Below are 63067 nucleotides of genomic sequence, written 5' to 3'. Positions count from 1 at the left end.
GTTTCTTTCACAGCGAATGCCATTTTGCGGCGAGTTTTCATCGGGTTCGGACGGTCGCCCTGTGGCGCGACTTTTTTTTTTGTCGTGCATCGTGATTGACGCTGGATTACATCGATGGAGCCATTTTTATTTTTTTCATTAAAGGAATAGTCAAAAATTGGCTCTTTGGTTTTTTTCAATTAAAGGATTTTCTCTAAAAGTTGGAGTCTCTCCTAACATTCCTACCAGACCTGAAGCGTCTGGTATGAATTGGAGGAGAACCTCATGCTTTTTTTTTCCTCTTTTGCAGACTGTGAAAAAAATCTCATGTCATTTTGGTGTAACGAAAGCACAAAACGAAACGACAATTCGTACAGACTATCGCTAACGAATTTCAGAATCGGAAATTCGGATTCGTGTGCATTCGTTATAGCTGTAATTCGGATACATCCAAATCTCCAAATTTGGGAGATTTCGTCCAAATTTCGATTCGAAACAAATCGCACGTCTAGAAAATAGTCTCAACTGTGATACTAACAAGTAAGGATCGGAGCGGGGAGGAATCCCTGCAGGGAGCCGTGACTGACAGTCACTGCTCTCTGCAGGGAGATGATCGAGAAGTGAGCAAGCGACGGTATGTGTTCGCTCACTTCCCGATCTATTGAGCCAACGTGTGACAGTTTCATTGTCACAGGTCGGCTCGAACTATGAGGATGAGTGATTTTCACTCACCTCATAGTTCTCCTTTAAGTACTCTGAAAACAGAAGTTGTTAATTGTCTCCCGTGCAGATGAAACCTTTTCTGCCCACTAGGTGGTGATCTAGCGAATAGCTCACATCTGATACTTGCTCACACACTGCAAAGCGCTTGGAGTTGGGCAGCGGAAGGACAATCAGCGTGTGGCCAGTGGCCAATCTGTAGCTAGGTGTCACAGTTGGGCTGGTTGTTTGGCCAAGCATCCACCACACCAGATGAATTATAAACTCATGGCAGTGTGGTTTGATGCATTGCAAGAAATAAAAATGTCAATACAGACTCCCTGCAAGTGCATAACAAAAAGGTAATGTGTAAAGAAAACAATAAAGTGACACTAAACTCAGGAGGCAAATCTTAAAATGTTTCAAGTACCTTAACAATTAGCAAAATTTACCATTCGTGTATCACTCGGCTGTAGATCCTCAAATCATGCTGACACTGTCCTTCCTTCCGGAAGGTGGCTACTTTTCTTCCCCATAGTCCCTGTGTGTGTTGTAAAGTAGCCACCGCTCCAAGCTCACTCCCGTGATGGACTACAATCTCATGTTAGTTTACTAATTTGTATTGAGATTGTAGTCCATCACGGGAGCGAGCTTGGAACGGTGACTACATTACAACACACAGGGACCAAGAGGAACAAAAGTAGCCACCCTCTACAAGGAAGGACAGTATCAGCATTAGGGATGTTCAGATATCAAGTTCCGTACTCAGTACAAGTACAGATACTTTTCCACCTCTAAGACTAGACTAGAGAAACATTCAAAAAGTTAGGCGGCAGCTGTCATTTTTATGGAGCATACGGAGCTCCTGGGATTTGTGCATCGCTGTTTTAATGTATGATTTTCTTTTTGTATAAATATATATTATTAGGGATGCACCGATTTTTTTCAAGTACTTATACTTGTCCAAGTCCTCACAGATACATTTTGGTTTAGGGTCATGTGACAGTTTCAGGGATCCCAACCTGAAATAAGTCATTTCATGGAGGTGCCCTCTGTCAACCCCCCCCCCCCCCCCCCACGGAGAGGGGGGGGGTGCAACAACAAAGAAGAGAGCACCCCCCCTGAAATGATGGCAGATACCAGAGAAGCTAATGCTTCCTTTGCTATCTGCTGGGGTTTTTTTTTAGCATTCTGACAGCTGCTGCCATCAGGACAAAAAAAAAACGGCATAGGAACTAATAGCTAGATTGCTATTGGCTATTTCAACAGCAAACTGGCTATTGCACCCGCCCTCTGCTGCTGTCAGCAGAGGTGGACCTGATGGAGAACTTCAGGTCCACTTCTGCGAATTGACAGCAGCAGTGGGCGGGTGCAATAGCCAGTTTGCTGTTGAAATAGCCAATAGCAATCTAGCTATTAGTTTCTTTGCCGTTTTTTTTTTTTTCTGACTGACGGCGGCCCTGATGCCCGAAATTTTTTTTAAAAAGACAGCACGGAAAGGTTTACTCTGCTAGATACAGTAGGAGCAGAGTAAACCTTTCCCAGGAGAAAACGCTTCTCTCCCGTGTGTCCGGGAGCCGCTCTCCAATAGTGGGAGACTCCTGGAATATCCTTGAAAGTTGAGATGTCTGCAGTTTTTCTAAAACAATGCAGACTAATGATTTCAGGACAGTGGTGAAGCGCCAGAGCCAGGTCCCAGCTGCAACCCTGGTAGTTTCGTGAAAATGCCAAGCATCGGCACTGGTATCTGAACAACCCTAGGTAAGTATATTTTTCTTTATTTGCATCATTAGACCAAAAGGAGCCGTTAACTCTTCCAGTGCGGGGCCAACCCCACTGCAAGGGTTAACTTCTGTAAAAGAAAAAATTGAATTTTATCTGTAATTTTGCGAAATAGTGTGTTACATGTGAAAGTATAACCGTGCATCATAAAGAAAGTAATGTTCTTGTAATAATACTAGAAAAGTAGGATGGAAATGGTTTCCAGTTGTTTAACATAAATTATGATTTGTCACATATGTACATATTATATACATAAATACATGGTTTCATTGCCATTTTATAATCACTTTTCACCAATTCATGAGACTCATTAGGTACACCTGCATGGAAAACACAAAATGACAAAGCAGCAGTGCACCTCAATGCGAGCAAATAGAAACACTGCTGTGGCTGGTGATGCTCAGTCTTGCTCTGAACCACACTTCTTCTGCTTTACAATCTCAAGGTTCCATGAGGACACACAGGCTGTCTGCAGGTGGTAACCTTCAACCTAACTATTTAAATGTAATTAAGACAAATTAATTGGCCCATATTAACAACGTAGGTGCATTTCATAGAAGAAGAAAAAAACTTGGCATGTCCATGACTGTTGCCATTTTGAGGGCATGAGAAAAGAAATACATTAACCTAAAGTTGACAATGGCAAGTCTAATCACTGCTGTGATATGTTAGAATCTGAAACCTCTGGCTTGTATGGCTTAGCCACGTACTTTACAATTTCTAGCATTTTTGCTATCACTTCATTAGCATTGGCAGGCATTAGGATATCCGAATTTGAGTTTATCACAGTAAAAAAAGGAGGTACAGGTAAGCCTTTCCTTGATTTGTCTATAAAGAGGGGCCCAATGAAAAATAGAAATGTTTCGAATGGAGAATTCACTTTCCAATAAGAGCGTTGAGTGTCCCAGACCACTGTGTATCTTTCATTGTGTGAGGAGAAACACCAGGATTGAAAGCCAAAGTCCCCTTTATGGAGACCCCAGTCCGCAGGAGGAGAATCAGAAGTGTATGCATGGTTTAGGCGTTCCCATATCAACATTATTGGCCAACAAGACTCAGCATATACATGTACCATGTCAGTGGCCATCTTTCACTTCATTAAGCAAACACTTTCTTTACCCAGAGTAATACAAATCTTCATCTGCCTGGCAAACTATTCTGGAAAAAAAAAGATATTATTTAGTTTTAATTAAAAAGATTTAGGAGTTACTAGTCTAACTTTATATATAGTAAGATTAATTAATTCATTGATACATGATTTATTCAAAACAGGCTTCAAACGGGTATGTAGAAAGAGGAGATAAGGAAAATGGCATTTTTGTACTCATCATATAAATCAATTTCTAGTTAATTCAGGGACACAGGAATTTTTAGACTGTTAAGGTTATAGTACTGCCTACAGGATAAATGGACACTGACGACAAAAAAAAAAAAAGAGTCGCGATGGTTTGATTTTCTCAGCCAAAACTACATTCAGACATTTCCTTTGAAAATAGGTAAAAAGGATATAGACCTGACTCTTGATAGTGCCGAGAGCCAAAACACTGGTCCAAAGCCAACTGCAGAAAGCTTAGCATTAGTCACACAAAGAAACTCCTATGGTGGCAACCCCGAGACTTGCGCCAACGTGATGTATGCCTTCCACATTTAACAATAGACCTTTTGGGCAGTAGCCTTCTTAGCTTTTATCATCGTCAGGAAACACAGATAAAGTGATGCCCCTGTCCCTCACAACCTGGGCTGCAATAACCATACTGGTAAACCCAGCGACAGTATAAAAAGGATGGCAACTGAGTCCTTAAGTGCTCACTCACATGAGTATACACAGACTGTGCACGGCCGTATAAAGACTTGCTCCCGGGAGGGACATGTGCTGCATTTAATTGCATGCAGAAGCCTGCATCACCGTATAGGAGTATGTAGCTTGCATACAGTTTAACGAAGACCCAAAACCTGCACATCCGTGGGCATATCATACCTGTGTGAATGAGTCCCTAAACAGAAGATCCTGATGATCCAGCTAAACTGACTGGGAGTCTTAAGTGCCTGGACCATTTGGGAGCAAAGAAGATCACTGGAAGGCCCTTGTCCTGTGAAGCAGACAAGAAAGACAATTCAGTGAAGAAAAAAAAAGACAGACACGAATGTACTAGTCCCACAGTCACCAGAGCATCCACTAGAGAGTATCTTCACCTGGATACAAACATGTCCAGTTATTGTACCAGGAGGTCCATTTTCCCCACCCCCATTGATGGTGCAAGTCCTGGAACCAAACTCTCGGGTCCAGGTACTGATGGTAGAGGAAATCTTCCTGCAAACTGCTGACGCTTGTAATGTACACAGTTGACAAGGGTGGAATGTGAAGTTCTACCCAGGACAGGAGCTAATCTACCACTTTTACCACTTCTGGTTCCTCCCTGATGACCTGATGACTGTGGCCTCGTCTGAAGATGACCTTCAAGCAGGATAATTCATTGTTGCAGAGACAGCCATATCACCAGTCTCCCGCCAGTATATGTTTGGACTGAGAGCATCACTCCTGGCATCTGTTCAGCTTGTGTATTGCTACCATTGCGAGTAGCCTACCTTTGTTTTTATAATAATTCATTAATAAATCAGTACTGCACAGGGTTGGCCGCTCTTCTCTGTTTTCTTCACGTGTGGACAAAAGCTTTCCGATCCAAAGCGGGCTATACACCTTACAACCATCGCATGACTTTCGTTGTGCGATGGTTGTAAGGTAATTAAAAATCTCGTACGATCTGCCTGTCCAAGATGGGCAGATCGTACGAGATTTTTAATTACCTTACAACCATCGCACAACGAAAGTTCCCCGCTGAGGGGAGGGCTTCCAATGATTCCAATGCTGAGCGGGCAGTGTGTGCTTGCGCACACTGGCCCGTTCGGCATTTGTCTTCCGAGCACGCCACTAAGCCGCGGAAAATCTTACGATTTTCAGCAGGCTTTAAGCGTGCTCGGAAGACAAAAGACATGCGACCGTACAGTAGAAACGGTCGCACGCCTTCCATACAGCTGCCGATTATCGTACGATAATCGGCAGGTGTATGGGCACCTTAAGGAGGAGCAGCATCCCTCCCTGGGCCAGTTCAGCTGTGAAAGGATAATGGTCTTCTGTGAGCGCCATAGGACTTACTTTGAGTGTACATTCATTATCCAATAAATGTTAACTCTTTTGCCACCAAAGCTTTTTTTGTGTTAAAATGTCCAATGGCCTGAAGACTACTTAACTCCCCAAATGATATATTTTCTGAAAGATGAGCCACTGTAGAATTAAATATTTAGACAACAATGCAGTCAAATTATTTTTAGTGTGCACAAACACAATATAATAAAGTTTTTTGGAAAATATAAAAGGAGGTTACGTAGAGTAAAAAAAAGATACCAAATATGTCAAGTCTCAAAATTGCATGCGCCTGTAAAACGTCAGCAAACTACGGTACCTAGGTGATGTATAAAAGCCTGTATAGGTCATCAATTTAGAACTTGTCTGATAATGTGAGAGAAATGTTTAAACTAACAGAGAGCTGAAACATATCCATTTTGGTGCGCTTCTCACACTACACCCACACACACACACACTACATCTCCACACAGCACACATTCTCTGCATGTAAACACATTCCTCAATTGCTGATTGCTAAACCCTCGCCTAGATCCTGCTTTATGAACGCTTCTCTGTTACAATGGTAGTATTAAATGTGACGATTGTAATATTAATATGGTATCTACTATCACACTTACCTGTGCTATGTTTCTGTGACAGGTTTTTCCCTTTGTCCGAGGTGTTCGGCTTCCAGTCTATTGCAGGTCATAGATTTGCAGCCAATCTACTCTCAGCCTTATAGAGCTCACACAGCTGTTGCTTGAGGTTTGAGCAATGGTCAGTGGACTAGCCACTGGACCCACGGGTTTTCTGTGAAAACGGTTTGTTTTTTCTTCGTAGCCTTGTGGTTCCTATGTATCGTGGTCTTCCTGTATTGCTGCCTTGAGTGTTTTTTTAGAATCTCTCTGTGCGCCTAGTGTTATCTTGTGTATACTGCAAGAGAGCTGCAGTGTCTTTCCAGTGAGCTGTGACTAATCTGCATTGCCTGTGAGGACCTAGAGTCCAGCTCCCCTGTATCTCCATACTCTTATCAGCCTGCTTCCTTTGTGCATCAGCCTGGGATGTGTATCCTCATCAACAGGGCTGTAAGACTTTCCCTTGTGTCCCTGTAAATCCTAAAACAATGCACTCTTTCCTCTTCGTATCAATGACCCCGTAGCTTCATGTTGAATCTGCTATCTTCCCTGTGTGCCACTGTATCTAAGCACTGCAACTGTCTAGTATATGCCATACTACAGTGCAACAGTTAAGCTGGCCATACGCTGTAATATTTTCTTCGTTCAACTGCGTGCTGAACAAAGAAAATATAACAGATTCCTCAATTAACAATTATGAGCATTGATTGAGGAATCTTCTGCTGTCTTCATTGTATTCTGACAGTGGCCGACGCCAGCTGATTGGCTGCCCGCTCTGTTCGTTTTAAGATTTTCCAACTGGCTCCTTTGATCAGCTGATCGAGGAATGTAGGCCAAAAGGGTGCCAACAGTGCCCCCACTGTGCAAATTTTCAGCCAGTTCGTTCGGAACATACGACAATACTGACATCACAAAGCTGACAGATTTCCCTTTGTTAAAGAAGAACCCTGGGTACAAAGTCAAAATTACCCTTGAAGAGGGGCTACCACTGCAGTGCTTGTTTTGTCTAGAGGGGCTCAAATAAAGTAAAGTAGATATACTCACCCGATCCTCACTCCTGCCGTGGTCATCAATCACCTCTGTCTTCCTCTACTTTGGGTATGGAATGTCCTCTTGGTGCCCTCACATTTAATGGACCTGCATCATCTGGGCTTCGACCACCAGAGTACAGGGGAGAAGAGGCTGTGGGGACTGGTCTGGCAGCCTGGAAGGAGCCAGGATCAGGTAAGTAACACAGCTTTATATGACCCCCCTAAGCAAAATGAGCACTTAAACCTTGAAGTATGGGAAGTAGCCCCACCCCAAGAGTAAGTTTTTTGTGTGCCTGGAGCCTTCTTTAATTCCTCCTATCTATACACCCCTTCTCTTGCATTTGTTTCATAGGAGGTAACTTAGCTGCATTCAATCCTAGAACTTCTATTACATACCTCCCAACATTCTGAGATGACAAAGAGGGACACCTTCCAGCACAACGTATTTAAATAATGAACACGTAGCTGACACCCCCCAGATATGTGGACCATTAAAGAGGAACTCAAGGAATCTAACTTTCAAAGTATTTTATTACATTTTTCAAATAAAACAATAAGATAGCACATGATGCACAAACAGCATAGCATACAATTGCGTATCAGAGTCTTCCACATTAGCATAGTCGAGTAGTAAGAGGGGATCACTAGAAACCATACACACAATGCATACTAATTCTGTGAAACAGAACATATCTATCCACCTACTCTTGCCAAATTATCCCCCATCCTCTGAGAGGAATATCAGGCATAGGGATCCACCTGTGTCTGAGGCAAACATTTGGTATGACCTCCTCCATATCTAACATCAATGTACTAAACAGCTCACATGCGTGAGCCTAAAGAAGGAAGAAACTGAAAAGAGGAAGAAGAAAAAGGAAATAGAGATACTAAAAGAAGCAGAACAGCTTAAGAGTCCGTAAAAAGTAGATCCGTCCCAACCAGATAGCCCAACATCCACTTAAACATTAAAAATAGAAACCAAAAAAAAAAAAAATTAACAGAAAAATTGTACAATGGAAGTTACCCGGTTTCCAGCACCCCTGTACATAACATCCAGGGGGTCCAGGTCAATTCAAGCATTTTTCAGTATCTTGGAGGATGCTGTGAAGTTTCTCATGGACCATAATCCACGACATTTTTTGTTTGACCAAGTGGAATGGAATTGTTGGCGATTTCCAAGCCCTAGCTATGGTTATTTTAGCTGCCAACAGTAGGAAAGGAATTCATTTATCCAAAGCTTTAGACAGTCCTGGAATCGGGCAATTCAGCAACACATATTGGGGATCTCGTGGGATCCTCACCCCAGTAACCCTAAATATTAGGTCATAAAGCCGTTTCCAAAAAGGTCTCAATCTAGGGCATTCCCACCATATGCGATACATCGTGCCCGGGTGAACACATCCCCATAATAATTAAAGGATTGGAATTTCAAAAGGTCTGGCTTATGTATAGCCATGGGTAGAGCCCAAAAGTAATATAGGATCTTGGGGAGCAACATCATTTTGGAGTCCCATCGAGATATATTCTCCCGGAGTTGTTGAAACAGGGGTGTATCATTTTCTTATATACTTGTAAAAAGACAGGTGTAAGTTTAATCCCTAGATATTGCAAAGCCTCTGTGGACCAGGTAAAATCAAAATGTTCCGACAACCGAGACCACACTTCCTGGGGGATATTGATATTAAGAGCCAATGATTTGGATGCATTGACCCGCAATCCAGATACCCCAGCAAATTGAGTCAACAATGACAGGACATTAGGAAGTGTGGTCAACAGGAGCATGTGACAAACAGGAGCAAGTCGTCCGCAAATAAAGCACACTTATGCTCCTGCCTACCACAACCCACTCCCTTAATATTAACATTAGCACGGATCGCAATCGCTGGGGGTTCTATCGCTAATGCAAAAAGCAGTGGGGAAAGTGGACAACCTTGACGTGTGCCTTTAGAAATAGTGTGGCTGGCTAGAGACGTCATCACGTCTGAGGTTGGAGCTGGACTGCAAGAGAGTAAAGCTGGCCATACACCTAGAGAGTTTCTGCAGATTTTCGATGGTCACATGGAAAAAGTGCAACAGATTCCTTCATCTACGCTAAACTGTGGATAGAGGAATCTCCCACTGGGCCAAGCTTCAGTATCTTGCTAGTCGGCCCCGCTGGCTCGCAAAACACCTGAACAATGCCTCCATCAAATCAGACTGTTCAGGTATTTTGGGAGCCAGCGGGACAGACTAACAAGATACTGAAGCTTGGCCCAGCAGTTAAGTGTAGATGGAGGAATCTGTTGCACCTTTTCCATCTGACCACAGAAGAGCTGCAGATAATTGTAAGGTGTATGGGCACCTTAAGGAAGGGTCCGTGTGCAGCTTTGGCGTGAGTTTTAGCTCATGATTGAGTACAGCTTGGAATGATTTATGTTAATATTTTAGGTCAGTGAATTTTATTGTTTTAATAAAGTCTTTTAGGCAATACAGATTTTTCCTGGCAGGAATACCAGACCTTGCGATTACTAGCAACAGAGATTGTGCGTTCTTGTTGGAAGCAAAGTTTAATCAATACGTATTGGTCAGGACGTTAAGATGAACATTCTGAAAGGTTACAATTAGTTACATGAATTTTAAAGCATAGTAACATTTGTATAATTAATGAGACACACCCCAGTGATGTCCCATACTGGTTAGGAAATATAAATCATCCAATAAAATCTAGTTATTTGTCACAGTAATGAAATAGTTAACGGTCTAAAACCGCAAAGTCACTCCCAAAATTGACCCAAAAGTTCAGTACCTGTTTTCGCAAAAATCTGGGTCAAACTGGAATGTCTATTTTCAGGGGCGGTTCACACCATAAACAATGCATTCCAGAGCGGTCACCCTCTGAAACACGCTGTATCGCATTCTGGCCGGCTCCCTGCGTTCAAGGGTGGGAGGGGGCGTGGCGGTGAGTTGACGTCAATGGCACCGGCAGCCACGCCCCCACCCTGCCGGCACCAGAATGCGTGGCACATCAATGACTGCGTTCCGGTCCAGTGCGATCTGCAAAAATAGTGCTTACAGCTGGCCAGAGTGCGATACAGTGGCCGGAGTGCGATACAGTGCGTTCCAGAGGCTGATCGCTCTGGAACGCACTGTTTGTGGTGTGAACCGGCCCTAAGGAACTAAGTCTGGTAGAGTGGTCCTTGTTGTAGAACTAAACTGTGTCTAGTCTAAAATCATACCTTGCCAGCTTCCTGGCGGGCTCGGCACGTGGAGCTGCGAACACTCCCGAGCACATTACTATTCAGAAGATCTGAACCTTGCAGAAAGAGGAAGTCTAAGGGTGCCCACACACCTTACGATAATCGCGGGAAATCCCGCGATCGTACGGTTATCGCAAGGTGTGTGGAAGCCGTGCAACCTCTACTACTGTAAGGTCGCACGACTTTTAACTTACGAACATGTTCGAAAACCCACCGAGCATCGTACGATGTTCGGCGGGTGTGTAGCATGTTCGTAAGATAAAAGCCGGACGGGCCGGTGTGCGCAAGCGCACACTGCCCGTTCGGCATTGCGGTCATCGGAAGCCCGACCCTCAGGGGGCGCGGCTTGCGATCATTGCAAGTACGATCTGCCTGTCCAAGTTGGGCAGATCGTACGTTTTTTTAATTACCTTACAACTATCGCAAGACAAAAGTCTTGTGATGGTTGTAAGGTGTGTGCCCAGCATTAGAAGGCCTGTGTACTGAAAAACAAAGCTGATGCAAGATAAAGGCAGTGTCACTAAACATTCTACTTATCTTTTGAACAAAATGGAGTCTGGAACACAAACAGAAGATGGATCCTTACAAACATGAGGATCTCAGGTTGCACTATGCGGTTATTATATATTCTCTTTGAGTGGATTTCATCACTTATGATACGGTGAAACTGGAGCTGTTAAGTTAATGAAGGAGCGCTATGCAAGGCCTCGCTCACACGAGAAACAGCCGGCACGTGCAGCTCCGTGCACGGCCGTATCGAGCAGCTCCCGGGAAGGACAGGTGCTGTGTGCGATTAGTACGCAGCCCCTGTCCTTCTCTATGGGAATACGTGGCCGTACGCCGCCCTACGCTCACCTCAAGTGCAGGTCCGGGCCGGGACGCAGACAGGATCCATCCTGTCAGCGTACGAGTACTGATACCCGCACGGACGTGCAGGGCGGGTGAGCGTAGGTCGGTGCATGGCCGCCCATTCCCATAGAAAAGGACAGGGGCTGCGTACTAATCACACGCAGCACCTGTCCTTCCCGGGAGCTGCCCGATACGGCCGTGCACGGAGCTGTACATGACAGCCTTTTCTTGTGTGAATAATGCCTAAACGGAGGAAAAGCGGGATGTTTCACTGCATCTCTACAAAAGCCCATGAGACCCAATTTTAAACAAGGTGAGGTGCAAATAAGGAGGAATCAATGCGAGAGTCACGTCCAAGCACGGAGGTGAGAAACAGGTCAATCTCGGGAGTGACAGGTGCTGCGTGTGATTGCCAGTAGCAACCTGTTCTTCCCTATGTGAGCGAGGACACGGCCATACACGGTCATACTTGGACGCAGACAGAGTACATCCAAGTGCAGAAACCCGGACCCGCACGCATGTGCAGCTCCAGTGTGCGGGATGACAGCGCAGTCACTTCCCACCATATTGAAAAACAGGCTGTTGTGTGCAATGCCACGCAGCGCCTGTCCCTCCCGGGATCGGCCCGTTTACAGGCATGTTAATGAGGCCTATTACACAGTGACACTGATTGGTCAATTGTAAAACATTTGCACTTTACGGGTATTTGTTTTGCACACGGTGTTTGAAGAATGTCTGCACTGTTTTAATTGAAGTGGAATTGTAGCACTTTTTAATTATAGGATTATAAACACTTTATCACACTGTATACCAGTATAATATTTCACTGTTTGTTTAGAGAAGTCATTTTCTTGGGAACATAGATGTATATTATCCTCTACACTTTATTATTAATGGTTATATAAGCATAAGAGCATTTTTGAATAATGTAATAGCAGCACCTAGTTTTTTTTATAGAATCATTTTAGGGTGCTTGTGTATGTTGGCAGCTGGATTTCAGAGCATCCTACACTGATTTCCTTGTGCAGAGGTCATTAAGTTACAGGATAACAGTTTGTTAAAGAGCTGTGTATCATACTATGGCCAAATCTTTCACCTTTTTTTTAATCCTTTGTTGCATCTCAGTGCTGCTGATCTCCCATAGCCTCTTTCAGCCACTTCCTGTCTGCACACACTTGGTTCAGCAGAAGTTGCACATCATTTCTCTGGACTGGTTTCCTGACAGTGACAACAGAGGACCATGCCTGTGTAATGGGTGTTGGCACAGCCGCTTGTGGACTCCATCAGGAGTGTGTGATAGGGTGACAACACAGGAGGGCAATTTTGAGACCGCTGTCACCTGATAACAGGAAGTACCTTACTACTTAGCAGGAATACCGTGCATCGTTTTAATAATAGCTGTAAATATAAAATGTTTGACATATATTGACGTATTAAAACTTACATGACATTAGCGATTGGATTTAGCAGGTTCTCTGTTGTCCAGTTGTCTCCCGTGTGGATGAAACCTTTTTTCCCGCTAGGTGGCGATCTAGCGAGTAGCTCACATACTGCACAGCTTATGTGTTTATGGTCGGTCTGTGAAAGGCCAAACAGCGGATTATGTGGGGCTGCGGAAAGCCAATCAGCGTGGGGCTGTGACAGGCCAATCAGCGTGGGGCTGTGACAGGCCAATCAGCGTGTAGCGTGGGGCTCCTGTAGGCCAATCTGCGTGCATAGTGAGGCTGTGGGCGGATGCCACAGGACGCTCAGGTGAAGGTTTGCACGCTGTTTATTTCCGGCTTCCTCGGGACGTTGTGTGAGTTGTATTGCAGACAGAGTATGGGGAATGGGCGCTGTTGCAGCTGTGTGAGGTCACTATGTGATGAGAGCCTGGCCTGCATAGAAGGCCGGCCAATGTAGATGATAATGTGTATCTAAGTCCTCATTCCTCCCTACAACCTCCCTGTCCATCCAACCTCTTAAAGGAATAGTCCTCTTTGTGCCACTAATAAATGCACACACATTAAAGGGTGATTCCACTTTCTCACCAAATGTGAAAATATAGTTAGCCCCACACATTTGCCCCTGCTAATCATACCTTTGCTTGAACCTCCAATTTCCCCTGCGGCAGCCAGTGCACAATCCATACACCACACTGCAACCCAGCACTGAGCATTTCAAATGATGCTTGCAAATGGGGAGCACTCACTGGTCAGTACCATCACCTGACGAATGGCAGGTGCTTCTTAGCAAGAAGCGCTTCTCATGGGTCTGGTGACCATGCTGACCAATGAGCGCTCACCATTTGCAAGCATTATTCAAAATAGACCATACACCGTCCGCTACGGGGGAGGGAATGGCGGTTTAAACAAGGGTGTGGGGAAAGGGGGCAGATTTGTGGGGGTCATTTCATTTTCTCACATTTGCTGAGACAGTGGAATGACCCTTTACTACAAGAAAAATAAATGTGCATTTATTGATTTTTGCAGCAGCGATCAGTGGATAGCTGGTGGAATGCTTTGGCTCCTGCAGACTCTGTACTGAGGTATGAACTTTCAGTTAAGGGCGGGAGGAAGAATGAATGGAATACAAGTGCAGTGATGTCATCACACTAGTACTCCATTGAGAATTACAAGTCTCTCTGCTGTGGTGGCTGATGACACGGACGTGGGGGTGGACCCCCCCCCCCCCGTCCTGTTTGGGTGGGCGGTGACACGGACGTGGGGGTGGGCCCCCCCCCCAATTGCATCACAGACACTCAGACCCGCACAGATGTTTGGTGTGCGTATGACAGTGTTTAATTGCATGTTGCCGCATCCTTCCATAGTGAAGACTAGGTTGCTGTGCGCAATTACATACAGCACCTGTCGCATCCGGTATCAAGTCTTTTTAGGTTCGTGCATGCCGTAGTGACGTGTACACCCATCTAAGGCCCCATTCACACTGCGCGATTCGCATTTTGCGCGATATCGCACAAATGCTTGCATTGAGCAAGCTAGAATCGCGGCAAAAGGGTCCTGCTGTAGCGACGCACGACCCGCGACAGCAGGACCCTTTGCCCCATTGCCAAGCATTGGAGAGCGATATCGCACGGTAAATAGCCGCAATATAACACAGGAATTACCACGCGATAAACCGCTCAGTGTGAACGAGGCCTGAATGAGCCCTGAGGATCTTTTTTTAGCACGTTTTTCCGTTCAGTGAAACGCGCGTTTCACTGGCAGTATGATTTTTTTTACATTTTCCTTTTTTTTCTCTATTTTTTTTTTTTCTTTCAAACTTCTTGCCGGTTCCGCCACCCTGCGACGCGGCCGCTCGCAAGGGACAGAACCTGGAAGTCGGCAGCCGCCGGAGGACACAGCGGGGATCGCGGACAAGGAATGTCCTATGCTGTATTCCCGAGTGTGGATCGGGGTTACCGCTTGGTTAACCCCAAGCCACACTCGGGAAAACCAATGGAAATGGGCGGAAAAACACCCCAAAGAAGCTCCTGTACTTGCTTGGGCGTAGGGCGTTTTTCAGTGCGTTTCCACGGGCTGAAATACGCCCAGGTGGGAACCATGCCCATAGGGAAGTATGGGATTTCACTGTTTGAGCGTTTTACAGCTCGTCGATCAGCGCTATAAAACGCCCAGGTGTGAACCCGGCCTTATTCAATACGTAGAGTTACATCACCATGTGTAGCAATGTTTCAGAACCCATCTGGTTCCTTCATCAGGCAAAGCAGTGATGAGCTCTGTTTTGCCTGATGAAGGAACTTGAACGTGAATTTGCAACATGTACTACTTTTCCGCGTTTGGCGTGTTTTCAGGGACCAAATGGAGACAAATGCAGGAAACAAAGTCCCGAAAACATGCGTCACCGATATGTCCATATGTGAATGGGGCCTCAAACGTCCCTAAAGCTCTGCTATGAAATATGTAGGTGGAGTTACTTATTATATAAAAGATTATTGTGTCTGATAATCTCAGTTTATATTTTCCTTAGACTCCATACCATGGACAGTAGAAGTTTCCCAAATCCGTATCCAGATTACAGTGGAGATGCATCATCTGCCTTCACTGCTACCGGGCAGGTGAGATCAGACTATTGGCATACTGACCAGTGGCTTTTATTTTACAGGTTTGACCAATAAGACTTTAAAGTGGATCGAAACCCAAAAACAAAAGTTGATTGCAGCTTAGCAGTCATTGGAAGAGGCGGCTGACTTTCTTTTTTTGTTTACTTGCCAATCCTGCAATTATTAATCCTGCACTTGTTTATGTCTACGCTTTTTTTCTCCACTGTACCTATGAAGGGAGCCATGATTGTCACACAGGCTGGCCTTCAAACATAAAAAAAAAGAAAAGGCTAGTTGCACTCCTTACCGGTATGACCCCGTGATCGGGGAGGGGTGCTTGGAATGACTGCGGATGGCGCCGCCAAATACAGATAATTGCAGAAACGTCACCAGCACACCAAATCCTTCTAGGATCAAAATTCGTAGATTTATTGCAAACTCATGTCAGTTACACAAGCGCTTTCCGGGCCACACAGGGTCCCTTCCTCAGCATTGCTATGCCTTTGCTATGGTCCCTTCATCAGCATTGCTATGCCTTTGCTGTGGTCCCTTCATCAGCATTGCTATGCCTTTGCTATGGTCCCTTCATCAGCATTGCTAAGCCTTTGCTATGGTCCCTTCATCAGCATTGCTATGCCTTTGCTATGGTCCCTTCATCAGCATTGCTATGGCTTTGCTATGGTCCCTTCATCAGCATTGCTATGCCTGGTGAAGGGACCCTGTGTGGCCCCGAAAGCGCTTGTGTAACTGACATGAGTTTGCAATAAATCTACGAATTTTGATTCTAGAAGGATTTGGTGTGCTGGTGACGTTTCTGAAATGATCTGGCCTTCAAACGTGTCTGAGATAGTGGATAACCCGGAAGATTCTTTCTATGTTTACCTGTTATGTAAGTGTGAAGAATCTCAATATAGGGCTGGCCGCTTCTGCACACCATAGGGCATTCACACTCACCTTTGGTAGTACAATGGGTCATTTACAATTGAAGCACCGCACTGCAATATTTAAGTCGGAATACAAGTATATTCCAATGATTGTTTGCAAAGCCAACACGTTTCAGGAGCTTTACCTCTATTCCCTTCATTAGGATTTTGATATACGTTTGCACAGCAGTCAGTCAGCAGCTGGTTTAAGCAGCCTGGTCTTGGACCAACATGTCTGCATTTATCTCCATTACATGGTGGATTGATGGGGCTAGTAGTTCATACAATACAAATAAGGTTCTATAAGGTGCTTTATTTTAAGCTCACAGGAAGTGGCATGGACACAGCGTTTGTGGCAAGATCAACATGTTTCTGCACTTGCTGAAAATGTGCTTGGTCTGAAAAGTGAAAACAAATGCAGCCACCACATCTAAGGACTGGTAAACTGCAATATATTACAGTTTTGTTTTTAGGTTTAGATGAGTCTTCTAATATTGCTGTGTATAGGTGTAATAGGGCCTGTGCTATGTGTGTTATGCCTCCTGTGCTATGTAGAAGTGTGTTTGAAGCCAATATGATGATGCATTTTCTGGATGGCTACAGTTGAGTTTTAGGTCTGGGAATGCTGTTTATAAACATGGAGGCTGAAAACCAGTTAGAACTTTACAAGAGCGCTATAACCTTTATCTAAGTAAGTGCTGGGGCAAAAATGTAAAGAAATGTATTTAAAATGTGTGAATCCTCCCACCCAAGGATGTTAGTGGGCCCCTAAAGCAGAACTCTGGGGAATAGAAAAATCCTCCTTTGCAGTGGGGCCCCCCCTGCACTGAAAGGGTCAAATGCTCTTTTATGCCTAGTATACCAGGAAACTTTTACCTAGTATACCAGGAAACTTAAACGTTTATGTTCCCCATATCTTGCTCCCTTGAAGCCTTCTGGTTCCATACGGCAGATGAAGGGGGGGGGGGGGGGGGGCTGGACCTGGCGGCACATATATATTTCTTACTAGGAGCTTTGTGTTTCAAATGAATGCTACAATCAAATGCCATCACATGGAATGTGTTTTGCATTTTATAGACCTGGCCCATTGTGAAGTCTAAAAGTGAACCTGTACTTGCTTTGGCAAGCTCTGGGAGCCAAGGAAGACATCAATGTATGCAGGCAGAGAGGGGTGAGGGATAGGTGGAGTTCTGTAGTCCATCAGGCAGGGCTGACAACACTGGTTGGGATTGCAGTGCAGCAAAGACACTATGTTGTCAGCTTAAAGAGAACTATGCGGTGAGTGATTTTTCACTCAATCTCATAGTTCGAGCCGACGTGTGACAATGAAGCTCTATAGATCGGGAAGTGAGTGATCACATACTGTCGCTCGCTCGCTTTCCGATCATCCCCCTGCAGGGAGCAGTGACTGTCAGTCACTGCTTCCTGCAGGGATTCTCAACCCCCCCTCCCCGCTCAGATCCTCCAGCGCTGAGTGGAGGAACGGACAGTGGAGGGGGCGGGTACAGCTGACTCTGCCTCTAGATAGGTAGTGCCAGCTGCCACTCACGCGACTGGGTGGATCGGGACAGCATCCCGTCCCAGCTGCTGGCGGTCTCAGTATACTGCAAGCTGTAGCTTGCGATATACTGAGCTTTGGGTCACGGGAGGACACTATTATATGTCCTCCCGTGTCCCTAAAGAGAACTATAGGGAAAAACACTTATCCCATACTCTCTTATAAAGCCTATAGGAGGACAGATGTGGACCCAGGAGGGGTCTGGAACTATCTGGGAAGAAGAAGCAGAAGAATAACATGGGCCTCAGGAATGAGTCTGGTGTCTCTTCCAGGGAGGTTCTCAGTAATGTCCTCCCTGGGAGGACAGCATTGTCGGGATCCGTCCCAGGTGCGGCGCTCTCAGTATGTAGCGAGCTGTAGGTCGCTTTACACTGAGCTTTGGGTCACGGGAGGAGGTTAGTATATATCCTCCTGTGACCCTTAAGAGAACTAGGGGATAAAAAGGTTACCCCATAGTTCTCTTTTAAAGATGAACTTTACCCATATCTTCACAATATCAACAAAGGCACCTCAGGAGTGTGGACATTTTTATTAAAAACTACTTGTTCAAGGAGTTAAGTGTGGGCCTAATCTTCTACTCCCTTTATGACAATCTACTTGTCATGATACAAAAAATACTTCTACCAAAGAGAACCAGGAAGTAGAAAACAAGAAATTGTAAGTAAAATGAAAACATGTTTAACTATTGAATGTAAGATGATGTCATATAAAGATTAGGATGAGAGCACACTAGATTTCTGGCAAATCTATTAGCATTTTAAAGGGATAAAACCTTGTAATACGTGCATGTATTGCAGAGATGTACTAAATGTGTGGTTGGGGGGGGGGATGCCCTAACGTACACTTTAAATGAACTTACTTGTTGCTATGTCATGCATGGGCAAAACTTGAAAATGTTGTGTGTTCAATTTGTGTTTGATAATTTGACCTTTCACTAACAATGACCTTTTCCTTATAGCTGACTCCTGACTTTGTAAATCAATTGAACAGTAAAATCAGAGAACTTCTCCAACTCATGGAAAAGGGCCTAAGATCTGCAGATCCGAGAGACTTCACTGTGTACACAGGCTGGTCAGGTAAAATCTAAATCAGGACATGCACGGGCGTAGAAAGAGAAGTGCCACTTTGTTCTTAAGAGTACCAATGGCTTCTACTCAGGTCCTGTGTGTCTTTGGTTTTCTTGTGATTTCATAACCCAGCTTATTGTTTTACTGGATGAGAGCATATCCAAGACTGGGATGGGCAGAAGTAGCAAGGATGGTTAAGGGCTTGTTCACACCACTTCCAGTGCATTCCAGCACGATTAGATGCTGGAACGTACTGGATCACATTCTGGCCGGCTCCCTGCGTTCTGGGGAGGGAGGGGGCATGGTCCCACTTAGGTAGGCTCCTTCTGCTGTCAATCACCCTTTAGGGAGAAGAGGAGGGGCGTGGCCTGCCACAGGACTGTGTGTGTCTATGGACGCACACAGCAACTGCAGCAACACGCACGGGTGACTCCATAGTAGACTCTAAGCTGATGGCGGAACCCGTGCAGGGGATGAGCGCTGTGGGGACTCACTAGAGAACGAAGAATAGAATAGAAGAAAAAGAACAGATGGTTTATAAGAAGGTGGGCCTCCTAGATGGAAAAAAAAAAAAAAACATAAGCTTTAATATCACTTTAAGGTGAGTATAACCTTTTTTTTTTCTTTTCGACCCATGGCAAAAACCAGCAGTTAACCCTTGGAGAGCGGGGGTAACTCCACTTCAAGGGTTAATAACATTTCTGCCTGGAGTTCTTCTTTAAATACAGGCCAGCTGACATGTGAAGCAGTTTGTGGCCTGTACAGAGCCCCTTATAAAGATGGGCAACCACATGTGAGCAAAGCACAACTTACATTTACAAACTGCATTTTATAGCAATAGAAGTATAACAAAAAACAAATGAAAGTTCAAATCCAATAATACTAAAGCAGAGTTCTCAGATTAAGTTGTGCCGCTAATGTGAAGGATGTAATAAAAGGGGTTGGGGCAGTCATAGTACATAGGGTAGGCACTTAGGTGGAAGATTTGCTTTCCTTTATCATATGCTTATTTCGTTTTTTAGCAAAAGAATATGACTAGAACTAGTTCACTCCAGTCATTCATTTAATGGTGTCTTTGTCTTTTCCAGGAATCGCCTTACTGTATTTTCACCTCTCTGAGGTGTATGGGGATCCATCATACTTGCAGAAAGCAAAGGAATATGCCACCAAAAGCTTACGTGGCTTGAACAAACGAGATGTCACTTTCCTTTGTGGGGATGCTGGACCCTGCGCGGTGGCATCTGTTATTTTCCATAGACTGGGATCTGCTCAAGAGGCGGATGATTGTGTTAACAGGTAAGTTATCTAGATCTGTCTTGGCAAATAGGTCTCTCTAAAACTGACCATACATTGTGCAATCTACTTTAGATTTACCTGACTTATGTAATATTTATTGTAGCCAATAAAACAGGCTCTTGCATTTAAAGGATATTGTACAATGATATTATATAGTCCATGGTCAGCCTCAAGGTACTTATAGACTTTGATCAAGTGACTTAACAAAACAGATTTCATCGCTGTTATTAGCGTCTTTACCTGGCCAGCTGCTTGCTGCGGGCTCCCTGATCTGCAACAAATTTGCCTTTTTGTGATGGCCGGATTTGAGCAATGCAAACATGTAACATCCTTGCAAAACATCTGTGATGTGAGAACACTGGAAGTGAGCAGAGCATACGAGTACTGATACTAACATTGCATAATTGTATTTGTTTTCTCAGTACATCGATATCTGATGGCCTCAGATATGCTGGATTGTCAATACGTGGGCTGATTTTGGTAGACTAGATGTTAAAAGAGAATTATGAGGAGAGTGAAATACACACATCCCTATAGTTAGAGCCAAGGTGTGACACTGCAGCTGTCATGCGTCGGCTCTATTGATCTAGAACTGAGCATTCAAATACAGCTGATCACTCAGTTCCTGGCCTCCCTGCAGTCACCGCTCCCCGCAAGCATTTTCCCTCTTTGTTCCTCCAGCGTTGACTAGAGGGACAGACAGGGACAGACAGGCGGGCACAGCTGGCTCTAGAGAGGCAGAGCCAGCTGTCGATCAGGCAGCAGCGTCGGGATCGTTCCCGGCTGCAGCATGGATCTGCGCTGTCAGCATATATCGTGCAATAGCCCGCTGTATGCTGAGTTTTGGGTCACAGGAGGATCTGCTTTGGAAGGGCTGCTTCCAATGGCTGCCCAATGTCTTCTTTCTCCATCATCTTGTTGAAGTAGGCGAGTAGGGCGTATTAATCACTAGGGGGCGCTGCAGAATCGTCGCAGTGAGAGCAATCCTTTTAGGGCCATCAATCACTGATAACACTAAACTGATGAGCGGTAAAAGCTTTTAATGCGTCGCCTATGGCCAATTTTGGGTAATGTAGTTTTTTTGCGCACATTGCACAGTTTCGCGCGCATGCACAATTTTAAGGCTTGGTGGCCTGGATGGGAAGGGGGTTTAACACCCCGGATGTCAACTGGTTAAATTGACTCTTCTCCCTGTTATCTTGCTGATTCACAGCAGATCTGTAGGGGCTGCACTGATCACCTTCTCCAATGCACTGACAGGGTAATTAGCCTTCTATTTAATTTCAAACACTACTGCATGCATTCCTTTATTTTCAGTGCAGTGTGGTATGATACGGTGCAACCGCATCGCACTGCAGTGTGGTTGTAGAACTGAATGAAATGTCTTTTTTTTTTTTTTTAAGTCCGTGGTGCGTGCTTCAAAATTGACTTCCCCTGTGAACAAAAAATGTGAATCATGAAATCACAACACACACAAAAAAAAAAGTGCACAAGGGTGCTGGGGTACCCCTTCGAAGAGGAAGGGCCTCGAAATTCCTGAAACCCCCGGGGCGCAAGTCCCCTGACAGGGGCAAGGAGACTCTGCCGTTGGACCCCGATCCTCAAGGTCCTACCGAAGTTGGACCCTCAAGTACTAGGCAAGGGGGCTCTTCCCCCCAGGTGGGGGGAGGGAGAGAAACCTGTAAAGGCCACGGAACCTCCCCGCTATCATCAGGACGGGCCCCGAGGGTACCCGCACCCTCTATCAATCTGTGGAATCAAACGTGCAGTCATGCATAAAAAAGTGCTTAAATAAATAGATGCCAGTGCACAAATCTGGCAGGCCATCCGGCCAAGGTATAAAAATTGCCCCGGGCTAGCAAGAAGGCCTGCCCAAGAGGCGTGGTGCAGAATAAGCATTGGGTGCCGTGTCCTAGTCTAGGTGAATCACAGTGGGGTCCCAAGTGATTCTCCGGCAAGCCTGGGATGCCACCCCCAGAGGGTACAGCACCGCGGGCCTCTGTGCTACCCTGAGCCCTCCGACCAGACCAGAAGCGCAGCACCCGTCCCCATCAGGAGGCATTAGTGCCGTGGAAGCTCCTCCCTCTTCCAAAAAAGAGCCGCCTCAACTTTCACTTCAGAGAGTACTAAGCAATCGTCCGCCCCAGGACAGTGCATGCTGTTCCCCTCTGAAAACTGATAAGAACAGATCTTATACTTGATCTTAGCCAAATGGCAGAGAAGTTGAATGAAATGCCATGTGACAAGTAAACAGTGCGATACGCTGGCATTGGTGCATCTGCACTGTTTCTCTGACCGTGCACCGGCGGCCATACATTTAGCACAGCTTGCTGTGTGAATTGACCCGTACTTTGTATATTTGAAGAAACCTTTCTTCATAGAAACATTAGCAGTGGCCACTGTTCACCTTCCTCTGAAAATGCTGTTTACCTGGCTGTTTTCTTGGCTTTGAGTCACTGCTTTGGGAGACATATGCATATCAGGAACTTAAGAATAAAACTGAAAAACCTTATACATATTTGTTCCAGGGCAGTAAGAAAAGATACCAAATGTCACTTCAAGTTATTTTACAAGAATCATTAGAGCAGCGATGTTGGCAGTGCTGCAGATGGGTGAGACCCCTGGTTTCTCATCTGCAACTGTTCTAGAGGAACAGTAGTTATTGCTAAAGGTGACCATGATTTTATGTGATGCTGTAAACACAACTTCACCTAGGGGACGATCACGACACATATCCCCACTATGGTCATGAGCTGGAAGATGTCACCTCCCACAACTAGAGATTCAGGGCTGTCCTCTGACTTATCTCAAAGATACCTTCTAGTTCTTGTCTTAAACTACAGAATAATTAGCCTTTATGTTGCTGAGATCTGAGTGGGAGTGGTTAAATAGTTTAGGAAGAGACACAAGGCAGGGCTGACACCACTCAATCCACAAAAAAAAGCTGTGTGTTGTCAACCCACAACAGGGCTTAGGGGCTGGGGGCATTTTTGGCTGATCAACACCTATTTTTCTGTACTTGCAGAGTCTTAAAATTAGACAAATTGTGTGGAAATGTGGATGTATTGCAAAGGTATATACTGCATATTTGTTTTGACTCATATGGCATACTCTTTAAAAATGTAAAAAATAGACATACATAGTGCTTACTTTCTTTTTCACGTTGCTTCAGAATAACAAGGCTTTATTTAATGATATTTTTCAGTGCTTTGTAGGAGGTGCACTTTAACCAAATGTTTTGCTATCTGCAGAGTCCTGCAGATGCATCCAACTGTGATGAAACAAGACTCCCGGCTCCCAGATGAACTTCTCTATGGCCGTATGGGCTACCTTTATGCTTTGTTGTTCATCAACAAGCATTTTGGGGATGGAAAGATTCCTTTCCGATCTATCCAAGAGGTAAGACCCAGTTTTATGTTATAAACAACAGTTTAGTATGCAAGATTTGTACATTACATTGCTTTATAGTAGCAGTCCCCTAACTACAGGATGCTGGTTGCTGTAAACTGACCCCTTCAATGGAAGACCAAGGGCTTTCTCATTGCATGTCAGAGGGAGGGAACTGTTGATTGCAGAGTGGCAGCAGGCACCAATCACCGGAAAGCAGAGCATTCAATGTCACGGCATCAGTGGTCATAGAGGGAAATGGTGCCCCATCATTGGTGATAGTGGGAGTCATATAGTGCCCATCATTGGTGATTAGTGGCAGGTATATAGTGCCCATCATTGGTGATTAGTGGGAGGTATATAGTGCCCATCATTGGTGATTAGTGGGAGTCATATAGTGCCCATCATTGGTGATTAGTGGGAGTCATATAGTGCCCATCATTGGTGATTAGTGGGAGGTATAAAGTGCCCATCATTGGTGATTAATGGAGGTATATGGTGCCCTTCATTGGTGATTAGTGGGAGGTATATAGTGCCTATCATTGGTGATTAGTGAGAGGTATATAGTGCCCATCATTGGTGATGAGTGGGAGGTATATAGTGCCCATCATTGGTGATGAGTGGGAGGTATATAGTGCCCATCATTGGTGATTAGTGGGAAGTATATAGTGCCCATCATTGGTGATGAGTGGAAAGTATATAGTGCCAATCATTGGTGATTAGTGGGAGGTATATAGTGCCCATCATTGGTGATTAGTGGGAAGTATATAGTGCCCATCATTGGTGATTAGTGGGAAGTATATAGTGCCCATCATTGGTGATTAGTGGGAGGTATATAGTGGCATTTACCTTGTCATTTTTGGGGGTTTTAAAATGAGAATGTGCCCACTTACCTGAGTCCGGTGTTTTTCTTCCTTGTGCTCACGCTTGTCCCCAAACCTCCCCCACACTTTGCAGGTGTCTCCTTCAGCTAGCCGGTTGCTGAAGTAGAGATCCGTGCGGGCTTGCTCCCGGCTGTGTCCGCACACACGTGCGGCAAGCCAAGCCGCTCATCTCCTCCAAACAGATTGGCTGATGGCAGAAGGAGCCAATCACTTCTCTGCCCTCAGTACCCGGATATATTCTAGTGTTACACAAATTGGAAATGGGACTACGCTCTTTACTTGGCAGCAGATCTGTTTGACTAATATCTCTGAACTTATTATATGTACTTCATTTCTCAGATTATAATTAAGATTTCTGTTGTTTTTCCAGGTCTGTGACATTGTGATAAAATCTGGTGAAAACATGGCAGCTCAAAAACAAATACAGAATCAGAGCCCATTAATGTATGAATGGTACGGAGAACACTATGTTGGGCCAGCCCATGGCCTGGCCGGAATTTACTACTACTTAATGCAGGTGGGTAGTTTGTACAATTCCATGATATGCCATTATTCCCATGTATTTTACATGCTAGGAGCCCCCTCTCTGAAGGACGATGCAGAGTGTTAATATATCGAAAAACATGAGAAAAAACCTTGTCTTCAGGATTCAGTGAACTGGCACAGCTCCTCCGGTGGTGCTCTTAATCCTTTAGGTTCCAAGGATACATTGTGGCTATTACCACCCTTAGATGGGCAGTAATATACAATATGAAATACGACATGGCAATCAAGGATTTGAAAGAAACTCACACGAGCATGTTTTTTTGCTTGGTCTCTGTGTTAAATGTAAAAGTGATCAATGAAAGGTTCACCCCTTCCCCAATTTCTAATGGTCACAGCAATTAGATATTAGGCTGGACATTCCACTAAGCAGTCTATGGGGACAGTGGATGATCCAGCCTGCCAGCAACCATCAAAAGCTGAAACATCAGTGTTTGGTTTTGGTAACCTTTATCATGTACAAACATGATACAGTTAAGATTTGACATATAATGAAACAAATTCTCACACACGTACACAGAGGTTAACATAATTGAAAACTGCAATGACAATGACATTTCCAGATATTTCAACACCCTCCATATTAGTAAATGAGGCCACCTATACCATTATGGGTGGCATAACTGGAAAAGTCAAGTTGAGCATATCGGCATAACAATGGCTGCCTTTGTTTCTGGATCTACTGTTCAGTCTATTTCCAATGGGGGGAAATTATAAAAACTGAAGCAGACAAAATCTGGAGCAGTTGTCCATGGCAACCAATCAGCTTCTCTCTTCATTTTGTTCAGTTAAGATATGAAAATGAAAGAGAGAGGCTGATTGGTTGCCATGCACCGCTGCTCTAGATTTTGTCTGCTCCAGTTTTGATAAATTCCCTTCAATGTATTTAGCCTTTACTTAGGCACATTTTTTCAGCCACAAATTTGTGTTTTCCAGGTCTGTGACAGGTTCGCTTTAAATACCCCAACTATTAAAACCTCGGACAAACCTTCCTTGTATCACATATCTGATTCCACAGAAAGTTCCAATCACAGGCACTGAGACATTTCCCGATCTCTGCAGCTGCGGACCGAGAACATGTCTCAGTACCTGTGATTGGCGCTGCGCACGGTCAGCTTCCTGGCGAGCTCAGCACGTGGAGCTGCGAACACACCCGAGCCCATCACTAATCCTGATACGGGAGGTGCATACATGCAAAACCATACAATGCTTTAAACTTGAAAAATAGTTTTGGTTTTGTATATAGGCCACGTACATTTAATATGAACAGCTCAAGTTGGAGCAAACATTTTATATTTAAAAGGGGGTGTCCCATTTATTGATACCACCATTGACTATGGAAAGATCCTTACCTCCCTACTCTCACCAAGCAAATCATAGTGGCATTCTGATGATTACTGGATTGCTCAAAGGGCTAAAGACCAACTACAGAAATATAATTGTTCCCTCACAGATCCAGTGTTTCAGTAGGTGGAGTTATGAGGGAAATCTTTCATTTGTTGTTCTGTCGCAAGAAATCCTGGATCCTGCAGGACGTGTGGGGGATACCTCTTTGTAGTAACATTTCCACTTTTCATAGTTTATGATTCTAATTGCAAACATGACAAAACAATATATCTTTTTTTCTTTTCAGGCTGCATGTAATGTAAGCAGTGATAAGGTGCAGAGCCTTGTCCATCCCAGTGTAGACTATGTCAACCAACTGAAGTTCTCATCTGGAAACTATCCTCCATGCATTGGAGACAAGAGAGACCTGCTAGTGCACTGGTGTCATGGTGCCCCTGGCGTTATTTATATGTTGATTCAGGCATATAAGGTGTGTACACAAGTTTCATTTTTGTGTATATACTGTAGTTATTCTGAACTCATGCATGTATAAGAGTGCTAGAACTCAGGCTTCCATATGCAAAGACACGTTATTACAGTGTCCTATAACAAAAATGTTAGTGCCAGTGTCTTTAGCTGTGCTATTAGATTTACACTTCTGAGCACATATTAAATTATGGTGGCATTTTGTTGTGCTGATGTCCCACAGTGACACATTGTGTGGTGACCAGTGCTGAGACCTACACCACCACCTCGCGCAACTTTGGGCAGCATATGAATTGTATTACCTCCCCTGTTCATACATTTTCCAAAGCAGCTGTGTGGTCAGCTCTACTTCCTCTTCCTAGCTAGAAACAGCTGAAACCGTTCCAGAAGGAGCCTCCCTGGGGACAATTTTTAGAAAGCCTCAAATGGAAGCACTTTTGTAGGTCCGTATGCCATACGTCCTTGGCAGCGAAAGGGTTAACCGCATGAAGGCCGGGGTGCTAAACCCCCTTCCTGTCCAGGCCATTTTTCAGTATTCAGCGCTGCAGTTTATTTATTTACTATATAAAGAAATGAGTACTGAAATTTTTTTTAAAATAAAACCCGTTTTTTTTCTACGTTATGTTATAAAACATTTATTATTACCCAATTTTTTGGAAAAATATAAAAGACGGGGTCACGTCGGGTAAATAGATATCAAACAAGTCAAGGCTTAAAATTGCATGTGCCCATTAAATCGCAAAAAAACTACCATACACAAAATTTCCCATAGGTGAGGCTTTAAAAACTTTTACTGCACATCAGTTTAGTGTTAACTGTTATTGATGGCACTAGAATTATTGCTCACGCTCTGAAGTACGTGATGATATGTAACGTGTGGTGCAATTGCCATTTTGGCACGTTGGTGCACCCAACGCGTGTTTGCGTTTGTGTGTATGTGGGGGCCAAGGGACTTTTTTGTGGGCGGGGACTTTGTTTTGTGGGCGGGGGACTTTTTTTTTTTTTTACACTTTATTGCTAAAGCCCCCTATGTGATAGCAGAGATACAGTGACAGGTCCTCTCTATGGAGACTTCCAGGATCTATTAGACCCCTACTGCCACCTATGGACCCCCAAAGAAGCCGATGAACCAGAGATCTGCTTCACCAGCTTCTTCTCCGGCTACAGCAGCCAGAGAAATTGCACACTGAAACCGGAAGTAATGTAATTGACATCACTTCCACTTTTAGTGATCGGAGATCAGCCACTGGATTGAAGTGAACAGAACCACTGTGCACGGGGGACAGCGGAGCCCAGGATAGCCAGCGGCAGAGGGAGGGGATCAGGTGGCTCTATACCCACCCAAACAATTTTATGTAGGAGCTGTTACTGGCTGTAACCAATGTTCACAGTGTCCTGCTCCTGTGCTCCGCATTGAAGGAGGAGCCGCCCATCCGTTTATATACAAAAGACGGATGGACGGTGGCTAAAGCAGAAAAGCCAAAACTTTCTTTTTTAGCTTTTAGCTAGTATAAGTAGTATTTTTTTTTTTTGGCAATCTGTGCCCCATTGGGGATATTTCTCTTTACTTCCATTCCAATATCTGCGACAGCAAGTGAGAGGAAATCTATCCAGAGAGCGGGAAATCCTTAGTGGCTGACAAGGTCGCCAGAACCCCATCCCTATTTCCCATCACTTCCTGTTCTGCTGACAACCCAAAATTTGTGATTTTTCTTTCACTTTCAGTGATGACGGTAACCAGGACATATAGGTGGGGTGTCTTTCCCTAACTAAGATACAGAATGCTTTTTTATTGTCTATTTCCTATCCACTCTATCCAAAGCTAAGAAAAAGTTTTAGCTTTAGTTACACGTTAACATATTTATGGGATCAGAAATTCTACTTATTGTTTTTATGAACTGCTGTGTTCTCTGAAGGAGACCTTGTTCTTGAGTAAGAGAAAAGGAATACAAATAGGATATGTGACTTTTATCTGGGTCTTGGGTCTTCTCCACATAAAAGGCTATGTCTGCCCATTTGGGAGCATAGTGTATGGACCCAGTAGGCTCTTATTCTCCATAAGTTGTAATTTGTGCTTTTTCTTTGTAGATTTTTCAAGATGAGCGGTACCTGTCAGCTGCGGCACAGTGCACTGATATCTCCTGGCATCGAGGCTTACTGAAGAAGGGTTACGGAATATGCCATGGAGCAGCTGGGAATGCTTATTGTTTTCTTGCAATGTACAACCAGACACATGATCTGAAGTACTTGTACCGAGCATGCAAGGTATTTGTTTCATCTAGGTTGTGTACAGTGCATTAAGGTGTAATGGTTTTGTCACTGTATGCCAAAGATTTGTGGGTGGGTGTGAAGATTGAACCTGAATGCAGACGCTCACACATGAAAGGATATCTGTTGAAATATATTGTAATTGTTTAAACTGTTTTTATGCAAATTCATTTGTGTGTTTAAGGATCCAAAACTACATTTCAGCCAGTGGCTTGCATTATTCCCTGACGTTCTTCCCCTTGCCCCAAACTTAGTCTGCTTTTGTAGCAAATGAAGTCTTACTCTTCCTGCTGCATTTTTCTTAATGTAAAACAATTTGGAAGAGTGAGAGGTCCCATGAGATCTGTATTCAAAACTGCAAGATGGAGCTAAAGGATGCTTTAAAGTGAATCTGTACTTTGCCCATACTGGACAACATGACAGGTTCACATTACACGGGAGACTTCAAGCATACTTTTCTTGCTTCCCTGTGCTATCCATTGGTTTAAAGGATATACTCCATGTTTCCCAGATGCATACACTGTGCTATACATTTTATACTCCACACTGCTTGGCTTTATACACTGTATTGTATCTTACATACTCTACAGTGCAAAACTGCATTTATTTTGCTGCATTGATCCATACTGCTCAGCTGAATACTCTGTGCTGTATATTATTAACTCCACACTGCTGAGCTGTATACCCTATGCTGTATGGACTTCAAACACTGCTCATCTGTAAGTCCTGTGCTGTGCTGTAAGTGCTAAGCTATATGCACTGTGCTGTACATTACATACTCCACTATAATTAGCTGTATACAGTATATTGTTCAATATACACTATACTGTGCACTATTTTGTACTATTTAGCTGTATCCACTGCTGTACGTAATACATTCCCTTCTGCTCAGCTTTTGGCCTCATTCACACAGGGCGTCTGTGCGGCGTGCACGCCCGTAATGGGCAGATCCCGGGAAGGACAGGTGCTGCGTGTGATTGCGCACAGTAGCCAGTTCTTCCCTATGGGAGGATGCGGCGGTACGCTGTCCCACCCCAACTGCACATCCGTGAAGGTACGGGTGTCTGCACTTGGACGCAGACAGGATGCTTTACACACCTGTACCCGCACGGATGACAGCATACAGCTGCGTCCTCCCATAGGGAAGAACAGGCTGCTGAGCGCAATCACACGCAGCACCTGTCTCTCCTGGGATCGGCCCATTACGGACGTGTACGCTGCATAGATGCCCCATGTGAATGAGGCCTAAAGCTGAGCAGAGGGGAACGGATTATGTACAGCAGTGGATACAGCTAAGCAGTGCAGTATAGTGTATATTGTACAATATACTGTATACAGCACAGTATTTTGGAGTATGTCATGTACGCCCCATCTGAATGAGGCATATTACTCTGAACTGCATTCTATGACTGATGCTGCTCCACTGTCTAGCCCAGGGGTGCCCATAAGGTCGATCGCGTTCTACCAGTCGATCGTGTAGCGATCACTGGTAGATCGCCATGTCCTGTCCTCCCGCCGCTTCTCTGGATCCCCGCTGGGGAGAGAAGAAGTGAAGGAACCGGCCGCGGGGGCTCTGAATGCAGGTGTTTTTTCGTTGGTAGATCTCAATGAGCTCGTCATTTGAAAAGTAGATCTCCAGATGAAAAATAGTGGGCGTCCCTGGTCTAGCCTATCTGATACATTATAGATGCTGCTACTGCACTATCATGGTCCTGTATGCACCAGGGGTTACTTGAGTCTTATAATAATTTTATAATAACAGTTTATAGTTGGCTAATAATTATGTAAAGCAAATATCAGTAAATAATTTAGGTACAGTATTTGCAGTAGTTATACATAGTTACATAGTATAGTTACATAGTTACATAGTATTTGAGGTTGAATAAAGACATTAGTCTGGGGTTCTTTTTACTATCTGCGGCGATATGCTTTTCACACTCAGTTGTAGCTGCCTGGATTTCTATTTTGCAATTTTTGTTACATTCTTTGTAGTTAAGGAACGCCAATGCCGTCCCTTCCGTCTTATATTTTATAAATGTCGCTCTCTTGTCCTTGACGTGTTGTTTTACAGTTTTATTAAACCATATAGGTTTAGTCTTTGATCTTTTATTTTTGCTCCCTAAAGGTATACACTTTGAAGTAGCAGTATGTAGTGTGTTTTCAAAACAATCCCACATCTGGTCTGTGTTTAGGTTTTGAAATAAGTTTTCCCATTTTAATTCCCCCACTAGGTTGCGCAGCTTATCAAAGTTGGCCCTTCTGAAGTTTAGGGTTCTAGTCCTTCCAGTACACTTCCCTTTTCTGTGTTCAATATTAAAAGTAATCACATTGTGATCACTATTACCCAATGACTCCCCAATTACAATATCCTCGATTAACTCTGCATTATTAGTGACAATTAGATCTAAGATGGCATTTTTTCTGGTAGGAGTCTCCACCATCTGGTCCATGAAGTTGTCGCGCAACATGTTATAAACTGTTTAGAAATGTAAATCTATTAGCAGATATAACTATCTTTCCCATCTAATCTGATTCAGTTCTCTGTTTCCATACTGACCTGTAATTATCTTTTGCTAGTTTGCAGAATGGTGTTTGGATTATGGTGAACATGGCTGCAGGACTCCAGACACACCATTTTCACTATTTGAAGGTAAGATGTAGTGATCACGATCAAATGTACGGCCTGCAATTTCTGTGTGAATAAAGAACAAAAGTAAAAAAAACAAACAAATTTTCCACATGGAATCTGTGTAGTGAAGCTGTAGGTGAGATGCTGTAGATTTTCCTCCTGCACAGAAAGTATGACGTTCAGATTGCTGATCAAGAAGAATAAGTATGTTTTTCTTTCTTTTATCTACAGGGATGGCCGGCACAATTTATTTTCTAGCAGACTTGCTGGATCCTACAAAAGCCAAGTTCCCTGCATTCGAGATATAAATGCTCCTATCTTCTGCTCAGTGCAGTACTGGAAACAAGGGATTGTGCTGCTGCTTCTGTTGCTTTCTTGATACCCTCAGAAGGGGCAGTTGATGACTCTAAGCTTGCTTTGCTTGCTTCATCATAGATGTCACGTGTGGCTGTATTACACTGGATACACTGTTTAGCTAAAAGACTTTGTACATATACCGTATGTATAAAGTACACACCGGAATTACATCTTTTCCCTATAGTGTAGTATGAAAGCTGCCGTACCTTGCACACCTACAGTAGCACTGTCAGTCTGTCTGAAAATTCAGAGGTGTTAAAATCAGGAACGCGCTGAAAAACGCCCTACGCCCAAAGAAGTACAGGAGCTTCTTTGGGGCGTTTTGCCGCGCGTTTCCATTGGTATTCCCGAGTGTGGATCGGGGTTAACAAAGCGGTAACCCCGAGCCACACTCGGGAATACAGTATACAGGTCTTACCTTGTCCGCGATCCCCGCTCTGTCCTCCGGCGGCTGTCGACTTCCGGGTTCCGTCCCTTCTGAGCGGCCGCATCGTAGGGGGGCGGAGCCGGCGGGAAGTTTGAAAGTGAAAAAAAAATCATACCGCCAGTGAAACGCATTTTTCACTGAACGGAAAAACGTGCTGAAAAATTAGCCGAAAAAATACGCTCAGGTGTGAACCCAGTCTCAGTTGCATCATGGCAACTGAGTGTTTTTTCCTAATTCAGATTGGCTACATAGAGCTAAGATTTAAATCCCTGTATATGTGGATGTCATGACGGCACCAAAACAATAAGCTTATTTTTATACTTGAATGTAGCGTCTCAATAATAATGGGATTATGTAACACAGACGTGTTAACTACAAACAGTGTTTAGTGGAGGTGTTCTCTTACTGCAGTCTAGACATTTCTTATAACCCGCTATGCTTGTGACATTTTCCAGGTAGGGGGTCTGTCTCACTAATTTGTTAGCAGTGTACTATTTCTCTCCTCGCTGCAATGCTTATCGGTGCTCAAAGGTATTGGGATCGTAACACATTATTGACATGCTGCAGTTAATATTTGTCATTGTGACATGGGGCATTGGACACAAGGCTTTCAGACGAGACGTTCCATGCTTTGATCTTTCTACTTTGATAAACCGTAATTTTTTATGCTCTTTGATAAAAGAAGAAAAAGACATTCACCTGCTGATCTGGCCAGTAAGTCTGTTATTTTTCAACTTCCTTTAACAGACCAAGCTGTCCAGCAAAAGTATTAGCTTGAGTTAAGATTTAATTTGTTGTATAAGTCCATCTAACACTACCCTACCCAGCCGGATGAGAATGCTGCTGTCTAAGGGTGGCTCCATTGCTTCCATAGAGTGGAGCCACCTTAAGACAAGAAATGTGCTACTGGCCGGATCACCAGGTGAACATAAGGGAATGAAAGCCTAAAAAACAGTAATTACATTTAAAGATGCAATATATTGTTTGGGTTTAAATACGCTTTAAGCTGCCCATACACTGTTTTAGATATATTGATTTTATATAGATATCTATATATATAGATATCTATATATATCTATATATAGATATCTATATATATAGATATCTATATATATATATACACACATTTTTTAATTTTTTTTTTTATAAACTGCAGCTTGAATGAGAAAAAAATTTGATTCCAATTCCTCCATCCTTTCTATGGGTGGAGGAATCTCCTGCTGTGCTGCTGCATTCTGACAGTGGTGGGCGTGCCACTGTTCGAATACTTGATCAGTGAAGGCAGACAATTGGGTCACTATTCATGCTATTTTTTTTCTGATCAAAGGATGCCAAACAGAAGATTGCCAGCAGGACCACTAACTGAGAAATTCACACAGTGTATGGCTAGCTTTAGAGAGGGAGAAGTCCTGTTTGTGACATAAATAATGTATCCATTAAGTGTTATCAATAGATAAAAAAGAGCCTGTAGATATTACACTGTGTTAGGTCATTAGGGTACAAATCAACTGTTAAAACATTTAGTTGTTTTATACCCAACATACCAACTCTATCACATTTGTACCAAAGGATGTGACCTTGGAATGTGTGCTTTTATGCACTGGAAATAGCGGAATATGACCTAATTACCAGTGGACACTGGCAGCACAAGTCTTCTCTTCATGCATTGTTGTAATAAGAAGTGCTGATCATTTGTATAGCCCTTCTTACACTCTGCATGGGTACTGTAATATAAACCTCTCATCCATTCCGAATATCTAAAACTGCCAGCAGGCGGCACAAAACTTTGTCCCTCAGGCTGCCTTTATTATAGGGAAGGCCCTGGATGTCATATAAGGGGGAGCACTGAAGAGGCTTTTCTGGACAGGGGTGGTAGTAAAGTAGTGGTGCCCCCGATGAGGCAGCAGTTGTAGTTTTTGATATTCATGGTGGATGACATGCTTCCTATAAACTAGTACATGTAGAATTACTACAGTGAAAGCAATTGTTATTTTTGCTGACTGACTGATTTTTATGTTAAAGGCAAGACACAATAACCTGAAGTCTGGAGCGTTTAAACATCAGTTTTTAAAACATTTGGGAGGGAATTTATCAAAACTGGAGCAGACAAAATCTGTAACAGTTGTGCATGGCAACCAATCAGCTTCTCTCTTCAGTTAAGATTTGAAAATAAAAGAGAAGCTGATTGGTTGCCATGCAGAGCTGTTACAGATTTTGTCTGCTTCAGTTTTGATAAATTCCCCTCTTGGTGTATTCTGAGAAATATTTGCAGCAGCTCTGGTATTAACACGTCTTTGTTAACCCATCAAGAGAAGTCAGCCAGTTGTCACTGCTGTATGCTATATGTATATTTACTACCCAATGCATCATTGCCCAATAAGATACCAAACATCTTACATTTCTGGGTTATTGTAAAGACAAATAAAAAGATATTGACCTGAGTTCAAATGTATTTATGATAGTGAATTGCTTTTTTTTTTTACCATCAACACAACTTCTTTTTTAGTATCTGAGTATGCCAAGACATTATACATTAGACCCTTGGTTCTCAACTGGTGGGTCGTGACATCACATTCTGGCTCCCAGCACCTCTACAGGGTGCGCAAGGGAGCTGTACATGCAATGCACATATGGATGGAGCTCCGTCACAGTTTAGCAGATTTTGTCTGTGGTTGTGTGTGTCTGTCAGTGTTTTTTAGGGCCCGTTCACACTTGTACTGTGCGTTAATTGTATAGTAACACCATGTGATTAATGCATGGCTCCCCCCTAAATGAACCTCCCTCCCACAGCTCATATGCACACACCAGAACACGTGGTACCCTAATGCCATGCGTTCCATTGCAGTGTGACTTGAGTCGCGACTTAATGACCAAAGACAAATGTGGTCCTAAGGCTACACAGGTTGAGAACCACTGCATTAGACCCACCTACACTTGATGGAATGCTTCTGGTTTTAATATGTTTTAACAAGCATTTAAGGTGGATTACCCCTTTTACTAATAATCACAGCAGCATATAGCTCTGCATGCTGATTTAAAATCATCTTACATTCATTAGTTAAACAAACTTGTTTTTCATTTGCTTACAAATAGAGTTTATCTACTTCCTGGTCCCGTTCTGGCACAAATAATGTAATGTGCTAAAGTGTTGAATCTTGGGAAGGTTACATCAGCAGAGCAATGCTGGGAAATCCCATCTGTAATCTCATGAGATCTAAGGGAAAGGCATTTTCCACCCCTGAGATGATGTGCATGGTCACATGTCCTAGTCGCATGTTTAGTGCCAGAGTTCCAGGAAGTAATAGGAGATCTAGTAACCTGCACTTAGTCAACATGGTCACTGTGAGAAGACTAGGGAAGAAAAGAGAAATGAGATATGCAAAGAATACAAAGCCGGCAATTATCTAGATGTATGTGATTGTAGATTGTCATTACTAAACATTTCTGAAGGTGTGTTTGTTTTTATTTTAAAGATCTAGGTAAAGGTACACTTTTAAAACATTGTAGCACATTTTTGTATGAGTTTTAGTTGAAGCTGAACTTTGGTCTGATCTGGTCTGGTCATATTTGTAAGCTGCCCTTCAGCTATGCACAATACAATGCTAGCTTAGTTAGTGGAGAATGTAAGAGATGGGAATGCTTACCTTTTTCTCACACGGAAGCTGGCTCACTGGTCGTCTTTTCCACAGAATGTAGGTGGGCTGTAAATATCATCATGTACATTGGCTGCTGGTCCTGCATTGTACGTGATCACGTCCTTGAGAGGGGAGAAAAGATGATTGGAGAAGAGGAATGGTTTCATGGGACTGGTTGCTGGAACCGGCAAAGAAGTATGCAGTACCATGGAGACAAGGAAAGTATTTCTCTCTGTTAGAAGAAACAAGCATTATATTTTAAGTATTATTTAGTGATGAGTGGCTAGGAGACACAGATTTAATTTATTTCTATTTACATGTTTACTACCATTTCCAAAGCCTGCCAATAGTATATAAAGATTCACCTATGTCACTCACCAAATTGCTACAACACTGCATTGGGGGGAATTTACAAAAACTGGAGCAGACAGAATCTGGAGCAGATGTCCATAGTAACCTATCAGCTTCTCTGTTCAGTTTTGTTCAGTTAGGCTTTGAAAATGGAAGAGAGAAGCTGATTGGTTGCCATGGACAACTGCTCCAGATCCTATTTGCTCCACTTTTGATAAATTCCCCCAGTATGGGTGCCATGAGATACTGCATAACCTATCCATTGCGATTTTCACTGATGTACACAGGCAGCAGGTGGCAGAAAAAAGCAATTATGGGTATTAAATCAAGAAGCAGGTGTACAAACCGTCCCGTGATATATGGGGTAGATTGTGCTAGGCATCCACACAGAAAAAAAAAAGTGTCGTGCCTGAAATTTGTGTCTGTATACACAAGTGTTTTTATGGAGACCAGAATAGAATTGTTGGGAAATGTATTTCACTAATGTTAGTTTGACCAGCTTACAGTATCTCTGTAGCTTCCACTACGGGAAAAGTAGCAACACTATCTAGAATCTTGAAATTACCAGTAGCAGAATCACTAAGGGCTCATTCACAGGCGTGTGCACATCCATATGGCATACATGCCCGTGCAGAGACCTGCTTCTGGGAGGGACAGGTGCTGCGTGTATTTGCGTGCAGCAGGCTGTACCTCCCTATGGGAGGACACAGCTGCTCGCGGTTACACGCAGTCCTAAACCCGCACATCGTGCGTCCTTGTGCCCACATTTGGATGCACACAGGCTTTGTTCACGCGCAAGCACCTGGACCCGCATGGATGTGCAGGTTTGGGTCTGCGTGTAACTGTGCAGCAGCATTCTCCCATAGGGTTGGGTAGGGTACAGGCTGCTGCACGCACTTGCATGCATCACCTGTCCCTCCCGGGATTGGGTCTCTGCACGGACACACATGTCTCTGAATGACCCCTAAGGCTACATTTACACTATGCACTATGCATGAATGTGCAATGTGGGATTCTGGTGGCAGGAACCTACAAATTTCTGTATCAGAATTCCCAAATATTAGATGCCGCCACTGTCAAGCACATAGGTCGCTGAACACTTTAAAAAATGTTATGGTTTCCACTGTGGGACTGAGCACTGCAGTCATCCTCTGGGTGGAGTGTTGCGGGTGTGCGCTCACTTTGCATATAGTGTTGACAAAGCATAATTTTTTTTGCATGGGAGTCTGAGCTCAGATGGTAGCCTTTTTCAAGGCAGTCTTATCTGCCCAATTTCCGACCTCTACTACACAACATTCTGTCCTCTTGGGACAAGTCAGTCAGGTCCCTGGACAGTCCAATTAGTTTGGTTTGGAGGACCAGGTTGTCCGTGGTCTTGTGGCTCAGGAACCCAGCTCTGGAGTTGGGAAAGTCCTATGCATCTTCTTCAAGATCTTAACACTGGATGGTGAAAGGGATTTAGGTCATCAGAGGTGAGAAACCGCAAATGTAGACAATGGGATGGACAATCTTTGTTTGATCAAACAGAAAATTGAGTTTTACACTGAGTGGCCAGATTATTATGACCACCTGACGTTTGTAGGCAAATTAGCTATAATTTGGCGCTGAAGTTGCTAGAGGGGCAGACCATTATAAATAGGGAAGTAGGTTGTTTACCACGACAGTTGAAGGGATTTTTTTTCTGAAGATATGGGTAAATAACGCGATTTTACAGCCTTTGAACGTGGGATGATTGTTGGTGCTCGGAGCCATGGAGCGAGTATCAGCAAAACAGCAGAATGCGTTAAATGTTCAAGAGCAGCTGTTGTTAAAGTGTTTAAAGACTGGACTGTCAGCCGAAAATCTGGGTCCGAACGTGCGAATTGTGGCCGTCAGGGACTAGTAAATGTTAGGGCAGAACGGAGAGTGGCAAGACTGGTACAAGACAACAGAAGGGCAACAGTGCATCAAATGACTGCAGATCTTAATCAGGGATCCCCTGAAATGATCTCTGGACGCACTGTATGCCGTACACTGTATCGTATGAAATATGGAAGCCAAAGGCCTGTTCCAACATCTTTGCTGTCTGCAGTTAACAAGATAAAACGTCTCCAATTCGCACAGGAACACAAGGATTGGACAGTCGAGCATTGGAAAAGAGTCATGTGGTCCGAAGAATCACGTTTCCAGTTGCATCATGCAGATGGCAGAGTAAGAATTTGGCGGAAACAGCATGAAAGCATGCACCCCACATGCATGAGTACAACCCTTCAAGCTGGTGGGGGGCAGTGTTATGGTTTGGGGCATGTTTTCCTGGCATGATTTGGGCCCTTTAATTTGTGCGGAACAACGTCTGAATAGCACAACATACCAAAGTATCGTTGCTGATCAAGTTCACCCTATCATGTTGATGGCGTATCCCAATGGAGATGGCTTCTTCCAACAAGACAATGCGCCATGCCACGGTGCTCGTATTGTGCAGGAGTGGTTTCAAGAACATGAGGGAGACTTTACCTTGCTTAGGTGGCCCCCACAATCACCAGATCTCAATCCAATTGAGCATTTGTGGGACGAAGTTGAAAGAGCCATCAGGCAGTTGGTTCCAAAACCATCAAATCTCACAGAACTGGACAGTGCTATTCATCAGGCATGGTGTCAGATTCCTCGCATCACCTCTCAACATCTCGTGGAGTCAATGCCAAGAAGAATCGCCGCAGTATTGAAGGCAAAGGGTGGCCCGCCACCCCATCAGTAACGAATTACTGATGGGGTGGTCATAATAATCTGGCCACTCAGTGTATATAACGGAGTTAATCAGAAACATGTCATGTCCACCACCAAACCTGTCATTAATGCACATTAGAAGTTAGTTGTAGTACACTGTTTTCCTAGCTTGTCATAAGGAACCTCTAGTGAGGTCTTCCACACAAAATCATACTATGATACAATTGCTTGTTTTACCTTTGACTAGTACTGCTATTTAAGCACTTAGAAGTCTGAAAAACACGGTCTGTTAGAAGTCCATGAGGAAACAGTTCTAGGAAATGCTGCCATAGTCTAGGATGGGTTTTAACAGCTGAACAAGATGTAGTCTAAGTTTAGGAGAGCGCCTTCATCATCTTCCGGCTTGCTGGCAGGGTAATACCACTGGTAACTTAAATGGATATATGAGTATAAAAAAAAAGAAGGAGAAATTCTTCTTTGGAGAATTTGCCATTAAGTAACCCTTCTCTGAGGAAACGGAACAAGACTGGCCTGGTGTTATGGTGCCTACAGATCTGAGATGATCTTTGTACGGTCCAGCAAATCATGGTTGTATTGACCTATGATCCTGTGTCTAATGGCATTCCCGAACTTCTCCTAACATTCCCTAGATGGTCTGATTGTCTATTGATAGTCTGAGGTGGTTTTTGCTGTGCTAGTACTATTGTTTTCCTACAAGATAAGCTGCCACCAGGGTTGTATAGCAGTGCACTCTCCTCTGGAGACATACACATGCACAGTTGGCTGATCTAAAAGTGCATGTTAACGAAAGAATAGTTTTGCATTCAGATTGAGCCAGCATGTGCAACCACCTTTTGATGGCTGTGGGAAGTTTTAGGGATGACCACTTTATAACTCTGGATTTTGGGAGATTCTTCAATCATTGTAGCTGGCTCATTCTGCAAACCAGGCAAATCTGGTTGTTCACTAACAAGTAACCCATCATTGTAGAATCAGAAACATTTGCTTTGTACAAACAAAGCTGGTTGTGTCTGGCTAAAGTTAGGTACACACTGGGAACCCCTATCCCCCCCAACAGAAATTGATCAATAGATCCATTTTTGCCAAAGGAACATGTTGGAAAATCCTCGGCCGAATGGTGCTTGCAGCCAATCTGTCACAATACAATGTGCACAGCAGAAGATTCATTCATGCTGTTTAGAATGGTCCCTATTCTGTCTTGTTTTTTTTTTTTTTAGAGATAATCCTTTAGGTTTATGTGTGCCTGTGAAATTCTTGCTTGTTGTACAGTAGTTAAGGAGTATTTTGTGGGTATGAAGGAATGTGGCATATTGGCTGCAATGTGTACTGCAAAAAGGCTTAAATTACAATTAACATGTCCTTTAGGCCACACCCAGTATCCAGCGCAATTTAACCACACCCGCTCTTCACTCTTCCCACTCACGTTCGCTCCTATGCAGGTTCCAAGTGCTGAGATTAGGGTTATATTTGCAAGTTTCCTGCTTGTGGAACAGTAATGAAAGCATATTTTGTGTGTACTGAAGGACTGGGATATACGTGTGACGTGTATACAATGAGTAGGCTCAGGTTTTATTTAACCATACTCCTTAGAAGAAGAACGCCAGGTAAAAATGTTATTAACCCTTGCAAGGCTACCCAGAGGCTGGGTGACACCCGGAGTGTTAACCGAGTGTCACCCCGCCGAGACGTCACTGTGCATGCGCGTGACGTCACCACACGCGTGCGCGATGACGTCATCGCGCACGCGCGGCAGTATTCTGATACCTGCCGGCGCCCATCTTGGTGATGGACGCCGGCAGAGAGAGGAGGAGACAGTCACCCGGCGGGATAAGGTATGCCGCCGGGTCCCCTCCTCTCTCCTGATACTGTCGGGCGTTCGGTCCATGACCGAGCGCCCGACTTTTCAGAGGGGGGTGACACCAAAATTACTGTGAGTCATTTTGGTGTCACCCCTCCAATGGTGTCACCCGGGTGTGGGCCGCACCCCCCCTTGTGACGCCACTGCCACACTGCAAGGGTTAAGTGAATGTTTTTGCCTAGGGTCAAAAATAACAGTTATTGTTGCCCGATCCTCTGAGCTGCAGCGATGGTATGTCTCTCGACGTCCTTACTTCCTATACACCGTGTATAGAACGTGATGCCTCAGGGACCTTAGACCACTGCTTTAAGCCCCTTGTACCCTTACTGTAAATAGGAAATACCCCTTGCGCTGCATCATTACTTTCCTCCGGGTGCCCCATGCCTTTCACAATCCTAGTCATGCCCCTGCTAAAGGGAAACATCAAAACTACCATTGCTGACTTCTACTACTTTAATGCTGGTTGGTATACTAAACCTTTTGCTTCATAACTTTGAGTCACTGACCCAGAACAAGCACACAGATAAAGACATTGCTCTGACTTATAATATGCTTATTTATTCCTGGTCAGTGACTTGGGAAGTACTGAACCTGACGGACAGGATAACAGCCAAACAACTACCATTTTCAGAATGAGGTCAGCAATTGCCAGCCCCATATTTCTGTCATTACTGGTTTACTTTAACATCATCTCAGTTGCAGTGTGATTTATTTTATTGCCTGGTTTAGTGTCAATGATGTGACAGTGTGTTCTACAATTTCCTTTTTTTCATTGTAAGGTTTAATATAAGGTCTTCTCACCCCTTGATATAATTTAACGTTTATTAAGGGAGGGAGAAATGGTCGTCTTCTATGCTTCCACTAGTAACCAATCAGAATTTCCTTTTACTGTTAATACAGTGTAGGAGATTGTAAAAAAGCCTCAGACTGTCTGAGACAGATCTAGCCTCACACAGACTGACTAATGAGAGCTACAGTGAGAAATAGGAACTCTACTATAGCAGCCAGTGAGAAATAGGAACTCCACTGTACCGGCCAGTGATAAATAGGAACTCTACTGTACCGGCCAGTGAGAAATAGGAACTCTACTATAGCAGCCAGTTGGATTCAAATGTTTGTTATGTGTTATTGTGCAGGTTGTGTTTGAGGGATTAGCTATAAATGGGAATTAAGCATGATATTTTTTGACACATTGTCTTCTTTTATTCTTACGCACGCTATAGTGCATTGCATTGTGCTTCAGTGCGACTTGCTCATATTGTTATAGCACACGCTAATCCAGCTCATTGGTGTAAACTGTTACAGAATACATGAAGGCTTTTGCAATGTCCATGCATTTGGAATGCGTTGATACTGCCCAATGCATGTGGTATAAACAAGCCCTAATTCCTTGCTGACAGTTACATTTTACATTTTTACATGCTTTTCAAGGAAAACCACATGAGTGACTATCATTTTATGCAACTGCACCTTTTGTTGGCAACATAACTTCATGTGCACAGTGAATCCAAATGCAACGCAAACAAGTCGATTGGCAATACTTAAATTGATCAATAGTAAGTAACCGCAAATATTTCAGTTGAGCCCTTAAGAGCCATTTCCACCCACAACTAGATTTCAATTAATTCATTGTATAAATTTAGCTACGGTGTAGAGCCCACTTGGCTGCAGACTAGGACTGACAAAAAGCAAGGAATCATCAGGGTTCCCTCTAGATGTGCATTCTGCTTTCCACAGTTGACTGTCTCTCTGGAATCAGAAGGCATGAGCGAATGGATTCAATTTATTCAGAGACTGCATTATTCCAGTAATTTTGTTATCCCCAATGATTACAAGAGGGCATCGTCGTATAGAAACCATCATGTATGGCTTCTGGTATTGAAGACCATGAACCAAACAGGAATGTAAGACACAAGGTAAGTCTATGGACGCGTGCACCCGCATGCAGACACCGTGGGATAGAAAGTGCCAGCAAGCCCAGAGGAGTCAGCGCTGGATCGGAGACCCGCAGCAGCTCTGGAATGACAGATGAAAAGGACAGGAAAGAAGAAGATCGGATTAAGAAACATCATTAAAGGGTAAGTGCTGACATTAACATTGGGGGGAGGGAAAAACATTTTTGCCTTTAATGTCACTTTAAGAGGAGTGAGTTACATGATCCTTCAAAACTGGAAGTACCAGGTAGTTTGCGTAGTGGTGGGCGTAAAAGCACCTTAAAATCACACTAAACTCAGGAGTTAAATCTTAAAAAAGAACCATGAACAAACCTTTTTTTGGCTGTAGTTCTCTTTAGGGTCACAGAAGGACATTTACTAATGCCCCCCTGTGACCCAAAACTCAACAAATAGCGGGCTATTGCTCGCTATATGCTGACAGTGCAGAGCCATGCTTCAGCCAGGAGGGATCCCAAAAATAATTGTTGGGATGCATCCTGATTGACAGCTGGCTCTCCCTCTCTAGTGCCAGAGCCAGCTGTGCCCGCCCCAGTCAGCGCTGGAGAAACAGAGAGGGGAGGGCGGAATCCCTGTGGGGAGCAGTGACTGACGGTCACTGCTCTCTTCAGGGAGAAGATCATGAAATGAGTGATCAGCGGTATATGATCGATCAGTTCTCGATCAATAGAGCCGACGTGTGACACCTGTGTTTTTCACTCATCCCATAGTTCTCCTTTAAGACTGCATTCAAGTACCCTATTAACAAAAATGTATCATATTAGTGTATCACTCAGCTGTAGATCCTCCATTCATCTCTGAATTGGTGTCGGCACTGTCCTTCCTTCTGGAGGGTGGCTACTTTTGTTCCCCATGGTCCCTGTGTGTGTTTTAAAGTAGCCACCGCTCCAAGCTCGCTCCCATGATGGACTACAATCTCAATACAAATTGGTAAACTAAACATGAGATTGTAGCTCATCATGGGAGTGAGTTTGGTGACTACTTTACAACACACACAGGGACCATGGGGAACAAAAGTAGCCGCCCTCCAGAAGGAAGGACAGTGTCAGCGCCAATTCAGAGATGATTTGAGAATCTATAGCCGAGTGATACACAAATAATATACATTTTTGTAAATAGTTAAGATACTTGAATGCATTTTTAAGATTTAACTCCTAAGTTTAGTGTCACTTTAATTATGTGTTGTTGGTGACCAGATTTGCTTTAAAGCGGGACTCCAAGATTTGACAACTCCACGCCTCCTCCCTACTCTGCAAAGCCCATTCAGGTCTACATACCTTTTTCCCTGCAGTCTTTTATCTGGTCCTCCAATGACATCACACAACTGCCTCTTCTTACTCCAGTGGTGGCTGTAAGAGAAGCATTGTTCCAGAAGCTAGCATAATGATGTGTGAGCACTGCCTAGTCCTTGAGTACTGTGAGCCCAGATAGGGTGAAGATGTGCCACTTAGGGGCACTATTTTTTATACGGAGGGGGGGGGGGGGGAGACACATAAAAAGTTCAACAAAAATCCCTGCGTTTTACTTTAAAAGATAACTGTCCCACCCTTAAAAGCCCTTCTGAATTATTTGATACTGTGAACCCCCCACCCCAGCTGCACACTTACTTTGGGGAGGCAGCCTTAGCTTGCACTATGTGGCAGGTTTGTTTACAACATCCAACCGCACTTGTGCCATGAGCAGTTATAGGCTTGTATTGGGCTGTCTCCCAATACCAGAGACACTCGGAAAGCACCCCTATCCAAGCCTGCTTACTGTGCTGGTGTGGCCAATGTTAAAGTAAACTGTGGCCACCACTCAGTGGCTAATTTCTTGTGATAAGCAAGCAGCTAGAGTATAGGTTTGAAAAAGCCCAGGAGGACTGGACAAGATATCTAGCTTACACTGAAGATACATTTTAGTTTAAGGAGTAAAAACTCACGCAATAAGTTATATTAATTCGATTTTTACATACAGAAAAATTAATATGAAACCTAACCCGTGAGTCTTTTGTAAAAAAAAATGAATAAATAATATTCACAAAAATAGAAAATATAATACATTTACTTTAATGTCCTTCAAAATATGTTCAAATATGTTTCCCTTCATACGCATTCAAAACATGAAACTGCTGTTTTCATGTAGTGATAGTCTTATTCAAGACTTCTTCAATTAGTCACTTTATCAAATGTTTGAAGTTCTTGCCTTTCACTGAATAGGGTAATGGCCGGACTGCATTTACTTCTTTAAGGAGTAGGGGTGGAATTCCCTAACTGATGGTGGGCTGTTTGCCTGTTTGGTCATTCTATTTCTCAGTGGTCTGTGATTGGTCTACTTGTGCTGCTTTGCAGTCAATGGATTTTGTCGCAGCCCATGCAGTTACAGAGAGGGGGGCCAGTGTTGCTTGGCAGTAACTTAATATGGGATTTGGTCATCCAGCTCAAAGGCTTTTTGGAGCAGGGCCCATAAATAGCTGTAGAGATGCTTCCGTGGAATTTAAGATATGGAGCACAAATGGTTCATGCCAAAGAAGATGAGTGAACCATACGCAGGGACATACTGCGGGAAAATCAATTCTGTGACTTTGTGGCGTGTGTTAGTGGGAAGTGCATTTTAGCTTTACACTAAACTAAAGCATCTGGGGTACATTTCTGCATCAGTGTCAGGAGCTGTTAAGTACTTTTAGGGCCAATAGCAAGAACTTTGGGCACCAGTCATTTTGGTCTTTTCTGGAATGTATTTGCTCGATAATCTCTGGAGAAAAGATTTTGGGGGCACAGTACCCCCAAAAATAGCAACGTATCTCAGGTCTTCTAGTAGCAATTAAAGTTGTAAAGCAGCAAATAACTCGTCACATACAGTGTACGTGACAAGTCATTTGGTCCCTTTGTGGCTGGACGTACAGTGTACGTCTCCCGTCACGAAGGGGTTAATATCTGCTTCTGAATAGTAATTGGGCCTTTAAAAGCAGCCAAATAGGTCACAGTGACTCTATCTGTTGGTACATATTCTTGCTGTTTAAGTGAATCTCAGGCAGGTGACCCTATGTGAGCAGTCACAGGTACCCTAAAATGTTGAGCAGTGAGATCTCCATGCAATGTCTATCAACAGCAATTTCTCCCAAGTTCTGTAGGAAACTCTTCAGTATGGAAGACTTTTCCTAAGATGCTACAGAGTCAGACAGACAGCCATCTTCCTGCTCTTGTTCCTTCTGGATGTGCCCTCCAGCAAGGCAGCTCAAATACCCTGGGCCATTAACACAGGCACCTGGCTGGGGCAAGGCCCAAAACAGAATGATCCTTCTTCACAGTGCCATCCGCACAGCACCGAGACAAGGCAATCCAATGCCCAAGGAGAAGATGCCAAACTGCCTATTATGCATGAGTCAGTGTCTTTTCAAGCCAAGATATTTACAAGATAAGACGAGATTATTTCAAGAAAGGACACAATATTTAAAACATTTTAAAATATAACGAAGAACTCTAGGAAATGTAAAATGTAACCCTTGTAGTAGGGTTACCCGTGCACTGCAAGGGTTAACTGCTTGTTTTGGTCTAGGAGCAAAAATAAAGAAAATAAACTCACCTGATCCTCAATGCTCACCTCTCTCCCCCTCCACTCTGGTGGTGGAATGTCCCTCAGTGTCCTCACATCTAATGCAGCTGCATTAGGCCTGGTTCACACCTGGGCGTTTTGTAGCGCGTTCCTACGCTCTGCGAAACGCTCAAACACCGAAATCCCATTATTTCCTATGGGTATGGTTCACACCTGGGCGTATTACAGGCCGTATGAACGAGCTACAAAACGCCCTCCGCCCAAAGAAGTACAGGAGCTTTTTTGGGGCGTTTTTGTCGTGCGTATCCTTAGGGATACAGCCAGGTAGCCCTCAGAAACGTGCATTTGGCATGCGTTTTTTTACCGCGAATCGAGCGACACGAAACGCACGACAAACGCGCATATTCGATACGCCTAGGTGTGAACCCAGCCTTAGACATGATGGCACCACGGGTACTTAAACCACCTGAGCCCGGGGGAGAAAAGTCTGCAGGGACCAGTATAGTAGCCAAGTGGGACCAGGGACCAGTTGATGCCAATTACAGGTCTCTCTCATCTTTTTAAGTGGGAGAACTTGCACAATTGGTGGCTGACTAAATACTTTTTTGCCCCACTGTATATCTTTTTTTAGTTTAGCCCTATCACGTACCTAAAGGCAGAGACCGGAAGATGAGGAGGCTTCTCTTGCGGCTCGTGTCCTGCAACCCCTGGGGTTGGAACAGAAGGGCAGCGAGGAGCACGAGTGCCACGAATGGAAGCAGACACCGTGCAGGAGATGTCTGGTAGCAAAGTCAGCAGGCCAAAGGTCACAGCCGGGTGGGCAGCGTGGGAACAGATTCAGGAGACAGGAATCATGGTGCAGAAAGTCAAGGATCAGAGCCAGCCGGGCAGCAAGATACTGAATCAGAAGGCAAGAGCAAAGTCCAGAAAACAGGTCAGGGGCAGGCAGCAAGCAGCAGAATGGTCCAAGAGAATCCAGGTCAAAACAGGTCACCGGCAAATCAACAGGAAACAGGAAGCACTAGCTGACAAGACCATCAGCAATGTTGTGATCTCAGGCTTGTTCTTATATAGCCACCTATGAGGTGAGATGTAATTTCCTGTGCGCCTGCCTTTTGCGCGTCTTCATGCGCACTTTCGGTTATGCGCACTACAGTCAATCTTCAGAGATGGGGTCTTTGCACATGCGCAGCCGCCATTTTACCCTTACACTGCCCCGCCCAATGGGCAACCTCCGGATGCCCATTTGGGCAAGTTTCAAAGGGTGACTCCAGAAAAACTTCTGGATGAGCAAGGGGGCATGGATGTTGGCCTCAGGCTCCCAGGAATTCTCCTCAGGGCCGTAGCCCTTCCATTTAAAGGAGAACTATGGGGTCAGTGTTTTTCCCCATAGTTCTCCTTAGGGTAACGGGAGGACACAAACTAGCGTCCTCCCGTTACCCTAAGCTCAGTATACCGCGAGCTGTATACTGAGACGCCGGAGCGGATCCCTACGTAGATGACGGGATCCGCCTAGCTGCGTGAGTGACAGCTGGCTCTGCCTATCTGGAGGCAGAGCCAGCTGTACCCGCCCCCTCCCCCGTCCGTTCCGCCAGTCAGCGCTGGCAGATCGGAGCGGGGAGAGGGGAATCCAGCCCCTCCCCCTGTCACGGCAGAGAGCGGTGACAGGATCGAGAGGTGAGCGAACCTGGTATGTGTTCGCTCACCTCCCAATCTACTGAGCCGACCTGTGACAGTCTCATTGTCACAGGTCGGCTAGAACTATGAGGTGAGTGGAAATCACTCATCTCATAGTTCTCCTTTAACTAAGAACTGCAGACACCCACCTCTTTTCCTGCAATCCACTATAGCCTACACCAGTGGTGGCAAACCTATGGCACGCGTGCCAGGGAGGGCACGCGAGGCCCACTCTACTGGCACGCGAGCCAAGGTTCAGGCACCACAATATTAAGGCAGCCGAGCTGTCTAATGTCGGCAGGCGGGCGAGCGTCGGCAGGCGAGCGAGCGAGCAAGAGGAGAAGGGGGACGGAGCGGCAGGGGGTGGAGATGGGGGCGGAGATGAGAGGACGGGAGGAGACGGGGGACTGAGCTGCATGAGACGGGGCGGAGACAGAGTGAGATCGAGGCTGCGATGAAGAGACGGGAACGGAGCTGCATGAGACAGGGGGCGGAGACAGAGTGAGATCGAGGCTGCGATGAAGAGACGGGGACGGAGCGGCATTAGACATGGGGCGGAGACAGAGGTGAGATCGAGGCTGAGATGAATGTCACAATTAGGCAGTGGCAGCCAATAAACAGGTAGGTTAGACGGCTGCTTCCTCCGCGCTAGGACCCCGGGGGGCCCAAGCAAGCGGCCGTCTAATCTGCCTGTTTAGAGGTCACCGCCGCTGCCTGATTGTGACCGGCCCGACTACAGAGGCGATCCGGGACGTTCGGGTCCCCCGTGAGAGCCGTACAAGGCCGTAAGGCAGTGATGTTGAACGTTTCTTAAACCCGAGCGCCCAAACTGCAATACTAAACTTAGTTTCAGCGCTGGCACTTTGAGATAAATAAATTGATTTTGCGTTGCAGTTTGGGCACTCGGGTTCAAAAAGGTTCGCCATCACTGGCCTACACCTTGTATTCTTCAACCCCATCGATGACAGAAGGAGCTGGCGGGCCGGGACTGGAACATGCAATTTAAGCAAGGACATGTGGAAGACAGGATGAATTTTGTAGGGCCGAGGCAGAACCAGTTCATAGGCCACAGGATTAATTTTCATCTTCACCCGAAAAGGGGCCAAGAAATTTAGGAGCCAGAGGGACAAGTCAACTTCAAATTAAGGGTAGACAACCACACTTTATCCCCAGGGTGGAGATCCAGATCGCTCCTTTGCTTTCGGTCGAAACAAGTCTTGTTGTCACGCTGGGCCTTGGCTATAGCATCCTGTAACAACTTAATGCTGCAATGCAAAAACTCCAGCCTCTCTTGAACAGCAGGAACTTGGGCGCTGGAATTGAAGTCAGGTAAGTGTGCAGGGTGAAAACCGAAGTTCGCAAAAATGGAGATTGGTCGCTGAATGAACGGAGTTATTACAAGCCAATTCCGCAAACGGGAGCTCAATCATCCTGAGAGAGGGAGATGCTGTTCCAACGTTTGATTGGTCCGTTCCGTCTGCACATTCGTTTGCGGATGGTACGCAGTGGGAAAGTGGTTGGCAATCCCTAGGGTTTTGCAGAGCTCCCTCCAGAATTTAGAAGTGAACTGAACACCCCAGTCAGACACTATATTGCTTGGGACATCATGGAGACGCATGATTTACTTGAAGAACGCACTAGCGGCCACAGCAGCAGTTAGGGATGAAATGCGCCATTTTGGTGAGTCGATCAACAACGACAAGGATGGAAGTATACCCTTCTGAAGGTGGTAACTAAACAATATTCAGAGATTCCCAAATCTCAGGAGAATGCACTCCTGCAGGAGATCCTCAGCTTTCCCAGTATCTCACAACGTGTGGCGTTACCAGTGCCAGGGTCTGGAGACCAGAAGCCACGGTCTAAAGTATATTTTATTTTATTTTTTCTTAACTGTTTTTTTTTGTTATTTCTGACTTGTGCAGTATTGGGTTGGGAACCTTGTAACATTAATGGAGGGGAACCCTTACTATGGATGAAATAATACAAAATGCTATATGTAGGTTATGTAGGAGGATGAATCATGCCTGCTCTCCCACGGTGTGCTTTCTTTCACCTTTCTGCCCTTTGAAACTTCTCTTTTGCCATGATAGAGTTCACTTGATTCATGGATGCCCCCTTTTTGGATTTTGCCTTGATCATTCCATGTTGTGGATTTACTGTGATCTAAACAGTCCTTCAGTTGGCCTGTCTGATCCATGGTTCCAGATCAGGAATTTCAGATATTAGATGTGCAACATCCAAATACCACTTAAAACATACAGCTGTAGGAGGAAGGTGAATTCTAAGAGCAGAGCAAAGTAGAGCAGATTTTGTATCTGGACTGAGACTTGAACTGTACAGACTGATTTCAGATGTGGACAGCATTGCTAACATTCGCTGTAATGTTATCATTAGCACAGATTGGACAATCCAGTAGCTTAGGGAACTCCACTTTGTGGGGAATTTATGTTAGGCTGCTTGTGTCTCCTCCCTGGGAGCATTGCCAGTCAGCATTTCCAGGAATGGTAGAGACTCTCAAGCTACCAAGGACCCCAAATGTATTAAACTTTTTCAGTGCGACTGAAATGCATTGCATTAACAATAAATCAAGACTTCCAGTTGTAAATGAATAAAACAACATGAACTGTGAATGGAATGTTGCTTAAAGGCCTGACTCTTGGAGTGGAACAGCTGTCATCTAAAAGGTCCAAATAACTTACAACTAGGTATGCCAAGAAAAGATTCAACCTAGTAAGTAGTTTGGGATTAGCATTGTTTACTTGCAGATATTAAGATGTGTTTTTGTGTATTTTTAATGTATTTTGTCTCTGTCATGAAATCCCCAAGGTTACATATTTTTTACTATCCCTTTTTATGCTATAGTTTACAATCACATGTTGTAATGATCTCCAAACATTATGGTGCCCAGACCTGGATGAAGAAAACATTTAATTCCTAAATATTTCTGTGCAGTGGTCAGCAGCAAATAGATGTCTTTTTTTACCAGGAAGGGCCATATCATTATGCCAAGGATGTACATACTCCGCAGTAAACACCTGCAATGGTCTCATCTTGTTACTCTTACTACATCACTTACAGTAGCTGATAAAGAAAAAATGTAATAATGTATATGCATCCTGACTGTATACAGTAAAAAAATAAGAGGGTTGAATTGGGCATAATAGTCTTTCTCTGTTAGAGTTTCTTTGGACGCTCCCAGGGTTGCTGGAAGTCCCTAGGGGAACAGACTGCAACTCCGTGCTCCTTCAGGATGAGAAAGTGTAGCAGTGCTCTTAGGCCTGCGTTTTCACCTAATCACAAAAAATAAGATGTTGCTTCTTTCACTGCAAAATGGTTTTTGCATTTCGGCAAATCTCTCCACTAACTTTTCTTTTTTTCATCATTCTTATCTTTAACTGTAGTTTGGTTGTGTCTCTGATGCTCATTTTGTTCCTTCGTGTTTTCTGGTTTCTTCAAGAATCCCACCATACACCATACTTTGTATTACTAGAATACATAGGCCTGTTACTAGAATACTGCCTGTATGGTTGCCACTATGATGTGCTGATTCCTTTCTATTACTGTTGTAACTTTGGTTTGACTTTATGTGGCTATTGTTATGCTGTGTTCCTTGCTTGCCTTTTACAAATAAAGAATAATTAAAAAAAACAACAACTTCCTGCATGATTGTGTAGGGTTAAGACACACTACGGGTCATGCTATGCACATTGGAAGTAGGTATATGCTCTGTATAAATTTCCTATATATTTTGATCAATGGAGAGAGCTTAAAGGTTAGGGCTTTTCCCCATAGTTCTCCTTAGGGTAACGGGAGGACACAAACTAGCGTCCTCCCATCACCATAAGCTCAGTATACCGCGAGCTACAGCTCGCGGTATACTGAGACGCCGCAGTATACCGCGAGCTGCAGCTCACGGTATACTGAGACGCTGAAGCAGATCCATGTCTGGATCCGCCCAGCTGCGTGAGTAACAGCTGGCCCTGCCTATCTAGAGGCAGAGCCAGCTGTACCCGCCCCCTCCCCCGTCCGTTCCGCCAGTCAGCGCTGGTGGATCGGAGGGGGGAATCCAGCCCCTCCCCTATCACGGCAGAGAGCCGTGACAGGATCGAGAAGTGAGCGAATGCCGGTATGTGTTCGCTCACTTCCCGATCTACTGAGCCGACCTGTGATAGTCTCATTGTCACAGGTCGGCTGGAGCTATGAGGTGAGTGAAAAGCACTCACCTCATAGTTCTCCTTGAACCTATCAGTTGTGTGGACATAAACTGAAAGTGGGGAACTTGTGCAGCTGCATCCCATGGACTTAATGGCAGTGAAAGGTGCAGGTAATAAAAATAAATGTGCTTTAAGAAATAACCCACTTTTGGGGGTAACATTTTTTGAATATAATGATCTATTGAGAAGTTAATGCTCCAACATCAACTATAAGCGAAAACTACTTTTGGCCGGACTGTCCCTTAAACAAGCTGTTATCATATGTGTGAGCTAAACACAGAGAGGCTGAGTAGTGATGCTAATAGATTGTTTCAGGGAACAATCTCCCAGTCATTACGGATGTGGAAGGACTTGCTGTCTTTGCCTGATCATGCCAAGTAGATATTTCCTGGAGACATTTCTCCGAGACTGAATTAGAATTTGAGTGGATGAGCTATAAGTGCTAAGTAAGATGTGAGCTATTATGGGCCTCACCAGTTGTTCCTTCTTTTCCCCTTGCTGCAGCCTCTACATGGATTGTATCTAATGAGAGCCAAACTTATAGGTTCAGACAAAAAGGCTCGCAGTAAGCTGATCTCTCTGCTCACTATAGCTTGCATCACACGCATGTTGTTTGTGTCAAACTAAGAGAAAACCCTTGAAGTGCCCAATATGCTACAACGCAATCAAACCTTTCAGCTGATGTGCCAGAACTGGAAGAAAAAGAAGTATATTCCATGAAGCAGTTAATTACATGCTTTATTTTTTAATAGTAAAAAACAAAACACTAAATGGTGGCCAGTTAAATTCTTAAATGCTATAAGTGATTAGCTTTTGAGTGCAATGTACAACACACCATAGTAAAGAAATGTGTATATAGTCCATTCCTGTATAGTGACAAGCTGGGAAGACTTGATTTTCAAAATGAAATCTGGGGACACTGTATTGTTCATGTCCCATTAATCACACCCACAAAATCGAAGCATATTGACCTTCTAAGGGAATAATAATTGTAATATGATGAATACTCTAATGGTCTCAAAAACAACTGTATATACTGTATTGTACATCTATATGTTTTTAATATCTGTTTTGAATTTTAATGTCATAATAATAAAATAGATCTTTCTTGGGCGCTATATTCATACTCCCCTGTTTCTCTTGATAGTTCTAACATCTTTGGGGATGATAGCACCTTAAGATTGTAACATTGATTTGGCTTTGTTCGCCCCCTTTTTTCTTGGCTTACTTGTCTGTCTATCTGTGTGGAAAAGTATCAATTATGGAAGAGTTTTTTTTTTTTTTAAATAGTCCTGAAGTTTATGTATGTCCGTGAGGATGTTGCTTGTAGTTGTGTATTAAAGTTTATCTCTAGGCAACTTTCTAAGAGGGGAATTCCCCTCAATATAAGAGATTTTCTCTAACTTCCTGTTGTCTTTGGGACTGAAAGTGAAGGGGAATTTTTCCAATGGCACACAGACAGCAAAACATAACCAAGGGGTTTGCACCCTTCCTGACTCCTATGTAATACAAAAAAAATGGTTTGGGCAATAGTTATACTTTAAAGGAGAACTCACGGCTCCCTGCAGGGATTCCCCTCCTCCCCGCTCCGATCTGCCAGCGCTGACTGGCGGAACGGACGGGGAGGGGGCGGGTACAGCTGGCTCTGCCTCTAGATAGGCAGAGCCAGCTGTCACTCACGCAGCTGGTTGGATCTCGACAGCTTTGGGTCATGAGAGGTCGCTAGTATATGTCCTCTCGTGACCCTAAAGAGAACTATAGGGAAAAACACTTACCCCATAGTTCTCCTTTAAGGCTGGTGACATCGTTGACCATATAAGGCCACATGGTTCAGACTGAACCAGAGATCATCCCTACTAGACATTCCCCTGGTTGCAGCTAAATAAAAGAAAAAAAGTTGATGGAATTTCACTTTAAATTTACACATAAAATTGTAGTCAGTATTCAACTCTGAACCTCTTTAATTTTTCAATTCAGAAAGCAACAGAATGCTACTAATAATATTGGGCCTTTTGACTTAAGACCTCATTCACACTGCACTAACTCTGGGCATACACATCTGTGTGGCGTACATGCCCATATAGGGCCATTCCTGGGAGGGACAGGTGCTGCGTGTTGTTTGATCACTGTTAAAGGCATAGTTCACCTTTTGCAAAAAAATTATAAACGCACCCACATTAATAGAATAAAAAAGTCCATTCATTAAGTTTTTGCATTCAAGCCTTCAAAGCACTGCAACCATGATCAGTGTGTCATAGATGAAATGCACAGGCTCCTGCATTATTTACCCCCAGCCCCAGGTACGGTCCAGTTACAGACCTTCTGTTAAGAAGCTAGAGGAAGTAAACAATAGACTACAAGGGCATGATGGCCCTACTGCTGGCACGATCTATGAGTCCCTCTGCACAGTGTCAGATGGAGCTTGTAGTGTTCTCTTTCACAGATCCTTATAACACGGCTGTGCAGATGGAGCTGTGCTAATATGAAAACAACAGGGTGCTGATTCAGGTAAGTGTTGGGGTGTTTTGAGGGTGGGGGGACATTTGAAAATGCACCATGTTATATCCCAAATATGGGTGTAACATGAAACATGGTCTAAAAAGTAAAATATAGCTTTTAGGGCTCCTTCAGACGAGCGTTCACGCCCATAAAAAGGCTCAATCCCAGAAAAGACAGGTCCTGCGTGTAATTGTGTACAGCAGCCTATTCTTTCCTATGGGAGGACACAGCTGCACGCAATTACACGCAGTCACACGCACACCCGAACCTGCACATACGTGGAGCTCCGGGTGCCTGCACTCAGATGCACACTGTCTGCGTCCAAGTCTGGTCACCCAGACCCGCGCAGATGTGACCACGTGTAATTGCGTGCAGCCATGTCCTCCCACAGGGAAGAATAGGCTGCTGTAAAAAATTACACACAGCACCTGGCCCTTCTGGGATCGGGTCTTTTTACGGGCTTGCACACTCGTCTGAATGAGCCCTAAAAGGAAAGAAGAGTATATTTTCAGTTAATGCATATTTTGAGTTGCACTGTTTACATAATAATATTAATTTTGATGGGACTTTCACATTTTTTTAAATGCTAGCTTAAACTTTTTTTGTAATTGATAATTGATGTAGTGAATTAAATATAAATGTAATGCAAATTAGCCGCTAGAGTAAGCAAACACTGACTCTGCAATCCCTCCACTTTCCTTCTTAAAGGAGAACTAAAGTCTGCAGCACTTACATCCTCTCTAGCAATGCAACGTCAATGAGCCCCCTTATCGCCTCTCACTCGGTCTGATGTCTGTGGCCATCTTGATTGGCTAGACCAGGGTAACATAACTCCTGCACACACACACACACAGGAGTTAATTCATCCTAGCACTAAGTCATGTCAAGATTGTACGCAACAGAGTATCTTCTGCAATAAAAACCTTCCTTCGAGCAAATTGTTTCCCACTAAAATTCCACTTTAACAACTGTTTAGAGCCACACAGACAGCATATGGTTTCAAAAAAGTAGGTCAGCTTATGAACTTGTATTATGAGAAAGAGCAGTTAAGGGCAACCATTGTACATACCTCCCAACGTATTTAGGCAACGGACACACCCCTGCCACGCCCCTAGATATACAAACCATTAAGAATGTTTTTTGCCAAAAATTGGTAAAACCCAGAGTTGTATTTTTCCACTATTACTTTTCCTGTATACTGGCTTTTCAAATTAGCAAACAAAATAATTAAGAGATAAGATGAAGCTTTTAATGCATGACAACACTTTTCGTAGTTAAATAGAACATTTTCATAGATATCCGTACATCAGAACAAAAAGAGTGACAGCTGAAAAGGAAAGAGGGACAGAGGGATTTTAATTCAAAAGAAGGACAGTCCATCCGAATGAGGGGAAGTTAGGAGGAATGCATTGTGTAGCACTGCAAAGCAGGAAGCAGGGCCTGTGTTTGTAGTAAGGAAATATGTCTGCCTCCATATACCTATAAAATGGCAATTTATATAGAAAAACAAGGCTTTTAAAAAACACCAATTCACATTGATAACATTATTAATATTATGCTGATCTCATTTACTGGCTGAGGTGTCATCCTAAGCAAGTCCGCTGGTTCCATAACATATCATATCAGTTTGTAACAGGGTAGGGTTATATAGCTAAACCCCAGAGTATGATTTCCTTTCATGAAGGCATAGGTTAGGAACCATCTGTTGTGATTGTGGTGAAAAGGTGAGCAGAAAATTAAAAAAAAAAAAACAGCAATTGCACATTCCATGCTAATACTAGATGTTTGGTACAGCCAACAGTCAAATTCAAATCTGCCTTGAAAATCTGAATGTGATTGGCTATAGAGGAATCAGACAGAGAAAGCAAGGTATAAAGTATAGGCTAAGTGCACACTCACGGAACATGTGAGCTGTTCTCTGGATTCTGGCCGCTGTAGATTTATAAAAACAAACTTAGATTAATGCTCGGGGTACACAGGCAATTTTTATGTCTTGCTGCTGAGAAATTTAGACCCCAGTCACACGAGCATGCACATCTGTATGGTGTACATGCCCATGCAGAAACCTCTTACAGGGAGGGACAGGTGCAGTGTGTAATTGCGTGCAGCTTCCTATACACCCCTATGAGAGGGGACGCGGATGCACGTAACTACACACTGACCTGAACCTGCACATCCGTGCAGTTCTGGGTGCATGCACTTGAACGAGGCATGTCTGCCAGGAGCAGGTCTCTTCATAAACATGCACGCTGTATGGATATGGCATACGTACTGGCATGTCCAACACACATCAAGTTGTTACTTCTCTCATCAGCATAGAGAATTAGTCACCTATGTAGCTATGTAGCCATGGCCCGAGTGAACTTCATAATTAAAGCACAGCTGCAGTGTTTCCTGGAGAGCATGAGAAGCTCAGTGACTCATTTACTTGTTGCCTGGAACTGTTCTTTAAAGGGAAAGTATGGGGTATAATTAAGGAGCACAAACTGTAAAGCCCCTCTCCAGGATAACATTAACGCCTTACCTCCACCCCACCCCTAACTGATAGCTGGATAATAAAATACAGGTGAAACTCGAATAATTAGAATATCGTGCAAAGTTCATTTATTTCACTAATGCAACTTAAAAGGTGAAACTAATATATAAGATAGACTCATTACATGCAAAGCAAGACAGTTCAAGCCGTGATTTGTCATAATTGTGATGATTATGGCTTACAGCTCATGAAAACCCCAAGAACCCCAAATCCACAACCTCAAAAAAGTAGATTATTACATGCAATCAATAAAACAAGGATTGTACATAGAACAATATCAGACCTCTGAAAAGTACAAGCATGCATATGTACTCAGTACTTGGTTTGGGCCCCTTTTGCAGCACTTACTGCAATTACTTTTGCACAATATTCTAATTATTCGAGTTTCACCTGTATATCTAAATGCCCTTTTTCCTTAACTAAGACTGCGGTCACGTGATGCTCCAGGCCCAAGCCTTCAGTCCTCCTTACATCTAGCAGGGTCCTTCTGGTGTTCACACCACTTCCTGAGGGACGTGGTCACCACTTCTTATTGACTATCCAGCAGCAGAGTCCTCTCAGTAATCAGAAGAGGAGTAAGATTAGTGCGGGGTGACTGTGGGCGACTGGTCATGAGGGAACATTAGTGGTCCTCCACACTCAGAAATGACACCATCCAAAGACCCAGATGGCAGACTTAGGTGAGTATTACCTTGTTCCACAAGGTAAGGTAAATACAAATCCTTTTAGAATGGGCTTGAGGGGGGAGGGAGGCAGAGGGTTCGTATTTTATTCAGATTGGAGCTTTAGTCTATTATTTATAATAGACTAAAGTCATCATTACTTTGCCCAATCATGGCTCTTACAGAGTACTATGCCCTGATTTGTCAAAGTCTTGCACCTAACCTCTCGGCAGGTGCAAGGCTTTAGCCAATCAGGGCTCACAAGGCACTGTGCAATAGTAAGACCTCATCTGAAATATGCAGTTCAGATTCAGGAACCAGGTCACAAAAAGGATTTTGGAGAATGCAGAGAAGGGCAACTAAACTGATAAGAGGCATGGAGGAGCTCAGCTATGAAGGAAGACTAGCTCAACTAAATATATTGTCCTTGAAAAGAGCCATTGATATATTTTTACATGGTGATCACGCCCCAACCTGGTGCAAAGTTATTAACTTTATTGTAAAGGACAAGGAATACTCTTTGCAACTCTTAAAAGAGGTTTAACCTACGCACGTGGAGAGGCTTCTTCACAGGAAGAGCTGTACAAATGTGGAGCAGATTCCCTCAGGTCCTAGTTCTAGGTAGCTCATTTGATAGTTAAAAACAACTAAATGCATAGCTAAATGCACAGAATATAACTGGATATTAAAGAGTCTTTTCCTTCCTCTGGCTCAGTGTGGGTATAGGTTTCTATGTATTCATTTTTGTTTCTATTGGTTGAACTCGATGGCTTTGTATCTTTTTTCAACCTTACTAACTATGTAATTTGTGAAATTACTTACCAGACTGCATATAAATGTACATCTTGAGCCCAACTCTATCCTTAATTTTTTATTCAGTTATTGATGCAATAAAAGGTATCTCAACTGGAGCGTAGCCAATCAGCACATTTTATTTTCTAAGCTTTGTGGATAAAACGAAGAAATAGACGTTCATTCTTTGCTATGGGCAACCGTACCAGTTGAGATAGAACTTGTCTCAGACACATTTTATTAATTCCCCCTAGACATGTGCACCAGCAAAAAATGTGTTTAGTTTCGTATTTTGTATTAATTAGTTTTTCGGATTCGGGTCCGAAATTAAATTTGTTTCGGAATTCGGATTCAGACGAAATTCGTTTCTCCCCCGGACTACCGCTAAAAACCGAAAATTCGTCCAAAAACAAAAATTCGACCGGACTACCGCTAACGAAATTCGTACGAAATTTCGGAAATCGGGAATTCGGATTTGTTTTAGCTGTAATTCGGAATTCGGATACATCCGAATTTCCGAAATTTCGTCCAAATTTCGTTTCGGAACGAAACGAATCGCAGGTGTCTAATTCCCCCCCATTGTCTGACAAACCATAAATGATAAAGACAACTTACTCCTTCTCTTGGCACTCATGAAGTTCAATTCACAAAGCTAGCACACCAGAATACGTATCCTTATTTTCTATTACAAATGACAGTTATTGTAAGCTCCAATAAAAGAGTCCAATAAAAGAAAAATTACAGTCACATGGCAGAAAATAGAGTGCCTTAGGTTGGTGTTAAAGCTTTGTGAATTGAGCCTCTTATTTCTTATTTGTTCATTTTTCACCATTGATTTATTGATCTTACTAGAGAAATGTGCTAATTACACTTGTTTGTAACATCTATTTAATGATGATTGTGCAATAAAAAGTAGTTTATATTGTCTAGCATCAATAAAGAAAAAAGAAATCATGTCAAAAACACACAAAAGGTCCAATATTGTTCCCCGGGGTCTGATGTAAACCTTTGTTTTCTAAAGAAAGCAGCTAGAGCTTGAGTAAAAAAGACTGTCCTCTGCCAGTAGGCTGCAGAGAAGGACCTTTGCTCTTTGTGTGGAAGCAGTGGCCTCTCTGCAAAGCTCTGACATATCCTCTGCATAGCTGTCATGTACCTTGGTGTGAGCGTATAGTGCCCCTCCACTTGCCTTCCCTTGCAACTCTTCTCTGAGCCCCACTGGAGATGGGACAGCAGTTGTATAGACAGAGAGGGGGCACGAGTGCCTGTGGCTGACTTGGATGCTTGACAAGAGATGATGGTGCTGACAACTGGATGCTAGAGGTAGCTGATGGTTGATAGCAGATCAGACAGCACTGGTGTGAGGAGCTGAAGGGAAGTCAGGAACAAGCCAGATCAGTAATGGGCGGGCAGCGTGGTACAGAAGCAGGAGGCAAAAGTGATGTCAGGAACAGGCTGGGTCATACACTTGTGAGCAGAGTGGTACCAAATCATGAGACAAGGAATGGTCAGCGGACAAGCCGTGGTCGCAAGGCAGGCAGCAAGCAGCAGAGTCAGGCATCAAGCCAGGTCAACCAGGTATCAGAAACAGGATCACAATGCAAGATACAGCTGAAGATCTCTCGGCAATGTGCAGATGCAGGAGCCATCCTTAAATAGGCCGCCCGGCACCAAGAACAGGTGTGCGCACGTGCATGTGTGTATCATTTCCGCCCATGCGTATTCCTATGTGCAATATTGGAACCGTAGCGCAGAACATGCGCATTACCTCATGCAGCGATCCGGACAAGAGCTGTACTATGGCTGCTGACTGAAGTACCCTGACAATAGTGCTGCACTCCACAAAGCTCATGCTACCTGCTCCTTCAAGAGCTCTAGCTCCCACTTAGCAGGGGCTGAGTCAGACAAGTGTGGAAGCAGTGCAGAGAGTGCACTGCTTCCACATATCAAGAAAGGGTTCTTTTCTACAGCATGCTGGCAGGGGACAGGCTTTTGGTCTGGTGGCTACTTTCTAAAGAAAATGAACTGTAAGACTTTGCACACTTTTTGTACTGATGTACATGGAAGTATTTAGCTGATTTAAACTATATGTTAGGCTCTGCTGTATACCTTTTAATGTTATATATTGTATAGTCATTTGTTGCCATGTAGCTCACCTTGGAAAGAACCATTTTAAATGTGAATTTGTGTTATTCAATTTTCCCTGCATGCAGTTTCATCTGCAGTCTGCAGTGTCCTCCATCTCATTCTTGTATTCAGCATGAGAGCCTCAGCACTGTCCCTGGGCTCACCGCTAGAAAGGATGGAATTACGTTTCTTGGAAACCTTCATAACCAGCATGAAAATGAATACTGTGCTGGCCTCTTGGGTGACAGATACCACACATGTTCCAAGTTGTAAAATGCATATGTTCCTAAGCGAACCGCCCAATCAATATCCTGATTACAAATTTACATGAGTTCTTCTGTCTGATTGGCCTGCAGTTACAGCATAAGAAAAACATGTTGTGGAGTTGGGAACCATAGCAATCCATGTACTGTTATACCACAGGCATCTCTGCAGACGTTTGATACAATGCAGATTTGTGTTAATGTTTTTAAACTATGCTTTAAAATATTTGTTGAGAATCATTTTATTTCAAATTACCACATACCATAAACCCTTTACAATTGCAACAATTCGTTGAAATGCCTCTAACTTAAGGTTACCAGATTTTGAAAATGGAATCTGGGGACACCCTACAGACCATGCCCTACTTTTGACAACACCCATAAACCAGACCTCCATTTGTAGCCACACCCACTAAACCATGCCCCAATTTTTAGCATGTCCTGAAACATCTGGTCACAGACTTCTGGAAGAAGAAGAAGGCATTAAAGATATAAAGACACTGGTGGAACTACCAGGGTCGCAGCGGTCGCAATTGCGACCGTGCCCTGGCATTCCGCCTGTTTGGGGGGGCCCAGAGAGGAAGAAGAGGGCCCGCAGCTCCCTCATGCGGCCCCCTCCCATTAGTGCCGCTTGTTCCCCGCCACTCTGCCACCAGCAGCAGTAGAAGCCAGACATGTATTGGCGGCTGTGTGGCGGGAATGGAGAGAACCTGTCACTTGTCAAGCAGAATGTGCTGCAGGCTCCGCCAAACAGCACATTCTTCTGTGTGGAAGCGGACCCTCTCCACTTAGACCCGCCCCCTGGCCGCCGAGACGCGGAAGAAGGTGCTGCAGGAGTTAGGTCAGGTATTGCTGGGACTTGTAGTCCTGCGTAGCTGGTGGTATTCTGCATTGCTGTATAATGATTATACAGCAATGCAGAATAGCAACAACTATGCAGGACTACAAGTCCCAGCAATACATTATATTATTAGGTAGGGATGCACAAGTGCCAATACTGGGCATTTTCACGAGTACTTGTACTTGTGAAAATGCCCCGATACTAAGCACAGATACCGGTGTTCGGTCTAGAACACCGACCTAGTCGAATTTGCCAACCTCAGCATCTGCGCTTGCACACGGGCCAGTATTATCGAGGAAACCGGGATTTATTGACAAAGCATTTAGGTTACATTGTTAATTGTGACCGTTAATATTCCATCCATCATTTACTGCCATGGATGGCATATTATTAATGGTCACTATTAACCATTACAAACTAATACTTTGTAAATAAATGCCGGTTTCCTCAATAATCCTGTCTATGCACAAGCGCAGATACTGGGTCGGCTTTCTCATACAGAACACCGGTACTACATTTTTAACCTGAAGCGGCTGTCTGATGTTCCTCGGTTGCTGGGGACCTCGGCAGCCTTCCTGTTAACGACACGGTGCCTGTTTATAGTGCCTTCCCATGGCGGTGGGGTGTTAGGGGGGCCCTTCCTGGTTTCTTCCACCGGAGCCCTGAAAGTTCTAGTTACATCTCTGTGTAAAGACAAAGTGCCCTGGGCACTACAAGCAGTGAAATAATGCGACAGACGTGCCACGGCAAATCATGTGTGTGGCCAAATTGTGTTAACACCGGAAGTGGCTGAAGATGCACAGGAACCATTCTTTCTAGTGACAGACCCCTCAAAGCGGGGACTGTCCCTGGCAAACGGGGACTAATGGTAACCATA

The 63067-nt window shown here is 44.0% G+C and overlaps 1 protein-coding gene across 2 annotated transcripts; it reads left to right on the top strand.

The window, feature by feature from the left end:
* Nucleotides 1–13072: 13072 nt before the first annotated feature.
* Nucleotides 13073–32292, top strand: LANCL1 (LanC like 1). Of its 2 annotated transcripts, none has more exons than XM_018565458.1 (10): nt 13073–13087; nt 15305–15392; nt 18817–18934; nt 20014–20221; nt 23473–23620; nt 24863–25009; nt 26669–26851; nt 28936–29112; nt 31693–31765; nt 31976–32292. In XM_018565458.1, exons 2-10 carry the CDS (start codon nt 15315–15317, stop codon nt 32050–32052), a joined length of 1209 nt encoding a protein of 402 aa, XP_018420960.1. In that variant the 5' UTR covers nt 13073–13087; nt 15305–15314; the 3' UTR covers nt 32053–32292. The 2 variants fall into 2 exon arrangements, with proteins under 2 accessions (XP_018420960.1, XP_018420959.1); XM_018565457.1 differs by having other exon boundaries at nt 13077–13093.
* The last annotated feature ends 30775 nt before the right edge of the window (nt 32293–63067 follow it).

This window comes from Nanorana parkeri, unplaced genomic scaffold (genome assembly GCF_000935625.1).
Source record: "Nanorana parkeri isolate BGI_ZX_2015 unplaced genomic scaffold, ASM93562v1 scaffold849, whole genome shotgun sequence".
NCBI lineage: Eukaryota > Metazoa > Chordata > Amphibia > Anura > Dicroglossidae > Nanorana > Nanorana parkeri.
Note: the sequence above shows the minus strand (reverse complement) of the source record. Positions and strands in the feature narration are given on the sequence as shown.

Coding starts and splice junctions, on each gene's coding strand:
- LANCL1 (XM_018565458.1), top strand. CDS start 15,315: ATGGACAGTAGAAGTTTCCCAAATCCGTATCCAGATTACAGTGGAGAT. Junction 18,935..20,013: donor TGTGTACACAGGCTGGTCAG/GTAAAATCTAAA, acceptor TGTCTTTTCCAG/GAATCGCCTTACTGTATTTT. Junction 31,766..31,975: donor ACCATTTTCACTATTTGAAG/GTAAGATGTAGT, acceptor TTTTATCTACAG/GGATGGCCGGCACAATTTAT.